A 72,089-nucleotide genomic window follows, 5' to 3' on the forward strand; every position below is an offset into this window, starting at 1 on the left:
TTGAGTCAAATTTCTATGTGCCACATGTAAATTTACTTATATCTTCCATTAGTAAAATACAAAAACCCTGACCACATCTGTTTCTTAAGCTATGGTCCTAGCTCTCTCCTTTCCTTCATAGCCAAGCCTCTAAAATGGTTGTCCTTGTAAACTTTCTTAACTTGCTCATCTTCCATAGCTACTGCTTAACTAAAATTTCTACTGAGGTTATGAGTTGTCCCACATAAATAAATCCCAATGAACAAGTCTTCATTTTACTTGACTTCTCAGTAGCATTTCACACTTGTGGACCCTCACTCCTTATTTGGTTTATGTGATTCCTGCTTTCAAGTTTTATTCTCCTATTTCTAGCCTTCTTTTCAGAGCCCTGCCAGTTTCTCCTCCTCTAAAGAAATTAGGGTTCTACAAAGAATAGTAACCAGACATTAATGACAAATAATTCATATTAAGTGTTATGAGTAACTCACAAAATTAGCGAAAGGCTCAGAACTATGTGGCTATTAAAAATACTCCAAAACATCCTAAAGGACGAGTTGGTCCATATAGGCAAGTAACCTCTGGCAGGAAGCCAAGCACTGGACACTGACTGGTACCACCACATCTGCTGCTCCAAGGACTCAATGTGGCTACAGTCTCATTACTGGTGCACACTAAATGTGGAATCCAGTTTTGTTGCCACCCACTAAAACTGACAAGAAAAATCTCAACTAGTTCCTGAATCTAGACCCAGTGGCAAGTGCAACCCTACCTGCAAGAGAGGCTGCAAAGTCAAAAATGTGATGTTTATGATACCTGTCATGTGAGATATCCTGTCCCCAAACAAGTTCATACAGAGGGGAATTCCACAAACACAGGAAGATAGTTTAGGGACCAGGTAGGAAAAAAAAAAAAGCATAGGCACTACTTCTCCAAATCAAATTTTGTCTTAAACTTTCTCTAACTTGACTTCTTCTTTTGCTTTGGCCAATGTAGCTCAGTTGGTTGGAGCATCATCCCATATATCAAAAGATGGTAGGTTCAATTCCCAGTCAGGGCATAACCCCAGGTTTTGGGTACAATCCCCAGTTGGAGCGCCTGTGGTAGGCGATGATGAGCTATCTATGTTTCTTTCTCTCACTGATGTTTCTCTCTCTCTCTCTCTCTCTCTCTCTCTCTCTCTCTCTCTCTCTCTCTCCCTCCCTCCCTCCCTTCCTCTGGAATCAATTCTTTAAAATTAAAAAGAAAAGAAAAGAAAAATAAATTGACTTCTTCTCTTGGGAAGGTTCAGATTCACGTATCCACACACATGTTTGACATCTCCATTTGGATGTCTCATAGTTGTTTCAACCTTAAGAGGTCTAACTCTGAATTCTTGCTCTTCATCGCCATCTGCCTGTCTTCTTCATCGAAGTAAATAGGAATTCCACCCATCCATTTTCTTACGCCAGAAATCGGACATCTTCCTGACATCTACTTTTTTTTTTAAATTTCCTCATCCAATTTACAACAAACTCCTGTCAATTCTGCTTCAAAAATGTATTTCTAATTTGTTCCCCATCTCCACTGTTACCATCCTACACTAATCTACCATCATCTCATTATCTTCATCTTGAACTATTGCAATAGCTTCATAATTGCCTTCCTGCCTTCATTCTTGACCATATCCAAATCATTCTCCATGTAGCAACCAGAGTAATCTTATAAAGCATAAATTGTATGATGTCATTTCCTGGATCAGAATGCTAGGTTAGGCTTCCATTTGAAAAAAAAATAATTTTCAACATGGGCCTTGTGATCTGACACCTGCTGAGTGCTCCAAGCTCACCTTAGACATTATTCTTCTATCATCATGGTTGTGAACTGTTCTAAGCCATGCTTTTGGGGTACTACCTTCAAATTCTATGTGGTAAATAGCAAAATCCATTTAAAAACTTTGAGGAGGATAAATTTTTTTAACACTACCCACAACTTCACAGATAGATTGAAATGAAAGTAAGTCTAGGCCAAAATCCGTCATGCGTATTTATTTATTAACATTTTTTTTAGCAAGTATATTCATTTACTAGGGCTATCATAACAAAGTACCACAGACTGGGTATTTTAAACAACAGATGCTTACTTTTTCACAGTTCAGGAACTGAGAAGTCCAAGATCCAGGTGTTGCCAAGGTTGGTTTCATTCTGAGGCCTCTCTCCTGGGCTTGCAGATGGCCACCTTTTTGTTGTGTCTTCACACATTCATGCTTTGATCTGTGAGTCTTCTGTGTCCTCATCTCATTTTAAGGATACTAGTCATATTATCTCTAAACTAGAGGCCTGGTGCACGAAATTCATGCACGGGGGGGGGGGGGGGGCTTGTCCCTCAGCCCAGCCTGCACCCTCTCCAATCTGGGACCCCTCAAGGGATGTCCGACTGCCCGTTTAGGCCCGATCCCACGGGCAGTCAGACATCCCTCTCATAATCCAGGACTGCTGGCTCCCAACTGCTCACCTGCCTGCCTTCCTGATTACCCCTAACTGCTTTTGCCTGCCAGCCTGATCACCCCCTAACCACTCCCCTGCCAGCCTGATTGATGCCTAAATGATCCCCTGCCAGCCTTGTTTGCCCCTAACTGCCCTCCCCTGCAGGCCTGGTCACCCCTAACTGCACTCCCCTGCAGGCCTGGTCCCCCCCAACTGCTCTCCCCTGCAGGCCTGGGTCCCCCCCAACTGCCCTCCCCTGCAGGCCTGGTCACCCCTAACTGCCCTCCCCTGCAGCCCTGGTCCCCCCCAACTGCTCTCCCCTGCCGGCCTGGGTCCCTCCCAACTGCCTTTCCCTGCAGGCCTGGTTGCCCCCAACTTCCCTCCTCTGGCAGCCAGGTCACCCCTAACTGCCCTTCCCTGCAGGGCTGGTTGTCCCAACTTCCCTCCTGTGCCAGCTTGGTCACCCCTAACTGCACCCCCCTGCTGGCCTAATCGCCCACAACTGCCCTCCCTTGGAGACCTGGTCCCTCCCAACTGCCCTCCCCTGCTGGCCATCTTGTGGTGGCCATCTTGTGTCCAAATGCGGGCAGGATCTTTGACAACATGGGGGCAGCCATCTTGTTTGTTAGAGTAATGGTCAATCTGCATAATACTCTTTTATTAGATAGGATAGAGGCCTGGTGCATGGGTGGGGGCCAGCTGGTTTGCCCAGAAGGGTTTCCCAGATCAGGGTGGGGGTTCCCTTGGGGCGTGGGGTGGCCTGATGGTGGTTTTCAGGCCGGCCTGTGGTGGTTTTCAGGCCGGCCACGCCCCCTGGCAACCCAAGCGGAGGCCCTGGTATCTGGGATTTATTTATCTTCTACAATTGAAACTTTGTAGCTTGGAGCAGAGCCAAGCCTTCTGCTTGCTCGTGGCAGCAGCCATTTCTGTTGGGATTTATGTATCTTCTATCATTGAAACTTTGTAGCCTTAAGTGGAGGCCTGGGCCAGCCAGGGCTGCAGAAGCTTGGCTTCCTCCATTGCCCTGGGCAACCCTAGCCTCCTGCTCTTTCCAGCTCTGTGGCTGCCACCATTTCTGTTTGGTTATGCATCTTCTATCATTGAAACTTTGTAGCCTTGAGTGGAGGCCTAGGCCAGCAAGGGCAGGCGGAAAGCTTGTCTTCCTCCATTGCTGGGGAAACGCATGCCTCCTTCCTGCTCTCTGTGGCGGTAGCCATCTTGGTTGGGTTTATTTGCATATTCGCTCCTGATTGGCTTGTGGGCATGGCTTCTGGGCGTGGCTTGTGGGTGTAGCGGAGTGATGGTTAATTTAAATATTACTCTTTTATTAGATAGGATACAGTCACATTCCAAGGTACTAGGACTTCAACATATGAATTTGAGGCATGAGATTTAGCCCGTAACAGTAACCAGAAGAACAATGTATGCACTCTGTGGGTAAGCTTGCTAAAGTCCTAGCTCTGCACCCCTTTCAATCCTTTGACTTCTCACTATTTGAAAAACCCATTGATGTGAACAACATTGCAAAGGCAGGATTCCATTAACTATAGGGGCACCAGAAAACCGTAATTCTTTTTAACAAATGGATGAACGCAGAATAATTTAGGGACTTAAGTCAGAGATCCCATTCTGGAACCCCAAATAAATCAGTTTTCCAAGTACCATGTACTTTTTCTCAGATGGCATATGACAATGTTCATCAATTATCTGTCTGTTTAATGTTGGTCACCCATCAGGGTCCATGAGAGCAGGAGCTGTGTCAGTTTTGCTCACCACTGTAATCCCTATGCCTCACATTTACTTATTACTTAGTCATCCAGTTTTTATTTAGCCAGTCAGTCAGTAGATGTGATTTGAGTACCTACTATGTGCCAGAAATGAAAATACATGTCCCTGCCCTCATGGAACTTACTGCCTTGTAGAGAAGGTGACTTTCAAAGGCATAATGAGAACAATCTCTGACCTCGGCCCAGGAAGGAGCTAGTTTCTCTCCCTGGACTCCTGTCTCCAGTCATATTGGTCACACTACGATATTTACTTACTTTCCTCTTCAATGGACTATGAGTTTGAGAGTAGAAACATTTTTTGTTTTGCTTCTTTATCTTCAGTATTTAGCTTGAATGCTAGACACATAGTAGGTCTTCAGTCAATGATTGTTGAGTAAAATCCAAAATCCAAATGCTGGGATATCTGATTAATAAAATGCTGAACTTAAGAATAATATGAGTCATATAATATGTTTTGCCATTTTATTGACTTTTTTTTCAAATTTCTACCATGTTCGCCAATTCACAAATACAGTGTGAACAAAGAGAAGGAAAGAGTTCACTTAAAGTGAACCATGATACTAACATTTGCAAAAGACTTCCAAAAGTGTATGTTTCCATTGGCAAATGGATCCTGTCAGACCCTGAATGAAAAACTTGAACTAAGACATACCTAACTTTCACTAGAAAGAATGTTTCCTTTTAACAAATATATGGATTTCAAACTAATATTCATGGACTTAGAAAAATTGGCACCAGGTCTTAAAGATATAACCTGCTAGTAGCTTCAATCTGCCATAAAGATAAATTTGCAAAAAATTAGGAAAACGTTAATCTTGATACCTGTATTTTCTGAGTGGCTAGTTGGAAAACGTAACAGAGAATTTTTGTTTCTTGAGTGTAGTTTTATTACAAAGCTTTGCAATTTAATTAATTTGATTATATTTTTAAATTGGAATTTCCTGAACTTCGAGATTCTCTCAAAGAAAAAAAAAATGAGATTGAACATTGAAAGTCACATCTGGCCTAGAAAAGAATGGCTCTATAGTCACTGCAACTGTGAACCCCTGTAATTTTTTAGCCAGCTGACCCAACTGCTAAAACATACCTCCTAGTTCATTTGTTAATTCCTGAAATTATACCATTATAATTTCATTTCTTTGGCTTAAGATTTGGATTCCTACTAAAATGCAAAATATGCCTGGGAAGGAACATACTTAAAACAGTGACAGTCATTTACCCCTAACTCTTGTGTCAGGGTTTAAACATTGGTGGAAAGAGAAAAGAGGAAGGATATGATACTTAGGCCCACATACAGGAAATAGTCTAGAAAAGAAAATTTGGAGATTCTAAGTCAACAGAAAAACATTTTTGCCTAAAACTTTGGTCTGAAAATATTTGGAGCACTGAGCTGTGCAAGGCAGTCTTACGAGATCTGCATGTAGAGGAGAAAAAGAAAATCTTCCTTGAGACATTTCTTAAAGTTTCTCTATAACTTACCTGGTTATAATAAACAGCTGATAATCTCAAAGTAAACCGCTTCTGATGTCTGTCACTTAATACTAAGCTGCTATATTTAGCATTCCTAGATAAATAAATTCATTCCTGGCCAACACTGGAATTAAAAAATCTAAAAGGGGAGAGGGAATAATGGCGGCGGAATAGACAGACGTGTTCTGAGCCTTGTCCCGGAGCAGAAAGAAAGAACAGCTGAGGGACGCACAAGGAGTGTTTGTTGGCTGGTTGGGAGACAGCTGAATTCCAGAAGGAGGTGGGGGACTGCTGAACGGGGTTCCCCTGACCTGGCAGCACCAACTGCGGCTGGGTCCCCTCCCGGAGCTGCGGGCTTGGACGCGGAGTCTGCGCCATCTTGATCCGGAAAGTGGAGCTTATCTGAAGCCTGAGAATCCACAACTGCGGCACCCCAGGAACAGCTGCGAGCCCCAGAACAACGCTCCCCAACTGGCGCAAGCACACGGGTTCAGAGGAGCTCTACACTCCACCACGGAAAGGTCAGATTTCGCCTGGGATAAGGTGAGGTCTCTGGTCCCGGCGGGAGAGAGGAACGCGCGTTTTGCGGGAGCTGGAGGACCAGGGAAATCTGTGCCTAGAAAAATCCGTGGCTGTAGGGGCTGGCGTGATCTGTGATTGTGGAAAGGGGTCCTCAGAGCTGCTAAGAGAAGGGCACTCTAAAAAGCAACCCATTTTGATCTGAAGTGCAGGGACACCCTAAGAATTTCAGGCTGTCCAGACTTACGCGCAGCCCGTGCGCTCCCTTTGTGCCTGGGTTTACTCGCAGTCCTGGAGTTCGCACACTTGGGCTTTTTCCTCTTGAAATTCTTGCTTCTGATTACTAAGCCCAATACATAGGATCACCCAGTTGGGGACACCCTGGGAGACTGCAGGGGAAAGTTGTTTTTCTGGAACCTGGGGATCGGAGCGGGGAGTGACCATCAGAGAGTCAGCTCTGAGGCAGACCACGCCCACAGGCCGGTGGCGAGTACCACAGGGAAAGAAGGCTCTAACACTGCCTAGAGAGGCCATAGATAGACCCAGAAGTCAATCCAGAAACACTGCCACCCATGGGCTGAATCACAAATTGACTCTTGCGTAATCAAAAATAAAGGAATACGAGAAATTAAGACACACCGCCTGCTTAAAATCAGGACTGGCTTACAACACCGAAGAGCAGTGGATCGCAGGGAACTGCAATACTGTCTGGACTGAGAAACAGGCGTGCCAAACAGAAAAACAGAGGAAGTGAATGACCTTCACTACTTCACATTTTATTTTTACCTTTTATTTTTTTATTTTTTTATTTTTTTTTATTTTCATTTTTTGCATCTTTTAATCAAGAAACTTTTTTTTCTTTTTTCATCACTTGATTTTACCTTTTTAATGATTACATTTTTATTTTCAATCCGTATTATTACTACTGCTATTTTATCTTTTTTTTTTTTTTTTTAAAGTGTCATTTTATTTTCTCTTCATTTTATTTTGGGATTAGGGTTCTACATTCTATTTTTTATCTTTCCTTTAGCATCGTTTTACTCTATCTCAACTCTACCTTTAGGCCATCACTCTCTTCCTAACCTCCCCCTTTTCAGTGTCCTGTTTGTCTTACCCTTTTACTGCTTTAGATTTTCCCTATTCTTTCTGTTTACCCCTTGTTAAAATTTCACCCTACTTACATATCTAATCTCTAATCCCCTGCTCAAGTCCACATACACCTCTCCCTTCGCTGTCTGAGCTATCCATAAACTTGTCCTTCTCTCTGTCCTTTTGTTGTTGTTTGCTTGAATGTAGATTATATCCAATTTTTATGCTGTTTTTGTGAGATTGTTTTGCTTATTCTTCTTTTGTTTATTTCTTTGTTTGTTTTGTGCTTCAGCTTTCCCTTGCCTCAATCCATATTAGTTGGTGTTGTAGTTTGTATTAATCCCCAGGCACTTGTTGCTGGCATTTGCTGGGATTAGTGATTGTTCTATTGGAGTTTTATCCCCAATATATATAGTCTGTTCCCCTTTCTCTCTTAGTCACTTTCTTGTCTCTCTTACTTTTTTTTTTCTCTTTACTTTCCCTTTTCCCAATTTCATTTTCACACTCCTTTTTTCTTTTTTTCTTTCTTTCTTTCTTTTTTCCTCTTCTTCTTTCTCTCCTATCACCTAATTTGCCTTTCTCTGGTGGTCACCTTTATTGGAGGTTATTAATATCGTGAATACATTCCTGTTCAGTGCCTTGTGAGTTGTACCTGGTAGTGCTGTATTTTGTGCCTTTAAATCAACCCAGGAGAGAGAGAACTACATAACCAGACACCCAGAGAAGAGAGACCATGGGGAGACAAAGAAGCAGCCCGCATATGAAAGAAAAGCAGGCATCACCAGAAAAGGAAGTAAACGAAATGGAGGCAAGCAACCTTCCAGAAAAAGAATTCAGAGAAATGGTCATAAGGTGGCTGAAAAGAATGGAAGACAAATTCGACAATATGAGCAAGAACCAAGAGGAAATGAAGAAGAACCAAGAAGAAATGAAAAATGACATCGCTGCTGTAAAGAACTCAATAGAAAGCATCAAGAGTAGACTAGAAGAAGCAGAGGACCGCATCAGTGAGCTAGAAGACAAGATGGAAAAAAATACCCAAGAAAAGCAACTTCTAGAAAAAAAAATTAAAAGGCAGGAGGAGAGTCTAAGGGAACTTTGGGACAACACGAAACAAAACAACATCCGCATAATAGGGGTTCCAGAAGGAAAGGAAGCTGAGCAAGGAATAGAAAACCTCTTTGAAGAAATAATGACAGAAAATTTCCCAGATATAGGGAAGAAAAAACCCACACAAATCCAAGAAGCTCACAGAGTCCCAAGCAAAATGAACCCCAAAAGACCGACGCCAAGGCACATTATAATTAAATTGGCAAACACCAACGACAAAGTAAGAATCTTAAAAGCAGCAAGAGAGAGACAGAAAGTTACATACAAAGGAACCCCCATCAGACTAGCAACTGATTTCTCAACAGAAACTCATCAGGCCAGAAGGGAATGGAATGAAATATACAAAGTCATGCAAAGGAAGGGGCTGAATCCAAGAATACTGTACCCAGCAAGGCTGTCAATCAAAATTGAAGGTGAAATCAGGAGCTTCACAGACAAAAAAGGACTAAGGGAATTTATTACCACCAAACCAGCAATGCAAGAAATGCTAAAGGGTCTACTGTAAAAAAAAAAAAAAAAAAAAAGAAAGAAAGAAACAGGAAGCGAAGAAGTAACACAGGGGTAAAGAATAGGAATGGCGACAAATAAGTACCTAACAATAATAACTTTAAATGTAAATGGATTAAATGCCCCAATCAAAAGACATAGGGTAACAGATTGGATAAGAAAACACGACCCATATATCTGCTGTCTACAAGAAACCCACCTCAGAAAAAAAGACGCACACAGACTGAGGGTGAAGGGATGGAAAAAGGTTTTCCAGGCAAATGGAACTGAAAAAAAAGCTGGGGTAGCAATACTTATTTCTGACAAATTAGATCTCAAACTGAAGGACATAACAAGAGATAAGGAAGGCCATTTCATAATACTAAAGGGAGCAATCCAACAAGAAGAAATAACTCTGGTAAACATATATGCACCCAATACAGGAGCACCCAAATACATAAAAAAACTCCTGGAGGATATTAAGGGAGACATTGACAGCAATACAATCATAGTAGGAGACTTTAATACCCCACTATCACCATTGGACAAATCCTCTAAACAAAACATCAGCAAAGAAACATCAATCCTAAATGACTCACTAGACCAGATGGAATTAATTGACATCTTCAGAACATTTCACCCCAAAGCCACAGAATATACATTCTTCTCAAGCGCACATGGGTCATTTTCAAAGATAGACCATATGTTGGGACATAGGCAAAGTCTCTTCAAATTCAAGAAGATAGAAATCATATCAAGCATCTTCTCAGACCACAGTGGCATAAAACTGGAAATCAACTACAATAAAAACAACCCAAAGAAATCAAACACATGGAGACTAAACAGCATGCTATTAAACCATGACTGGGTTACCAGAGAGATCAAAGAAGAAATAAAAAACATCATGACAACAAATGACAATGAAAACACTACAATCCAAAATCTATGGGACACAGCGAAAGCAGTCTTGAGAGGGAAGTTCATAGCTCTACAAGCCTACTGCAAAAAACAAGAAACAGGGGTAATAAATTACCTAACCCAACAACTCAAAGAGTTAGAAAAAGAGCAACAAGAAAAGCCCAGTGTAAGCAGAAGGAAGGAAATAATAAAGATCAGAGCACAGATAAACGACATAGAGACCAAAGAAACAATACAAAAGATCAACAAAACCAAGAGCTGGTTCTTTGAAAGGATAAACAAGATTGATGAACCTCTAGCCAGGCTCACCAAGAAGCAAAGGGAGAGGACCCAAATAAACAAGATCAGAAATGAAAGAGGTGAAATAACAACAGATCCCGCCGAAATACAAAGGATTGTTAAAAAATACTACGAACAACTCTATTCCAACAAACTGGACAACCTGGAGGAAATGGACATATTCCTAGAAAAATATAACCTTCCAAAACTCAATCAGGAAGAATCTAAACAGCTCAACATGCCAGTAACTATGGAAGAAATTGAAGCAGTCATCAAAGAGCTTCCGGCAAACAAAAGCCCGGGGCCAGACGGCTTCACAGGAGAGTTCTACCAAACATTCAAGGAAGAACTAAAACCTATCCTCCTCAGACTATTCCAAAAAATTCAAGAGGAAGGAACACTTCCCAGCTCCTTCTATGAAGCCAGCATCACCCTAATACAAAAACCAGATAAAGACAACACAATGAAGGAGAATTACAGGCCAATATCCCTCATGAATGTAGATGCCAAAATCCTCAATAAAATTCTAGCAAATAGGATCCAGCAGTACATCAGAAAGATCATACACCATGACCAAGTAGGATTTATCCCAGGAATGCAAGGATGGTTCAATATCCGCAAATCAATAAATGTGATACATCACATAAACAAATTGAGAGATAAAAATCACATAGTCATATCAATTGATGCAGAAAAAGCATTTGACAAAATCCAACACCCTTTCTTGATAAAAACTCTCAACAAGGTGGGAATAGAAGGATCATACCTCAACATCATAAAAGCTATATATGATAAACCCACAGCTAACATCATACTCAATGGGCAAAAACTAAAACCATTTCCCCTAAGAACAGGAACAAGACAGGGATGCCCACTCTCACCACTCCTGTTTGACATAGTACTGGAAGTATTAGCCACTGCAATTAGACAAGAAGAAGAAATAAAAGGCATCCAAATTGGAAAAGAAGAAGTAAAGCTGTCCTTATTTGCAGATGACATGATATTGTACATAAAAAACCCGAAAGACTCCATCAAAAAACTAACAGACTTAATAAATGAATTCGGCAATGTAGCAGGATACAAAATTAACACCAAGAAATCTATGGCATTTCTATACACCAACAATGAACTTACAGAAAGAGAGACTAAAAAAGCAATCCCATTTACCATCGCACCAAAAAAATTAAGATACTTAGGAATAAACCTAACCAAGGAGGTAAAAGACCTATATGCGGAAAACTACAGGACACTGAAAAAAGAGATAGAGGAAGATGTAAACAGATGGAAGAACATACCATGTTCATGGATTGGTAGAATCAACATCATTAAAATGTCCATACTACCCAAAGCAATCTATAGATTCAATGCACTCCCCATTAAAATACCAACGGCGTATTTCACAGACCTAGAAAGAACTCTCCAAAAATTCATCTGGAATAAAAAAAGACCCCGAATAGCCACAGCAATCCTGAGAAAGAAGAATAAAGTAGGAGGGATCTCAATACCAGATTTCAAGCTGTATTACAAAGCCACTGTCATCAAAACAGCCTGGTACTGGCACAAGAACAGACATATAGATCAATGGAACAGAATAGAGAATCCAGATATCGACCCAAACCAATATGCGCATTTAATATTTGACAAAGGAGGCATGAGCATACAATGGAGTCAAGACAGTCTCTTTAATAAATGGTGTTGGGAAAATTGGACAGATACATGCAAAAAAATGAAACTAGATCACCAACTTACACCATACACAAAAATAAACTCAAAATGGGTACAGGACTTAAATATAAGACGGGAAACCATAAAAATACTAGAGGAATCCACAGGCAGCAAAATCTCAGACATATGCCAAAAGAACTTTTTCAGTGATACTGCCCCTAGGGTAATGGAAGCCAAACAGAAAATAAACAAATGGGACTACATCAAAATAAAAAGCTTTTGCACAGCAAAAGAAACCATCAACAAAACAACAAGAAACCCCACTGTATGGGAGAACATATTTGCAAATGGTATCACTGATAAAGGTTTAATTTCCAACATCTACAGGCAGCTTATACAACTTAATAAAAGGAAGATAAATGATCCAATAAAAAAATGGGCAACGGACCTAAATAGAAGCTTTTCGAAAGAAGACAGAAGGAAGGCCAAGAGACACATGAAAACATGCTCAAAGTCACTAATTATCCGAGAGATGCAAATCAAAACAACAATGCGATACCATCTCACACCTGTCAGAATGGCTATCATCAACAAATCAACAAACGACAAGTGTTGGCGAGGATGCGGAGAAAAAGGAACCCTCGTGCACTGCTGGTGGGAATGCAGACTGGTGCAGCCACTGTGGAGAACAGTATGGAGTTTCCTCAAAAAACTGAAAATGGAACTCCCATTTGACCCAGTAATCCCACTCCTAGGAATATATCCTAAGAAACCAGAAACACCAATCAGAAAGGATATATGCACCCCTATGTTCATAGCAGCACAATTTACAATAGCTAAGATTTGGAAACAGCCTAAATGCCCATCAGCAGATGACTGGATCAGAAAACTATGGTACATCTACACAATGGAATACTATGCTGCCGTAAAAAAGAAGGAATTACTACCATTTGTAGGCACTTGGATGGAATTAGAGAACATTATGCTAAGTGAAATAAGCCAGTCAATGAAAGAAAAATACCACATGATCCCACTCATTTGGGGATAATGAAAAACATTATAAACTGATGAACAAAAAGATAGTTACAGAGGCAGTAAAGCATCAAACAGACTGTCAAATTACAGTGGTAAGATTAGGGAGAGGTGGGGGAAATAAGAGATCAACTGAAGGACTTATATGCATGTATATAAGAGTAACCAACGGATGCAAAACATTGGGGGGTGAGGGCATATATGGGAGTGGGGTGGGGGTGGGGGGCAATGATAAGATATGTACACATATAATACCTTAATAAAAATTTGAAAAAAAAAATAAATAAAAAAAAAATAAAAAATAAAAATAAAAAATCTAAAAGGGCTTTAGGAAATTCCCCCAGGTAATTGACACTTTTAACTGAGCCAGTCCTGGTTAAATAACTGAAATGAAATCTGATGATGGGATGTAACACCTAGAAGCCAATCACCCATGGCCAACAGAGAATGATGTGGAGGTCTTATTGCTTCAGAAAAGCAATGTATCAAATATCCTATTCAAATTGCATCTTGAGGCATGAAAAAGAAAGCTGAGTACAAATTCACTAAGATGATTTGGAAAGGAGTTGCCGTGATGTCAGTAGAGAATTTGACCTTGATTCCATTTCCTCCTCTGGCTATAAAGTGGGAACGTCATTTTCCCGCTCTTTCCAAGAATGTGTTTTGGTTTTTTCCCTGTAGAACAGAGGGCCACAATGAGCACTGTACACTCTGCTGAGCAGGCTTAGCACCCAGTCAGCTCCCACTGAAGTCAAGTCTAAGCTTCCCGTCCCACAACCCATTGCCTCATATTGTCAAACAGGGTTGATGATCAAACTGAAAGTAGACATTCTACAAGGATCAGAAATGTAGGACATGATCAATCATTAGGCACCTCTACACCAATAGTCTCTGTTGATTATTAAATGCTTACAGTAGTGATGCCCCACAGTAAATTAGTAAAGTTTTACATTTTTTGTTGTCTAGACAAAATGATTATTTATGTAAAAGTTCCAGAGTTTGAAGAGGCCACAGTCACACAAATCTGTTCTGTTTAAATATAAGGAATCAGGCCCTAGCCGGCTTAGCTCAGTGGATAGAGCAGTGGTTGGCAAACTGCGGCTCGTGAGCCACATGCGGCTCTTTGGCCCCTTGAGTGTGGCTCTTCACAAAATACCACAGCCTGGGCGAATCTATTTTGAAGAAATGGCGTTAGAAGAAGTTTAAGTTTAAAAAATTTGACTCTCAAAAGAAATTTCAATTGTTATACTGTTGATATTTGGCTCTGTTGACTAATGAGTTTGCCGACCACTGGGATAGAGCATCAGCCTGCGGACTGATGTGTCCCAGGTACGATTCTGGCCAAGGGCACATGCCTGGATTGCGGGCTTGATCCCCAGTCAGGGGTGTGCATGAGGCAGCCGATCAATGATACTCTCTCATCATTGATGTTTCTATCTCTCCTTCTCCCTTCCTCTCTGAAATCAATAAAGAAATATATTTTAAAATAAATAAATAAATATAAGGAATCAGGCTCAAAAATTATATTTCTGCATCATAAAAGCCTTGAATAAGGCTTACTTTTTTGTTACCTAAACAAATAGGATGGCTTTGAGAATAGAAAAGCTAGTATGTACATTAACATTATTGCTATAGAGTAATCTGAGACTAAGCTTCCATAACTGTGTATGAATTAGATAAGATCAAGGTGATTCACTTTGCCAATTTACTACCTGTTTTGCAAAGAATGCTTGTATTACCCCAAACTTCGTATGTTGAAATCCTAACTCATAATGTGACTATTAGGAGATGCTTAGTGCCCTTAAAAAAGAGACCCCAGAGAACTCCCTCCCAACCTTCTGTCATGTATGGATATGACAAGAAGATAGCTGTCTATGAACCAGGAATGGGTCTGTAGCAGACACAGAATTTGATAGCACCTTGATCTTGGACTCCATTTATTTCTCACAGTTCTGGAGATGAGAAATAAAAGCTTGTTGTTTAAGCCACTCAGTATATGAGATTTTTGTTATAGAAATCCAAACAGACTGCCACACAATCTTCATACAGGTCTTCTGCTTCTAGGTGTCTACATTTGTTTAAACCAGTCACAGATTAGATCACTTTATTTTTCAGTCAAGTTTGATCTTAATTTTTTATTCACCAAAACTATCAGGTTTAATCAAGTTCATAATTTCACTTTTCTCTATACTTTATTTCAAAAAATCAAGTCAACAAATTACTTAGAAATGACATATAGGATTTTAAATAATAACACCCTTCTGTCCCCCTCCCCCAAAAAAATAGTACATATAAAAGTAGCTCTCCCAAGGGATCTCCCAAGATCCTTTCCTAATGTCTTTTAACCCAGATGAGTTCTACTTTCTAATACCCAAGGCATCCCCCTCCCACCTTCCCACTCCTACCCCAACTTCACCTTCTGGTGTTTTCATATTGCTCCAGCCCTTTCCACTCAGAAGGAAAACTATTTAACAATTCAGGATTATCTGAAACCAAGATTAATGTACTTATGTCTTTATATATCACTCTCTCTAGAATGTTTGTAGTTTAAAACATTCTGGAATCTACTGACCACCTCTTGGTGGGGAGTGGAGAAGATATATAGATACACAAATATCCCACTGTGTGCTAGACACTACTCAAGGTGTTTTCACAGAGATTGTTTCATCTGATCCTCACAACATCCTTTTTCTGTAAGCCAAAATGTTCCTTTTTAGAGGCTAAGTAAATTCCCTAAGATCACATAGCTAATAAATGCCAGTTCAAGATTTCAACCCAAGGCTGTCTGACTCTTTACTGTTCATGGGCTTTTCACTATGCCAAACTTAATCCAAAAGAATCTTTAATGGGGCATTTTAACACTAGGGAATTCTAATGTGGTCCATGAAGGTGAGTGATATTGTTGATCAATGAAGCCCTCAGGTTGCACTAAGTAACCACATACTCCATCTCTGCATGAGACTTTCTTTCCCAACCTGTGTTTTTTATTGGCCACATTCTAGCTTCAATGCCTTTTCCATTCCAGACTAGCTTTACATTTTTTAAAATCAATTATTATTCATTCAGTCTTTAGACAAGGAATCCTCTAAAGACCTCAAGGCACCGTATAGAAAAATATTGCATAATGAACAATAAATATTTGGATTACCAGGAGAGTACAACTGAGAATGCTACATTCTTACTTTCTTCTAGTCCTGGGAGGAAGGGGGAGGTTTTATCGAATTGAAGTGGGCTCTTTTCCTTATAGTTCTTATTGAACATGAAGCCTAGACTAGGCAGATTTTCTAACTTGATACCCACCACCACCTTCCCAAAATATGAATATATTGCTTTATCAATACACAGCAGATGCCCCCCAAAGCATCAGTCTTCACTGCTTCTCCAAAATTATTTAAATCATCAAGGAAACAATACCTAAGACCTCCAATGGCAATCAATGTGTCATTTTAGGGTAAGCAGCCTGAGTTGTCTATCTGATCATGAGTGATGACTTGATGTCCATCTCTAGCTCACCGAGGGCCAAGCAAAAAGGGAGATTAAACCTAATGGGCACTGCATCACATAGAGGCAAGGCAAAGATGAGTAAGGAGATCAGTAGGGACTATTCTTCTAAGTCTTCTCTAGTCTACAGGTGTTATAATTGAACTGTGTCCCTCCATTCTAAAAAACAACAATGACAACAAAAACAACAACAAAAAGCAAGTTTTCTTGAAATCCTAATCTCCAGTACTTCAGAATGTGACCTTATTTGGAGATGGGGTCTTTATAAATGTAATAAAGTTAAAGTGAGGACATTAATGTAAGTCCTAATGCAATATGACTGGTGTCCTTATAAAAGGGGGAAATTTGGGCACAGAGGCAGACATGCATGGAGGCAAGACAATGTGAAGGGACATGGAGAAGACAGCCATCTAAAAGACATTCACAGGCCTCTGTAGGAACCAACCCTGCTGATACCTTGATTTTGGACTACCAACCTTTAGAATTGGGAGAGAATGAATATACTACTGTTATTTAAGCCACCCAGGGTGTGGTACTGTTAAAGCAGCTAGAAAACTGATAAACCAGAAGACTGATTACCATGCCCACACAGTTGATAATGGACCTGCAAAAGCCAGAATACATTATCTTCTAAACACCAAGAGAATGACAGAGAATAATCCTCCTGCCCAGGAAGTAGTGCTCCTATCCCATTTTCCTGGGAAATGTTTTCTTGAATGGTTATTCTCTTTAGTCTCATAACCTAGGCCCACAGTTGCTTAGTCTAATTCTGCCTCAGCTTTACTATCCACCCAATAGGGATGATATTATAAAACCATTTGGTGGTCTTATGTTAGTGGAAAGTAATTGGTAAACAAATACCAGAAATTTATTATCTCACAGCTCTGGAGAACAGAAGCAGGAAATCAAGCTGTAGTAGGGCCACAGCCCCTCCAGAGGCTCTAAGAGGAAATGGATGCCTTGCCTCTCCCAGCTTCTGGTGTCTATAGGTGTTCATTGGCTTGTGGCCACATCACTCCAATCTCTGTTTCCATCTCCACAGTGCTTTCTTCTTTGTGTATGTCTCTGTCTCATCTTCCCTGCCTCTCGCAAAAAAAAACACACAGAATTGCACATAGGGCCCACCTGGATAATTCAGTATAAGCTCTTTCTCTCAAGATCCTTAACCTAATCAATATCTTTTGCAATATAATGTGATGTCCATAGGACCCAGGAATTAAAAAGTGAATATATGTTTTGGGGGATGAGGTATAATTTTTTTCTGCCTACTCAGGCTCAAACCATCAAGCCTCTTAGATTAAATTTTGGAAGTTTCTCTCTTAAAAGTGACCACTGCTCTCTAACAAGGAATGTTCATTTGAATTCTAGTCCCAGACCCTATATAAAACTTTATCTAAGACTGGCAAGGTTAAGATGTTGACTTAGGTCATGACCCTCCTTTTCTCCCCTCTATATGTAACATCTAGCCAGCAAGTCATCAAAGGGTGAAAATATTGGCTCTCAATCATACTAAGTTCTGATAAGAATAATAATAGAAACCAAGTTTTCAATATTCATTTGTAGTCTTTCTTTTTGATTACCAAGGGTCCTAGTTGGTATAAGAAAGAGAATATAAAAGCGCATTTATAAAATACCTCTGTCTTGGCCCCCACTGTTTCTAGCACTTAGGAAATGTGTACAAAGAAAGCTTTATGTTTTCCTCCTCAGTTGCCAGGACCACAATAAAGCCTTACATTTAAGTGTGCTCTTTTTACATCTCCACACACTGGAAAGCTTTAATGTCCAAATATTATTTTTCCCTAAGAACATATAAGAGTACAAATTTATTTCTCTTTTACTATTTTTAAATTGGCCTTATCACCCAAATCCTTTTTTTTTTTCTCTAGAATCACAGAGGAATAAACAGAAGGAAAGCAATAACATCTAAAAGCACAGGAAAAAATGAATTAGCTATAAAATTTATCCTATAACTTTGCAAAAAGTGATATTTGTTGAATTGTGGTTACTTGATCAAATAATTTTATAAAGGGAATATCTGGGATTGAGCATTATTTAGAATTTTGCTCAAAAAATGAATGTATAGTGGTATTGGTAATTCAGACAATGTTTTAAATATTATGTAAATATACAGTATAAATGTATTCAGAAGTATGGTTTGTGATGGAGCATCATCTGCTACACTTAGAGTAGCAAGGCTTTAGAAATTTAGTGGCCCTTGACCCCTAGCTGTATATTAAAATCTTGTAAGAGCTAAAAAGAAAAAAAGAAAAACAAGTGTTTGGACCCCACCCCAAAATAATCAAATCAGAATTTCCTCAGAAAATTCTAAATGTTGAGCCAATATTAAGATTCATAGATTCAATGCTCATTTTTACTGATGAAGATATTAAAGTAAAATTGTGAGGTGGCCTGCCTACCCTCTGTCTATGTTTGTGACCAAGAATGCAAGAAGAAAGGACTGTAAATAAGTAACAAGAAATTGTAAATAATTTAAAATCCAATGATTGTTAACAGAAGCCAGGGGGCTGCCAACAACAGAAGAAATGAGGTGTGGCTGCCAAGGGTGAAGATTGTGAAATGATGTGCAGTTTGCTACTTGATGAAAATGTAAATTCCACTTAAATCCATTATCAACTCTGTGTATACCAGAGAGCTGGCTTTGGAAAGATATATCTATGAACTTTTTACTAAAAGTTTGAAGTTTGGAGGAAATCTGGAGAACAAACTCCAGAGGTAAAAGTAAGGGAATCTCCATAAAAAGTAGTTTCACCAATGTAACCACATTTGTGTAAAATTTTGTCATTTGTACATATTCTTATGAGAGTCAGTGAGTTGAAATTATAATTATAATTTGTTGGCAATTACTACCAATTTTCTGTTGTCATTTTCTATAGATTTCCTGCCATCAAGTCTGCAAATAAAAAGAAAAAGCTGAAAATTATTTTAAACTGATTAATGGCAATTTTGTTATAGAAAGTCTTTGCCTTGGATTTAGCAAGTCACTTGGCTATTATCTGATGAATACCAAAATAAACTGTCAATGCCAGTGTCTGTTTCTTTTCCCAGATTCCTCCCCTGGCCCTGGATTCTCCTAAACTCTCATCCAAGGTTTTGATGTGCTAATTTGCTCATCAATACACACTAGCCTTCCTGTGTTTAATTAATAAATATTTAGTTTTGACAAAGGCAAGCGAAACAGAAGCCTAATTCATGAATTCAGTCATTGTTTATCCCCCCACTGTGACCCTCACTTGAAATTGGTCTTGAGTCTTATCAGTCTGCTCCGTTTTATGCCTTTCATTTGCATATCAAATATATCATTGTAAGCAGGCTGCTCACAGCCCTTGCTTGCAGGCAGTTACAGAACTAGTCACCCACTGGAGCTGCAGGGAAACATCTGTAAACCCACTGTGATACCAGGAGAAGAAAGGGGGACAGGGGATTAACCTCATCTCCCATTCAGATTCTCTCCTCCAGAAATCAGGATCTTTCATGTGTCCTGTTTTCAAGTTTTAACTGATTGACAATTTTTAATGTATCAACCCACCACCCCCTGAAATTAAAATGACAACACAGGATTCTCCAACATTTAAACTTTGAGTTGCTTGTCACCAAAACCTCATCTAACCACTAAGGATGCTTCAGCAGATTTAAGGGTGACTCAGCTAAAATGCATTCTCTTTATCGGAGAATTGGGGTACACTGGAACATTAGTTGGCTTCCATATACAGTATCTTCCTTTGAAACAATTTTCTTCCTAAATGAAGAACAGGCCACTGATTCAAATCAAGTCCCATTGTTTCTTAGTACTCAGAAATTTGGATTTAAGAGAATTATGAGCACTACCATAATTCCATCCATATCACTCAGATTGGACCTGCCCATGTTTATCAATCCAGCTCTAACTCAGAATTTGCCTTTTATTGTTATGTGACACCCTGTGTTTGTAGACAACTCAAATGTAATACTCAAATCTCTGGTAAGGATAAAAATATTCCAAAAATCTTAGATTGTGTCTCAAAGCTGTTATATTTGTGTGAGCCACTTCTCTAAAGAGCACTTGAAAGCAGGATAGCAAAGTAAAAGCCAGCCCTAAGGCTGATGTCTGGCTTTTAAGAACTCTACACAGAACCCCAGAAATAAGAAAAACAGGAAAATAATACCATTATGGACTGCATTAATTATGCGACATTATCTCCTTTTAACAAACTGAAATATTACAACGTAATGCCACAGTAAGTTCTATTCAGTGTGCTAAATGAATTAGGCTGGATCATTGGAAAACAATTCTGTGGCTCTTTCCCTAGGGCATTATTACCTGGTGTAGCACAGGCGAGAGCACTAGATTTGAAGACAGAGACCTAAGTCTTATCTCAACTCTACCACCAACTTTCTGCCATTTGAACAAGTTCCATCCTGTCTCTGAACATCTATTTCCCACTTCAGAACAGGAGATAGTTGGATTACACTCCCATATACTCAACTGTGCAGCTAGAAAATGTTACTAAGTTTTCCGTTGAAAAGATTTATGTGGTCACCCTGGCTGGTGTGGCTCAATTGGTTGGAGTGTCCTCCTGTACACCTAAGAGCTGTGGGTTTGAGTCCCTGCCGGGGCACATCTATGTGTGTTCAAAACAGTATGGTTGGTCCCCTAGCTGGTTTGGCTCAGAGGATAGAGCGTCGGCCTGTGGACTCAGGGATCCCAGGTTCAATTCCAGTCAAGGGCACATGCCCGGGTTGTGGGCTTGGTCCCCAGTAGGGGGTGTGCGGGAGGCAGCCAATCAATAATTCCCTCTCATCATTGATGTTTCTCTCTCTCTCTTCCCTCTGAAATCAATAAAAATATATTTTTAAAAAAACAGTTTGGGTGGCACTGGATAAGATTTTTCAGAGGGCTTTCCAACTGTAATCGACTGGCCCACGTTTAGACAGACCCAGCTTGTTAATGGCATCACAGAGCATAGTGACTGAAAGTGGAACCTCAGAAACCAGACAGCCTGGGTTCAAGCCCATAACTTCTCTACTCCCTAGTTTTGTCACCTCATTTAACTTCTCTCTACTTTGTTCTTTCATCTGAAAAACTGAGATAATAATATCATCTGTTTCACAGGGTCATTAGGAGGATTGAATGAGCTAATAAGATAAGTCAAATGCTGAGCAGATGACCTAACACCTAGTAAGTGCCATAGAAGTGTTAACATTGTCATTGCAATATCATAAACCCTTGCCGGATGCAAGGATCCAAGAGCAACAAGAGTAGATAAAGGAAATTGATATTTGCTGCGCATATACTAGTACAGTATACCAGATGTAATCTCACCAAATTCCCTAATAAAAACTAAGATCAAAATATGATTATTTCATTTTTCAGGTGAGTAAAATAAAACTCTCAGGTTTTAAGCAGATATGAAGGTGAAAAAATGAATCCCCAATTCAGGTATTCCTGACTTCATAAGTCAAGTTCTTCCTGATACATTACACTGCCTTAAAGGGTGAAAAGTAATAACCTTTGTATCATTTTATAGATGAAGGAATAGACAGACAGACTAAAATATGTCCCAAGATCACACAGTAAGATCTGGATTAGAAAATAATCTGATTCTGTCATTCAACTCTGTAAAATATTCCTTACCAGAACAGAAGGACATTTGAAAAGGGAAAAGGGAACTATCTCTAATTTTGATCTGGTTACAATTTTTTTTTAATTAAGATGTCTCTTAATTAAGTACCTGTGTATGTATTATGTCTCATTTTAGCAGAGATTTTGCTCTCCCCTACCTAACTCAGATTGTGATTTTAGAGAAGCAGAGGTCTAAAGGAGACATTTAAAGGTCAAATTAATTCTACTGCCTCCAGAAAGAATTGGATCAAAATAATTCTCAAACAATAATCCCTTACCCTATTCTACTTTTAAATGTTAAAAGAAGAAAATTCTGTGACTTTGGTTTTTAAAAAATCCAAATATAAATAATATATTTAAAATGTCATATATGCAAGGATCTTTGAGACAGTTGTGAAAATAAAAACACATTAGTCAAAAAAGAGAGAGAGAATAAATGGAATAAAAGATGAATTGATTTTCCATGATGGAGCATAGTATTGTGCATTAAGAACTAAAATTCAGGACTATGGACTTGGGAAGTAATTTATTGGATATTAATCTTCGCTTTTAGCAGTCAAGGCCCAACTTTACTTAGATATGTCTGCTGCATGCAGAGTTTTAAAATATAGGGTCAAAAATATATCCCTGCCACATATCCCATACTGCACTTCTGCTTGGTTCATCTTATCACTAAAACTAGTTTTTTACAGCAACATCATAGATGATAGAGCTTAGAGAGATTTCCATTTTGCAAGTAAAAAAGGGCAGACAGGTGGTGCTCAGCCTGCAGTGTACTTAGATGGAGCAGCCAGATGCTCAATTCCCATCATCAGAGCCTGTCCTGGGACCACAGGGCATCTGATTGAGAAGGCAACTTGCAGGGAGCGGGAGGGGCGCATGGAAGATTTCTCAGCATCTGAAATTCTCCATGTAGACTCAGTGAAATGAGAGAAGGAATGGTGATAGGTACTCTGATTTGAATGAGAGAAAACAATCACTTTCCTTGGGGGTTTATGATGATGAGAAATCTAAACAGGGGTTGACATAGGACTTATTTTAACCTCTGTAGCAGATAACCAGGTATCTGTCTGTATAACATCACTAGTACCTCCAACAGTTGAAATTTGGAGGAAGGGTGCAGATTTAGGAGGGTGTCCTGGCAGGTCCTATTTCATCTTTTTTTTTTTTTTTTTTTTGCTTTCAGATGCATATTCATTGGAACGAGTTGTTGTTCCCTTGAAATTGCTGAATGCAGTGCCTGCCTCAAAAATGAAAATGTTTTTGGCCAAGTTTGTGCTTTGGATGATATTTCCCATTCTCAGAAAACCAGTACATGTTGAGGCTTTTTCCTTCAGGATTCAAAGAGATAAATGTTGAATTTGATCCCTGGGGGTATGGCAGAAGCTACCTTACCAGAATGTAAAAAAATAAAAATAAATGGAAAATTCCTAAAATCCTAAGATTTTTGTGATGCAAATGCAAAAGAATTCTTAGGTCACAATTCCTGCCCTTCAACTACAGGTATAATTAAAGGTAAATGTAAAGCAAAGTGGTAATTGCTGGGAGAACAATTTACTGACTTTCTATAATCTTGTTTATGTTAAGTCCAGGATATCCCCAAAAGCTGACCTTCTGCTTGAATTTCTCCTAGTGCTTATTCATACCAGTCTTATCTATGGTGTAAAATGGCTAAATCTGTCACTGGGGAGAAATATTCCCTATTTGTCTGAACAAGGAGTAACTCATATTTATAAATGGCCAAACAGAAATGACCATTATGAATCTTTCAAGACCACTGAACAGGAAGATGAGTCAAGAGTATTTATTTCCTAGGCTCTATTCTTTAAGAAAATCTAGTGTTTCTTGTTTTGTTGTTGTCACAGCCATTACGCCTGTAACACTGCCCACTTCATCTTTTTTTTAACTCTGAAGATTCCTAAGCATATATTCTCAACTCTAAGGATACAGTGAATACATTTATGGGGAACATTTCTTGACTCCTTTTATTAAAATAAAATTTAGCAATGCAGAAACCATTCAAAGAGTGGCTGTGGTAAAGAAGCCTTATGTGTTAATATACTCTAATTGTGTATGTAAGGACCAAACTTTTGAGAGACTTAGTTAAATTGTGCCATTTCAGAGACAAAAAAAGAAATTCACTGCCTCCAAAAGTCTTTCTCTCCAGCTTCCCACACATTTAATTTATGCAATGGAGAAGTCTCCAGAAAGCCCTTTAACATGCAAATATGTTTTTACCCTAGAGAGGTTGCACATTATCGCATTAGCACAGATTAGTTTATCAGATTAGCAGAGGATGGCCCTGAGGGAAAGAAACACTGAACAGGTACAGTTAACAGGGCATACTCCTCAGGGAATAGGGACCGGGAACCAAAGGCCTTCTATCAGGAAGCTATTGGGCCAGAACTCCACATCATCAGCGAGTCACCTGGTTGTCAGGCTCCCATTTCCAGACATTAGCCCTAGGCACATTCCCTACATCTATCCAAAGTGAATATGGGACTCTGAGTCTGTTGTCCAAAGTCCACCATCTGTGGTTGAATCCTGGCTCTATGATTAACTAAATTAGCCTTTCTGTGCAGTTTTCTCATCTGTAAAGCAGGAAAAATCATAGTACCTACTTCATAGGACTATTGAATTAAATATTGAATTAAGAAATAAATTCACCTATATGAATGGTCTCAATTTTGTAAACACACACACATATCTATAGAAAAAAGGTTGGAAGAATATTCATAACTATCTCTCAGTGGCAGAAATTATGACTGATTCTTTTAATGTTTTCCCCTTATGCATTTTCTAAATTTCTTACAATAAATATGATTAGTTTGATCATAATAATGATCAAACTAATAGATGCTTCATGTAAAAAAATGATCATTTGCATTTTCTTTATAATAACAAAAAAAATTGGAAACAGCAAACAGAGCCCATTAATACGGGTTAGGTCAATAAAATACGTTTCATCCATATAGTAGAATTATGCACCTACAATTTCAAAATGTAAGGTTGAAGAATGTTTATTGGCATAAAAAATACTCATGATACAGTATATGAAAAATTAGTGACAATGTTGAATAAAAATTCTTAGTTTATGAAAACTAAATAGTTTTATTTGACCATAAATAACAAAACATATATATTCCCAAAATGCTAATGCTGATTATCCCTGCATCACAGGATCAGAAGACATTTTAATTTCTTGTGTATATTTTTTTTAATATATTTTATTGATATTTCACAGAGAGGAAGGGAGAGGGATAGAGAGCTAGAAACATCGATGAGAGAGAAACATCGATCAGCTGCCTCCTGCACACCTCCCACTGAGGATGTGCCCACAACCAAGGTACATGCCCTTGACCGGAATCGAACCAGGGACCCTTCAGTCCGCAGGCCGACGCTCTATCCACTGAGCCAAACAGGTTTCGGCATCTTGTGTATATTTTTATAAATCTTCCAAAAATTTCAGGGTTCTAGTAAAAAAAAAAAATGGAGAAGTTGAAATTCAGGCAAGAAATTATGTTAGTAGACAAAAAAACTGGCTGATGTCCTTTCTCTTTTTCTGTTCATAGTTGGCATTGTTCAGTTCCAAATTGGATGTGTAAGGACTGAGGCAATGTGAGAACTAAGAAAGAAAACTTCTTGAAGAGATTTCATAATGCTGGACCAGAGATTAGAGCTGAACCATGAGTTCCAGGTAAGAACTTCCCTACATCTATCCAAAGTGAATATGGAAGACCAAAGATAAACTCTGTCTACTCCCAGATTTACCAAGTCAACCAAAAGATCACATTCAAGATCAAAGTATCTAGTGGGCTCTTCTTCCCACTCTTAGAATTCCTGTAGCCATTAAAGAGAGAAAACAGAAAAAAAGTAAATATGAGTAAGCTCATTTCATAAAAAAGGGAAGTAAGACTGGTCAAAATAAAGACAGTAAGTACCTCCAGAGTGTGACTGTACCCAGCAGAGCCGGCCCTCGCTTGGATTTTGGTGGCCATGGCAGGGTGGAGGCAGGATCAAGCTATCTTCCCTTTGGCACTCTATCCAGCCTCCCCCCACAACATAATGAATGTGAACATATTAAAGTATTCAGAATAGAATGTTAATTTACCAAGAGAGATTATGATTTTTTTAAATAATACTGAGTTGACAGAAAAATCTTAACACTATGAAGCAGCAAATTGTTAAGAATGGCATCCTAAGAATCAAAGAGAGAATGGACTGAAGTTCAGACCACATCTCTGTCACTTCAGGTATTCCCTGGGATCAATATCAGTCAATCTTATATCTTAAGATTATCTTTTGATGTGTGTGTGTGTGTGTGTGTGTGTGTGTGTGTGTGTGTGTGTTACCTATTCTCCAAAATGCAAGAGGTGGCTAGACTCCAGTATGATGAAAGGAAAGACTAGACCTGGATTGAAGTCTAGACCTCTCCCTGTGCTTCCAGGGTCACTTTAAGCAAGTTGCTAACCTCCCTACATCACAGCTACATCATCTAGACAGGAGTTATAAACCTATCTCACAATGCTGTTAGGTGATTCTGGACATTGGATGCAAAGCTCGCCCAACAAAGTTTGCACGGAGTAAGCACCCAATACTTGTGGCAGATGGGGGTAAAAATAAGTAAAGTAAAAGTAAAGTCAGTTTTTCTCAGAGTCCTACAACTTATCTCAGTTTGCCACTCGTTCTGGGAGTTCCCTTGTTCAATTAGGCATTTGGAATGAAAGGGGAACAGCTGCATTTAGTGTCTGTCCTCCAGCCTCTGGAGCAGTCACCTCAGCTAAACTCTTGCTGAAGCTCAGAATCAACACGGGGGGTGGGAGTGGGCTGTGGGGGGGGGGGTAGGCAGGGGCGGACTCCTTACCAACATCACCTATCAGAAAACTGTGACCCAAATAGTTGATGGTCACATGTTTGAAAATAAAAGTTGCCTTAGGAAGCAAGTACGGGAAATACTAATTTCATTTCTAGTATTTCCTTTGCTTTGAGAAAAGATTTAATTGAGTACTTTCCCCCCTCCCCCTAGCTCTTTCAAGTATAGTATATTTAATCCAGGAGCCCAGATAAACATCAATGTACCCACTAAACAGATGTCCCAAATTCAAATACTCTTGGCACAGCATTACAACTTAAAACAGACACTTACTGCCGACTTGATAGGCCCCGGGTTTGTAACAGCCGCCCTTTGGAAAACTGATTTCTGTGAGTAGCATTGTTTTCATTCATATTTTCCTATTATGTTTCCTAAAGGTCAAGATCCCCTTCACCCTGTAAATCCAAACACTTCATCCTGCCACTTTTGTCACCCAGAGAAAATGCAAAGCATTTCTCAAGGTAACAGAACGCCCCAGCTTTGCAAACTTTCTGTTTCATAGCACTGAGAGAGAGGAAAGAAAAAAAAAAGTAGAGTTCCTCTGAAGCCCCCTCCTGACATTTCCAGACTTATTAGCCAGTTTTCACACTGACTTCAATCAACCTTTTTAATCCTCCAAGGAAAGAGCATTTTTAATTCACCGATTGGCTGATAAGCTTGAAGCCAAAAAATGATTTACACGTAGATGAATTGTGCTTACAAGATGGAACTCCGAGCATTAGAAGCGGATCTGAATTTCCTATCTGTCATTTTATTTGCCACATTCATTTTTTCTCTGCCATTACCCTTGCTGATTGCGATCTTTCAGCGCTATTGGGCCCCTGCTTCCACAGTTTTTAATCTGCCTTTAATCCCATAGATTTTAAATATTCCCGGCACCGAGAGACTGGAGGCAATTAACTGCCCTTCTGATGCTCTCCTTATCAGTTTCCTCCTTGTATCTCCCAGAAGCAGCCTCAAGACACTTCCAGGCTGACAAATACTCCCAGCATTTCAGAAGAAGCATCCCCTGCAAATGGGGATGTGAAGTCCAGCTGTGCACGCTGGCGCTAAGCAATCAAGTCGGGTTTTGGAGGAGCGAATGGGAAGGGGGGAAGGGGCAGGCACTGTATACCCAAGCCCCCAGTACCCCTGCTCTAAAACAATGTCCTCATAATGTGTTTTGGGGGCTCCAAAAATATGTGAATCATCTAATTGGTTTAATCTGATTGCTGCGTGTAACTAGGAAACCATTTGCAGCTCTCTGACTTTAATGAGGGATTCAGAAGGAATGTGAAAAGGAGCCAGCAGGTAGAATAGCTACCTGACTCTGGCTCCCATCTCCTCACTGGGTCTTGGATAATTTTGTTCTCATCTTTAATGTTGCCTTTCAAATCTGTTCACCGGATTTCCCGACCACTAGTTGGTAAATTTCCAACACATTTAACTGATGTCTATTCAGACCTGAACTAATGCAGATTTTCTAACTTTGGACATCACCCTGGTACATCAAAGGTTCATGAGCTCTGAGTACACCTGAGGGACCTAATCATGGTGACGTGACTCAGCCTCCAGGAAAGAAAAGATAATCTTATTCATTCATTAAAACCCATGTGCTCATCCACTGCATTGAATACACTCTAAAAATCACTAAGTCTCTAGTCACAGCCCACCCAGTGCCCTCATAGGAGTCCAGAAGTTCTAGCCTTTGGCCTCTTGAGGATAAATCAACTTGACCCTATCATATCCTCTAGCATTGATTCCTGACAAAAAGTTTTAGCCTTTTGGTTTGTTATAGTGTAGTGTTCAAATGAAACACCTCTGAATTCAAAGCCATAAGCCCACAGACAGAGAGAAAGATACTCCTCCATCCTATGTGACACCTCCATGTCCCAGAACACTGAGCAGTTCTCTTCCTCAGACACCCAGTCTCCTACGCAGACAGAACATTTGATGGCAATGTGGCTGACCAAGCTATTTGGGCTTTGGAAAGAAAGATGTGTGTATTGTTCTGCATATGGACATAAACAGATACAAAATTCTTGTAAATCCTTACAGTTCTGTCAGATTGCCATTAGGTCACAGAAAGTCGACGGCCTTTACTGGTCAATCCTCCCACCAAGCATTCAATTGCATTGCAATTTACGCTGACATTTCCCAGTGGGGATGCCATGAGAGAGGGTCACCCTCTCTGTGGGGACAAATGAGATAAGTTTCTGACTTTACTCAATCTAAGGTTTGGGCCCCCAATCAAACAATATTTTCTTGAGGTGAAAAATAGGCATTCTGTAAACAGACCATTTGTGCATCCCACAAGGGTTCTCTATCTTTTGGAAGCTGCTCTGTTTTTTTCAAGTACGCTACAAAAATTGCAGAGGGTGATGTCAAACAGGAGAAAGGATATAGTAGGGGAGACAAACAATGCATTAAGTGCATGTGGTTAATTGATTGGCTCCACTTTCTGTACTAAAAGAAAAACACAAGCTCTTTCCATCAACCTCCACGGGAACCCAGCACATGGTAAATGGATGGATTTTACAGCGCAAAAATGCTATGTTGAGAGGTTGTTTATAAACAACACCCAGCAACATAAACAAGGGAGGCATCCAGAAAAGTCAGTGATGAGGAAAAGGCCCAAACTTCGTTATATAACAGGAGAAACACCGGGTAGCAGATCTTACTGTGTTGTTTTGCTGTGACTTGCAGCTTTGCTTAAGCATTTTAAAGATTCTTGCAGGTCTTTTTCAAGCTGCCAGCTCTAGCCTACGAATTATGGTAATGTGCCACTTCTGAGCCCTCGGCAGGATTTGCAACAGAGAAATCACATCAGCCTATGCTGATTAACAATTCCATTCCATCCAGAGATTTATATAAAAAAACTATCTTACATTTTGCTTTTTAATAAGAATGATCGCTATCTCAAATTGAGTCCCAGCAAATTTTAATAAAGGCCCAAGGTTGAGTGGCATTTTGCATGCTGATTTAGCTGTGATTGCTGGCTTTTGATGAGCACTAGCCTGGCATGTATAGCTCTCCTCAGAGCAGGTTTAAAGACCAGGAGTAAGGAAAGGGATAAAAATAAAAACTTCCAACTAAAATTCAAGGTCTCTTCTTTCTATGATTGATTACTGAATAAATACCAACACGTATCTTTGGATTCAGCCTCAGAGTGAAATTCCCTACAGCTAAACAGCTGTTTTTTAATGGCTTTTAATATACTAACCTGTCAAAATATGTTAACTCTGATGATGGCAATTATTATTTTAAAAGATGTTATCAATCTATTTATCTATCTTCTGCCCTGATATTTCATCTCAATCAAATGGAAAGTCACAAACAAGCAGCATTTTTGTTTCTCGATAAGTAAATTGGCAATAAATAAATATCTCTTGGGAGAAAGTGTTCTTCTTTGTTGAAATAGAAGGTACATTAATTATTCTGAGCAATAAACTAGAAATAAGCTAAGATTTTCAGCCTATGCCAATGGTTGACAAAAGACATCTCCAAAAGTGCAAAGATTATATGGGCACAGCACAGAAGAATGTTTGGGGAGGGGTTAATCTATTTTTAAAAACTAACAAATCAGTGGTTGTAGTTTTATGGGATGGCCTTATTGGTTTTGTTAGATGTCATTTATCCTCATTGTCATTGATTTCATTGTTACTTAGATCTTCGTATATAGATTCATGTTACCATGAAAGCCATCCCAATAGTTAAGTGGACATGCAGCTTGCTTGCCTTCCAAAAAAAGTTTGCTTAAACACAGTAAGCAGAATTAAAACAAAACAAAAACAAAAACTAAAGAATGTAAATGTGATTCAGTTCATTGTCTAAAAATCACCAAATTTCACTAATTAGGTAGGCCATGAGTTGCCAAGATGAAGATACTGACCTAGAAAAATGCTCCCATGAAATTACAGAAATAACTAAATCTCAAAATGCCTAAGACAGTTTTTAATATCATTTTAGCAGCAAGGAAATATCTTTCCAATAGCTAAGCACTTCTTGGGTAAGGCATTTTTCCCTACAGGAATTCTTGTTTGGTTTCCATATAATTTAGGGGACAATGGAGAAATGAGCCAATATAACGTTCACTACAAAAGTAATCACATGAATTATTATGTGACAACTTAGCTAGCCAATATTATCAAGGTATTTTTCTGATAAGTGAAGTTTATCCTTTTATATTATTTTAACCAGTTGCATTAGAAATATTATTTGTAACTATTTTTGTCTTTACATTTTCTTTTTAAATTCTGCACAATTTAACTAGCTTTGTTTTGGTTATTCATAATGAACATTTTTGTGATGTACTAAATATAAACTTAAATATTATAGACAATGATAATATAATAAACGTTATATATTACAATTTACTTTTAAAATAAGTATGTACTGAGAATCTATGATAAGCCAAACACATTGCCAAGTTCTGGGGATACAATGATAAATAAGACATAAATCCTCTCCTCACGTAGCTTGCTGTCTACCACAGGAACCAAGAAGAAATAGACATAAAATAGGATGGTCAATGCTATGACAACTGATTGCTATGGAAACCCACTGACTGACGAGAAGAGAATCAGGAAAGATTCCCAGTGATACCACCTCAAAGCTGATTCTAACAGATTGATAATAGTTCAGTTAAAAGAGTAGGCATTCTGGAATTATAAAAGGCAGAAATATAAACAAACAATAATAGCTATAAGTAGCCTGCACTGTTCAGTGTTTTCAAAGCATTTAACAAATATTCATGTGTATCTACCTCCTATGTGCCAGCACCTTTACACATGCTGGATGGAGTATTCTGTAGCTATGAACAGGAAAGCTGATCCCAGCTCTCATAAACTTTACGTTTTAGTAAAGAGAGCCAAAAATCATATTTTTTAAAAAGGAAACAGCTCTGGCTGGGTGGCTCAGTTAGTTGGAGTGTCATCCCTAACACCAAAAGGTTGTGGGTCTGATCCCTAGTTAGGGTGCATATGGGAAGCAACTGATAGATATTTCTCTCTCACATCAATGTTTCTCTCTCTCTCTCTTTCTCTCTAAAAATCAATGAAAACATATATAGGGTGAAGATTAAAAAAAGAAAGAAAATCAACAATATCACATAAAATGGAGTAAATACTATGAGGAAATTAACTAAGAAGATGGGATTTACAGTAGACTGATTGGAGTGCTATCTTAGATTGGATGACCATAAAATTCATCAGGAATATTTATTTCCTAAGAAAAATTGGTAGCAACTAGAGAATTTTAAAACATGATAAGGTTTCCAGTTTAGAAATTTACCACAGCTACTCTGAGAAATATGACTTGGAAAAGAACAAGGCCACAGACAAGGAGACCCAGTAGGAAACTGTTGCCTTAATCTGGTTGAAAGAGGAAAGTAATTTGCATTTACGTTAAGGCAATAGTCCTCAACTAAGGTGGTGGTATCATAGAGAGAACTGGACATATAAAAAAGTATTGAGGAAGTGGCGTTGAAAGGATCTTATCATGTGGGTTGGGCAGGTAGCAGTCAAGGACAGCATTGGGACTTTGGCTAGGCAATAGTTGAGGAGCACTGTTCTGGTATAGGAAGTACAGGCTTGGGGAGATGATTACAGGTTTTCAATTTTGATCATGTTGAAGATGACTATGATTATAAGTCTGGTTACAAGTATGAATGTTAATATAAACAAGATGTGCGACATCCAAGTGTATATAACAGATACATAGGTGGTTATATAGATCAGAAGCTCACTAGAAAGACCTAGAAATATCTTCCCTTGTGCCAAATGGCTGTGGATCTCTTTCTTTTCTACTTACCTTTCCTTCCTCAATATCAGCTGTTACCTAAATATACAATTTAGCCCATTTTTATTTCCCCAAAATATTGGACATCTTCGCACATGTTGCCTTTTATTTCTGCTCTTTCTTTGGCAGGCAAATTCTATCATTTCACCCTGTTTACTTATCAGAATTCTACCCCCTCACCCTAGCTAGTTTTTCTCAGTGGTTAGAGCATCAGCCTGCAAACTGAAGGGTCACGGGTTTGATTCCTGGTCAAGAGCACAAACCTCAGTTGCAGGTCCTACCTAGCCTTGGTCAGGGCATGTTTGGGAGGCAACCAATCTGTGTCTCTCCCACATCGATGTTTTTTTTCTCTCTTTCCTCCCCTCCATTGCCCCCCCCCAAAAAAAAAATCAATGGAAAAAATATCCTCAGATGAGGATAAAAAACAAATTACCCCCTCAATTAAAGAATTAAATTCAAAATGTAAAAATATAAAAGAATTAAGAGAAAATAGAGGATAATAGGTTTTTAGAGGGGTCTGGAGAAAAAACTTACAAACAATAAAAGCAAAGGGAAAAGTCAAGAATATGAGTAGATAATTATGAAAAAATTATTTTAACTATGAAAGAATGATTAACCTCACTAAAAATGAAAGGACAGCTAAAGAAAACAATAGTGAGAAACTATTTTCATTTATTAGATGTCCATAAAATTAAAGAAATAATTTTTTTAAAAAACTCCTATGTTGGCAAAGATGAAGAGAAGCAGGTATCTTTATACACTGCTGGTAGGAATTAAAATTTACAGTATTTTGTATTTAATCAGCCTTAAAAGATTTATACTTATTTTCCCTAGTAAAATCATTCTAAGAACTTGTCCTAAGGAAAGAGTCAGTAATGTGTATAAATCTTTATGTATATGAATGTTCATTGCAACTTTATTTATACTAGAAAAAAACTACATATCTCATAATAGACAATTAATCAAATAAATTAGATAAATATACAAGATGGAATCACTTAAATAATATTTAATAATCCAAGAATTGTTAGTGATTTATTTTCATTTTAGCATATTTAATTATTATGAAAAAAAGAAAATGAAAATAGAAAAATTATCTAAAAAACTTATTCACAGATAACAATTTCATATACTATTTTATGTCCTGCTTTTTTTTCCACATAATTTTCTACTATAATAGATTCCAAAATCATATTTGGCTGAAATTACTATCTATTTCTGATTTTATATGTGAATATGCCCCGGCCCGCGGGGCAACAACGAGGGCACACAGGAACCACCTAAGAGAATGAAACAAACAAGGAACGCGAAGAACGAAGAACGGAGGCAAGACAAGGTTCTGATCAAGCCTCGTTTTTTATTCGAGCGTTGTGGTATATAAGCACTCAGGAGGGGAGGGGTAGGATAAGGAGTTGCCATGGGATGATTGGTTGGGGACTGGGTATCTGTCCTAGCTGATTGGTTATTCTGATGTGGGAGGTTCTTCTGGCCCTTGGCGTGCGCGGGCTTCTTTGGCGCACGTGGGCTTCCTTTGGCGCGCGGGCTTTCTTTGTTCTTGCTCAATCAGGAAGTAGGGCTGACCAAGAAGTGAGACCGAACTCTGCTTTTATGGCTCCCGGCATCTCCTCCCTTTCTGTTTTTAAGCGGGAGTGGGCTTTAACCGAGCGAGGGAGTAGTGACCCGGCTCCTCCCATGGGTTTCCCAAGCCCACAGGTAACGGCTCTCGGTATCTTTTGGGGAGGAGAGGTAGAGCCTGGAATTAAGGCCAGAGAGCCTTCCCTGCGGTGGCTGTGCCTGTCTTAGGTCGGGAAACTCGGGATACCTGGTTTAACGCCTGCATTACCCGTCATCGGCCTAACTGAATCGCTCTGATCCAGTGCCTGTCTTAGGTTGCAGGTAGGGCCTATAGATGAGCCCCTCAGCGTATGCCGTCTCCTCTTACCCGTCATTGGCCGCCAGCCAAGCTCACCAGGGCTTGCTTCATTAGACAGCATCCAAGTAGGATGCGGTATGGGCGTCTCTGTTGGCCATCTAAAACAAAATTTTATAGATACTAACCTCTATGTGAGCCAGGTATACTCTCAGGGAAACCCAGAGGGGGTCGAAAGATTATGGGACCTTCCCTTGCAGTGCTTTGCTCTGCACTCAGCTAGGTGCCCATACCTTTCTCCTGGAGGGGAGTAGGTAAGCATTCCTCTGGTAATCATGCTGTCCCCATAGGGAGGGAGCGCTGGTAGAGGTCATAGTCCTGTTCACGGTCAGCCTCAGCTAAGCGGTGATAATGTACTTGTATGGGTTTGGCTATGAGGGAATCTATTTGTTGTTTGATAAAATGTGTGAGCCTTCTAAAGGCCCACGGTCCAAAAGCAAGGAGTAGGAGTAGACCGACTAGAGGGCCTACGATGGAGGGTAATAGGATTGAAAGCCAGGGGGGGGTGTTAAACCATCGTTCTATCCAATCTTGATTTTGTTCTCTTAGCTTTCGCCTTTTCTCTAATCTATCTCTAACTTTTGTCAGTGAGTCTTTAATAACCCCAGAATGGTTAACATAAAAGCAGCATTGTTCCTCTAAGGCGGCGCAGAGGCCTCCCTGTTGTAGAAGAAGTAGATCCAGGCCTCGTCGGTTTTGGAGTACCACCTCGGCTAGAGACGTCATGGATTCTTGTAGATGAGAAATGGCACCTTCTAGACTTTTGATGTCCTCATCGATAGCTTCTTGTAATTGGTTGTAATATTGATTGGAAAGAACAAGAGAGGTTATTCCGACCCCTGTACCCGTGGCGCCGAGGCCTAAGAGGGTGGCCACCGTGAGGGTTGTAATAAGTTCCCTTTTCTGTCTGAGGGAAGGATCAGGGGAGGCATTGTCGGGGAATAACGAATGGGAAAATTGGTCATCACTAAGATAGGATACTTTAGGAACTAAGGAAACTTGTACACAAAAGGAGTTACTGAGGAGGGGGGCATAGATGCACGGTGTCAGGCCACCACTGCAGGCCCACCATGTGTTATTGTTAGGAATTAAATATTCTTGATTATTCTGAGGGGTAATTGTTTGATTACAGAGGTGCCGATGTGAAGTAGGCACAGGCCCTAGGCAGAGTCCTGATCCAGAGACAGCCTGGAGTGTTAATTTTCCCTGTTTTGGTGGTAAAGGCTTGCCCTCTATATCCGTTTTAGAGTAGCATTCCTTAGCCCAGTGAAGACCGCGCCAGCAGCGTGGGCAGGGGGTTCTAGGGGGTTTTCGATCTGATGAGTTGTTAGAGGGGGGTTTCTGGAGGGTTGGCGTCTGAGGCTCCTTTGTAGGACAATCACGAGCAAAATGCCCAGGTTGTTTACAGTTATAACAGGCTCTTTGTTTTTCCTGGCCGAAGTTCTTTAAAGCTGCCCCTATAGCTAGGCCAAGAGAGTGGGAAGTACCAATCCCTGAACATAACTTGATATAATCAGAAAGGCTCCCACACCGGTACGGTCTTAAGGTTTCCTGACATATCGGGTTGGCGTTCTCATAGGCAAGATGTTTAATAAATGTGCTCTCATTCTCCCCCTCGCCAATCAGCCGTTCCACGGCATCAGTGAGGCGACTGATGAAATCGCTATAAGGCTCATCAGGGCCCTGTCGGACCTTGGCCAAGGAGGTTGTGGCTGAGCCCTTTGGGGGGAGTCGGCGCCAGACCTTAAGGCCTGCGTTTTGAATTTGAGCTAATAACCCAGGGTGGGAAGGCTGCCTGTGCCTCATTGGAGTCATAGGGACTCCAGCCGAGTAACTTATCTCTCGTCCAAGAGCGCGAGGTTTTGCTTTCACTATTGCTGGGCGGTTTCTCGGCAGTTTTCAACAAAATCTGTTCTCCAGAGGACATATTCACCCCCCGAGAGTGTCGCTCGGGCTAGAGAGATCCAATCATTAGGAGTTAGCCAGCGATCACTCAGGCTTTCAAGTATAGCTACTGTATAAGGAGCCGTGGGCCCGTAATTAGTAACCGCTGCCTTTAAATCTTTTATGTGTTTAAGGTTTAGGCGACGGTATTTCTGATTCTTGTGTTGGGGCTCAGTGTCTGGGTCCTCTGTTTCAGAGTCATTATCTGTAGGGTCTTGATCAGGATTTTGGGAGTCTGGGGGAGTATCATCTTCATCAGGGGAGTTTTCTTCCTCTTCCCCTATATCTTTTGAGGGGGGTTTAGGGCCGCGACTGCGGGTGACCGGGAAGGCAAGGAGAGGGGGTTTGTTTTTAGCCGATAGGGCCTGGGGCGGGGCTTTAGTTTTAGTTTTTCATCTGTTGGGGGGTGATTTTGTTGAGGGAGGAGTATTCTGTTGGGTAGGACTTAGGGTGGAAAGCTCAGCCTCGAGGGCTTGAATTTCTTTAATAAGTTGGACATGCTCTCGTTTCTGCTGTAAAATTTCCTTTAAAGAAGAAACTTCTCGAGCAAGGGTTATTTTAGCTTGTCTGATGGGGTCAGATGGACGGGAGTTAAAATCTGGAAGAGGAGAAGGATGAACTAGGGAATTGGGATTATAGGGGGGGGGGGTCTATGAAGCGCCGGGGCAGTTAGGCGCCAAGGGTCATCATGATAGCGAGCCGCCTCCTCATCTAAGGTTTCTTGTTCTTCGGGGGTTAGGTGACCCGAGTGATCTTTTTTAAAGGTAAGCGAGGGGTAGATATTGGGGATTTTTTCTTGTGGCTTTTCTGGTTCTTTTTTAATATTTAAAGGTTCTTGGTCTTTAGGGGTCTCTGGGGGTTCTCCTGGGAGATCTATAACGACTGAAGGGCATGTTGAGGGGGGACGGGAGTTTTCCTTAAGAATCTCCTCTCCTGTTTTGATGACCTCTTTAACATCAGGGTCCTGAGAATGGATTTTTAGAATGTCATGAATTAGGTTCCAATAAGAAAAGGCAGTAACGGGAATCTTCTTAGGGCCAAAGGCCCGATAAAAATCCTGTAGGGCATCTCCTACCCGTTCCCAGCGTTTTTGATTAATAGTTCCTTCTAGGGGGAACCAAGGGCAGGTATCATGAACAAACTCAAAGAACTGCCTAAGGTCTTTTCTTTTAACCCTTATTCCTCGCGCTCTGAGGGACATCTTGAGACCGTCAAGGAACATTTCATGGGTACTCAAAGAATTCCCCATTATTGGTCGACTGGATGGCTCTCTGAGTGACTTCCTCCCCCACGTAAGCCTCCGGGACGTATAATCCCCGTCCAGGTCGGCCTGAATTTTCCCATCAACCCAGGGATTCAGGCAGAATTACTCTCTTTTCGACTCTACCCTTTACTCCCTTGCTTGCGTGAAACAGTCGGTAGGTATAATCTGCCTACACGGATCCACACAGACTGGAAGACCCCTTTTGCCCTCGTCAGGTGAGTAGGAATTCCCTTTGTTGAATCTGTGAGGTGAACGACCTTTTGTTCAAAGCAAGCTCAAGGTTTTAAGAGTAGGTCTAATTGGAGAGAATTCGCGACAAGAATGGCCGGGCGACGATACTAATTCAAGTGAATCAGAGTTCTCACAGCCGGAGATGGGTACCCTTCACTCTTCCCCAAATCGACAAGTGAGGGCTTATTAGTGGGCAGGAAGGAATCGACCAAGAGAGCCAATAATAGCAGTCGAGCAAAAAGGGGTGAAATGTTCTGAAATCTTGTTTGAAAAATCGTCTACCTACCTTACTCCGATCTGTCTCACGGCGGGTGGGACCATGGCGATCTAGTGCTGAGTCTTCATTCGCGGGTCCTAGCGGCAACTCTGGGGGGGGTGCCTGGCCAGGGCTTCTCCGGTAGACGTTCTCGTCGGGGGTCCCCAGGGTGCCCCACGTTGGGCGCCAATTTGCCCCGGCCCGCGGGGAAACAACGAGGGCACGCAGGAACCACCTAAGAGAATGAAACAAACAAGGAACACGAAGAACGGAGGCAAGACAGGGTTCTGATCAAGCCTCATTTTTTATTCGGGCGTTGCGGTATATAAGCACTCAGGAGGGGAGGGGTAGGATAAGGAGTTACCATGGGATGATTGGTTGGGGACTGGGTATCTATCCTAGCTGATTGGTTATTCTGATGTGGGAGGTTCTTCTGGCCCTTGGCACTCGCGGGCTTCTTTGGCGCGCGTGGGCTTTCTTTGTTCTTGCTCAATCAGGAAGTAAGGCTGACCAAGAAGTGAGACCGAACTCTGCTTTTATGGCTCCCGGCATGAATAGAAGAAAATTTCTTTAACATAGTGAAATATTGGATGAATTCTCATTAAATTGACTGTTACTTCATATTTTCTGAAAGGTTGAGAAGATAAAGTAAAAAATACACAAACAATGTGATATATATATATATATATATATATATATATATGAAAAGAAAAAATTTTATTAAAAGATGTATATTTCTCTACCCAGAATCAAGTTGAAAGCTATTAGACAAAATAAAAACACTCAGTAAGGTGAGTGGTTAAAAAGGTGTGCCACAAGGCAAAACTGTGGAGATAAGACCTGTGGTTGCTGGGTTTAGTTTCAGCAGGCATCCTCAAACTACAGCCCGCGGGCCACATGCGGCCCCCCGAGGACATTTATCCGGCCCGCCAGGTGCCACTGCCTATCTTACTTAGCAGCCGACTCGTCCCGGGCCCGCAGTGCGCATAGGAATTTGTTCATAGTTGTTTTTTTTTAAACTATAGTCCGGCCCTCCAACGGTCTGAGGGACAGTGAACTGGCCCCCTGTTTAAAAAGTTTGAGGACCCCTGAGTTAGGGGGAGAATAAGCAGGGCACAGAGGAATTTTAGGGCTGTGAAAATACTCTGTATGATACTATGATAAATATATGTCATTATACATTTATCCAAACCCATAGAATGTACACCACCAAGAGTGAGCCCAAGGTAAACTATGGATTTTAGGTGATGGTGATGTGACAATGCAAGTTCATTCTTCGTAAAAGAAATGAACCATTATGGCGACTGATATTGATAGTGGGGGAGGCTATACATGTGTGAGGGCTATAAATGTGTACATGTTCTATAATAAATGATTACTTTTTAAAATCAAAAATTAACAAATACCACATAATTCATTGATCTTTAGTGATACTACCAAAAGAATGGGTTTTCTCCAAACCTTAAACCCTCAGGTCTTTATTTATTTATTTACTTATTTGGGGGAATTTACATTTAGTCCAGTTTTATAGTCATTAGTACCTTGTCTTTCTGCTAGAACAGTGTTGTATTTAACTTGCCATGTTCAGCACCAAGAAAGTACTTCGTGAATTTTACTTTATTAAATATTCCTGTAATTAAATTTCAAATTATAAAAAATTTATATTTAAGAACAATCTGATATTTACAACCAAGAAACCAAAGAGCATTATAATTGTCCCAATATTTTGATAAAGATCACATGACTTAAACTATAAACTCAATATTAATTATACTTTCTAACATTTGTTATGTTTAATAGATTTTAGCAACTTTAAAAAGTAAGTAATGTGAACCAAAACTGGTTGAATCAGCTGTACCTTTTTGTGGCTCAACCCCAGGCCAATTTATCATTCATCAGACAGAATATGTACAGAATCCACTGCCTATAATACTTTTAGGAGAATGTTTTTATTTAAGATTAGGGGAGGGGGGGGGACAAACTTTTAGGGCAGAAGATGATTTACTTTATACTGAAATAGTCATAAAATATGTTTTAACATTTTTTAATGAATGAAAGAACCTACCCTGGCAAAACTGCCTCGGGACATGGAAGTTATGAAGATGGGCAACAAATGACAAAGTCAGCCCTGAGGTCATCAGGCGATAAACACAGTTTGCAGAAGAAAAGAAGACAGAGGAGTCTAGAATTTTAGTGAGAGTGTTGCATAAGTGGATAATGGTGTGGATTTTGAGACAGCAAAGCCTAGTCAAGAGAAAAGAATTGAAAAAAGACAAGATTGAGAAGAAGCAAAAAAAAAAAAAAAAAGTGAGTGGGTACAGGGAAGTGAAAGAAATGGCAAGTAAAGAGAGTGCAGTTGGAGATGAGGAACATCAAAAGTGAGATCTTAGAGATGTACCATGACAAGGCAAAGACAATTGTGCTGGTGGGAGCCAGTGATTCAGGGTGATGAAGGTAAAGAACTGTGAGGTATGGAAGTAAATCTTAGATAAACAAGGAAACCAGGGGGTCAGAAAATTCAGGGAGCACCAAATAATCTATTTCCCAATGAACCTCTTTCACTAACTAATACAGAAAAATTAGGTTCTTGCACAGTTACAGGAAGAGTACAGAACTTGATGAATGAGATGACTGGGTTCCAGGTTCGCTTTATCACTAACCTGGTATCAATTAGATAGATAAACTCTTAGATATGTGTCACATATAGAAATGATTCTATTATTACTACCTTTGCTGAAAGCAAAAGGCTTGACATTTTTGATCCCTTGATGTATCTCCAAGCTCTCATTCCTGTTTTTTTCTTGATTCTATCCAGGGTGTGATATTGATGACATTATAGGACCTGTTTGCACCATAGTTATGAGTCCAAAGGGTTAAGAGGAAGATAAAACTTATAAATGAATATAAACACACAGGTACAAGAAGAATGGATATTCCTTGTTTTATTCAAAAGGAGAATGCTTTTTGCTATCATCACATCACTTCTCCCTTTTCAGTAATAAGCCATGAAAGAATATACTTCCACTTTTCCATTTCTTGCTTTTTGAAGTTAATTTCCAATCCTAACTGTAAATCAAAAATGGTGCAATCTTTTGATATGTTACCGAGTAATGAAAATTTAATGTACATAATATCTTCCCTTTTTTAAGTGCTTTGTTCAATTGCAGCAGAAGTAGCTGTGAATGATGGCTGAGTTAAGAATAAAAAGTAACATCAAAGTAATGTCTGTCATTACGATTTCAAACAGCATGTACCACTTGGAAAGGTTTTGGTGAAATATAAAAAAGTATTCGACTAACTGAAATAGAACATAGGCATATAGAAAGTGATGTATCCTATACATTGCTGAATTTTATATAAAGTCTAAAGGATAATTTTGAAAATGAACAAGCCCATTGGACATTAAATTCTTGCATGATTGTGTGTGTGTATGTGTGTGTGTGTGTGTGTGTGTGTGTGTGTGTGTGTGTGTGTTAAAATTTGGGTCACCATTGTTCAATTACAAATGCCTCATATAGGTTGTCAGCTTCAAATAGAAATGTGCTTTTTTGGAAGCACCAAGCTCAGGGAGGATTCCTGCCTCCACAACCGCTATGCTGGTATGGAGGTGTAGTGGGGTAGGCTGCCAAAAAAAAAAGGGAAGCCTGAAGTAGCTAGGGAGGGACACATCACCCCTCACAGGTCACGTCTTCATACTCTGCAGAGCATCTCAAACCAATATTCACCACTGACTGCTGGGGTTCTTTTTCTGGCATTAGGAAGGGTTCAGCAATCTGGAGAAATGCTGTGTGTAACTAAAGTAAGAGTCCAGAGACAAGATAATTTTAAAAGGCATTGAGGGTCAGAGGAGCCTTGCTGAAGAAACTAAGTTCTCCTTGTCTCAGGACCCCTTGCTATTTATTAACACAAATTGTCCTAAGGCAAGGTGGAGATATACACATCAAAGGGTAGGGTTTCGTACAGAAGCTTTGTCAGATTGGGGAATAGCCTACGGCTGTTCAGGTGTTTGGCCAACAGGAGGCAATAACATGTAGATTGAGATGCCCTGAGCTGTCTGGCAGTAAACAATCATCCTTTTCAGGTTTGGGGAAATGCCTTTAGCCATTCCTAACAGGCGATAACATATGTGACTCAGCCCTTGTTGAGTCACCAAGTTCCATCAACCTTTTGATGAAGCTCTTGCAATTATGACATGCTGGAATTGCCTTCCAGCAACTGACAGTGGATCTATGAATTCCTAGATTTAATGTTAATTTGGAGAACACTCCAAGTCACTCGATGAAAGTCAGATTTCTATGGCAATGGTGGGCTTTTATTGGAAGTGCAAGCAGGCTATTTGGACAACAGTCCTCAATGCCAATAAGCTCTTAAATGTGCATATTAATAGACTTCTGAGGAGAAGAGAGGTCTATTTTGCTGCCAGAAAAGTAATGTGTTTTATATCAAAGGCTGTCCAAAGCACATACAATGAAACTCCTAACAACACTGGCATAAGTGGTGAGCTGAGCCTACTTTGTTTCAGTGAATCCCGAAAGCCTCAGAAGAAGAAAGGATAGCCACCCACACCTCGAAGAGCAGAGAGGGAAGGCAGACCAATTGGAAACTGCAAGGACCCTTTGTCACATCAAACTTCCAGGAGAACCAGTCCCAGGTCCTGGGAGCTCCCTGACTCAGAGCCCTGATAAGATGCTATCAGCAGGCCCCTCTAAGTACTTTAAGCACTTTAAGCAGATCAGTGGGACAATTACCATAAAGAGTGAAAGATATGGGCTTTTATTGATGGGAGATTAATATTGACCACAAGGCTATTGATTTTTCTCTGCATCTTATTTCTGATGGTAAATTTGCTTCACAGCCACCTGAGGTTGGTTGGTTGGTTGGCTTGTCATTGTATTATAGAGTGAGTGAGAATATATTCAGGAAAAAAAATTATTTCAATGCATCATCCTGCTTTTCAGTATATGTGTGATTCTGTGTGCTTATTTTTCTCATGGAAATGTTAGGAAACAGTGTTAGTATAAATGGTACTAGCCAAAGATTGTTATACTATTATTTATTATGTCTACTATATTCCAGGCACTGCACTAGCCATTACCTGGATAGTGTAATTTAACTCTCACAAAATTATAACCAAGATATGTATGCTAAACTCACACTTCAGATGAGCAAACTGATGTCCAGAAAGATTGGGAAACTTGCACAAGGTCACTCAGTGGTGAAGTGGGGATTGGAGCCCTATGTATATTAGTATTTCTGTATAATTCTGAAAGTCATTTTACATCTACTCCATTAATTATTTAACAATTATTCATTGCAAAGATATTGGAGAAGTAGAATTCAGGGTATTCAACAGATAATCATATCTAAAGACTATTTAAAGAGAAAAAGACAGAATGAAGTCTGAACTATCCATCCTAGATCACTAAGAGGATGATAATGGCTTTAAATGAGATGGGGAAAGAATGAAAACAAACATAAGAATAGCAGTAGGTATGAAATGACAAGTTTAGTTTGGAACAGTTTGTTTTTATTTTGAATTAAAAAAAACATATTTAGATTATTAAAGTGATGTATTAAGAGAAAGAAAATTTGGGGGGAGAAAAGAAGAGGAATAATAAATCATTCATAATGCCACTTCTTCCAACACAATTATCCTCAACATTTTGTCTTCCAATATTTTTACATATATCTTTTTGCTTTTAATTATTGTTCAAGTGCACATAGCAAGATGCCTTTTTCTTTGAATGATGTGACATTTCAAAGACATTGCTATATAATCTTTATACTTATCATTTTTTCATGGATAGCTTCTATCTTATCTATATTTTCTTTTATTGTTGGGCATTGTGCTTACTTTTTGGTATTTTAAATCATCTTGTGTTGAATACATTTATGTACTCTTCTTCTTAGGGTAGATGCTCTGAAATATAACTCTGTTGGGTTCATTTCTGTTTGTTTAGTGCTAGTGAATTCAAGTAAAATATTTATTAAATATGTGAGTTGTGAATCTAGCATTCAGGAGAAAAGTCAAGGCTAGACATACAGATCTCAGGGGAGAGATGCAGATATGAGAGGTAGGTGTAATCATGGGCACTATAGGAGTTTTTCCTATATGACCCCTAATTCTTTGACACTTCTCCCAATGAGAAGTGAGATCTATGCTCCTGACCCATGAGTCTGGAAGGACTATAACTGCTTTCAAGAAAAGATTTTAATGGCTGGGGGGGGGGGGGGGGGCACGTCGGTGGAGGGGAGATGGCTGAAATGGCAAAAAGCAGATGTCGCTATGTAATAATCCAAATCTAAGTCCTAAGAGGTTATGCAGCCTCTGCCTGCTTCTCTCTTGGCATGCTCACTTGCTGGACTTTTCCAGTTTCCATGAGAAGCCCTGGCCACAGAGAAGCCACATCTAGGGGCTCTGATTACAGCTCAGATAAAACTATCTTTCAAGTTATCCCAACAAATGACCCAGATATGTAATATAAGCCTTCAAATGACCTCAGTTTCCCATTGTTTGAATCATATCCCAGCTATCAGAATGTTTCTGATATGATAATGTGGAACAGGGGCAAGCCATGCTCACCATGCCTGTTTGAATTCCTCACCCACAGGTTACATGAGCATCATAAAATGGTCGGTGCTTCATAACTTCCAGTTTAGGGCAGTTTGATATACAGCAATCACTGGGACAGAATTTGGTTCCATAAAGTGGGTTCTGCTGTAACCAAATCTAAAACTGTGGCATTGGATTTGGAATAAAGTGATGGACAGAAGCCTCCTGAGCCTCATGGAGGCTGTCACTGGGGGCTGGAAGAAAAGTGAAGATATAGTAAAATTAATGAACAAGGAAAGAGGAATTATAGAGTGTTGAAGGTGTCATATAGTTTTTAACACCCTAAAATAAAATGAAAGTAAAAGAGATAAATTAAAGAATGAATTACTGTTTTTTAGTATAATTTAGAAGACATGTATGCACTAAAACCTTATTTAATATCATGGAAAGGTTCTTGGAACTGCAGTGAAACCATGTATAACCAAACCAGTTTTACCATAGGCTCATTGATAAAAGCAAGAGTTAAGTTCCTGTGGTATCTCATTCATGACATGATGTTACTCAAGGACCTCCTGTGCTTAGGAAGAAATGTAACAGCTAATGAACTTGAGGGTGTGTAACCACTAGCAAAGTGTCCTCAAAATTAGAAATGACCTCAGGGAAAAATTCAAATCCTAGATGCTATTGAGAAAATGTGGTGAAGAAAATTCCGAACCTATAAAATCATGAGAATAATAAAGTGATAGTTGTGTTATGCCACTAAGATGAGATTTTTCAGAATAAGAGCACCATGGATAGGAAAGGAGAAACAATTTGCGCCCTGAGAGAAAGAGGAAAAACATTTTTCGTAAGCAGAATCAGAAGAGATATTCTTTAAAAGAAGAGATTGCTCATTAGCACTAAATAAAATATAACTTCTTCGACTCAACATAATTATATTGAGATTCAGCCATGCCATTTATTGTATTCCATAGTATGGACATACCACAATATGGTTATTCATTCACCCTTTGGAAAACACGTGAGTTATTTCCAGATTTCGGTGATTAATGTCACTATAAACATCCATGTACAGATTTTTGTGTGAATCTAAGTTTTCATTTCTCTAAGATAAATTCCTAGAAGTGGGGTGCTGAGTCATATGGGTTATACATATTGACCTTTGTAAGAAACTCTCAGACTGTTTTCCATAGTATTAGAACTATTTTGCATTCTTACCAGCAATGTAAGAGGGTTCCATTTGCTCCACATGGATCATCACTTGGTATGGTCAGTATTTTTTTTAGTGGTTCTTATAGGTGTGTAATGGTATCTTATTGAGATTTTAATTTGTATGTACTTAATGACTAATGATCTTTTCATTTGCTTATTTGCTTATCTTTTATCTTCTTGGTGAAGTCACTGTATAAATCTTTTGCCCATTTTTTAATTGGGTGCACTAAATCCTTATATAATATCATGGAAAGGTTCATTTCCTGTTGAGTTTTTAGAGTTCTTATTTCTGTATATAAATTATTGGTCAATATGTGATTTGCAAATGTTTTCTCTCAATCTGTAGTTTGTCTTTTCAAGTCTCTTAACTGTGTTCTTCGAAAAGCAAAATTTTAAAATTTTTATAAAATCCAATTTACCAATTTTTCCTTTATTGATAGTTTTTGCCAAACCTAGCAGTCAGGGCTTATTTACAAAGAGTCAGAATGAGAGATTTTTTTTTTAGAATATTGGCTCTATACTGTATCCTGTTTGTAGTTGGGGTTACAAAGAATCTGTGTACATATATAGACACACAGAAATACCCTCCAAAAATGTTAATGTAAATTTTTAAAAAATATTTCACATTTAACTAATATATCTGGAAAGAAAATGAATGTAAATGATAATCTTATTTTTATTAAAGAAGATATAAAACAGTATAAAAAAGCAGCCTTTAATCCTGACATATCTGTAAACATGAAAGTGGTAGAAGTTTATATTCTGACACTCCTCTATTGTTTAACATCATGTATATGCTAATTATGAGAAGGCTAAAAGGGGCTAATTCCAATGTAACCCTGATATTCGGGGCTAGTGATCTGAATCCAAGCCAGCAAGCTCAGTGTACATTCCTGATAACCTATAATTAAGTCCCTCTCTCCTTCCCAGATACTGGTCTTGCAGAACCTGTTACTGTGAACAGTGCACTGCCCCAGAGGGAGGGTTATTAATGCTAGCGCCAGGCCAGACCATCGATATGGCCTGGAGATCCCCAACACCTGGGGGCCTTCTTGTAAGGCCCGCGAAAAGGAACAGAAGCATAGTCCATGTTTGTGGGACAAAGATCACAGGGAGGGAGATATAAAGGAAAGCCCCATGCGTGTTCCTTCACTCAGATTTGGAAGGCTGTTCCCTGAGTCCACTGGCGTATTAAACAGTGTCCCTCCTTTTTTTCTCAGAAGCGTCTTTGGTTTTCTTTGGTCTTCTGCAACAGCTGGTTCCCTGACCGGGAAACCAACCGCGCTTACCTTTTTTTGGCCTCCAGTGAGGTGACAGGGCTTGGGGCCCGGGGGCACAGGATAGGCCTCCAGAAGGCGCTCCCTGCTGATTTTAGCAGAATTGAACGAGGGGACTCCTGGCGCTCCCGGACCTCAGCCTAGGACCCAGCCAGTGGAGAAAGTGGATGGACACTTCTGGACCTGTCGACAGAATTGGTAATGTAGGGGCCCCAGTCAGTCAGGCCCACTCCAGTGAGTGGAAGGGGGAGCTTGATCACCTTCCCGGAAGTCATAGGACTTCATCAGTTAAATTGGTCAGGAATCAGGAATTGGGTGGACTGTGTTTTTAAACTCTGAGTGAATGTCTAGTGAAAGTGTGTGAGTGTGGAGGGAAAGGGCCTGCCCTCTCTTATCCTTTGTGTGGCTCCACGACCTTGGTTACGGAGTCTGAGTGGGCCCCAACTTTTGGTTCCGCGATTTGTCATATGGCATAACGGTGACTCACCCCCACGTGGAGGTGACCAGGCCCCAGGGTTTATATGGGTGCACCTTAGCTAAGACAAATCTAAGCTCCCAAGGGAAGCAGCCAGGCGGGCACCTGAGTGAGGATCTGTGAAAACAGGTCACCCCCTCCCTTGTCTGTCTCTCACCACCGATCATCATGGGGTCGGGACAAAGTAAACCCACTGTTCTCAATTGCATGTTGAAAATTTTTGAAAAGGGTTTCAATGGAGACTATGGCATTAAAATGAACCCCAAAACACTAAGGAAATTCTGTGAATTAGAATGGCCAGCCATCGGGGTCGGCTGGCCCTCAGAAGGCTCCTTAGATAAGGGACTGGTCGGGGCAGTCTGGAATGTAGTCACAAAAGACCCTGGACACTCAGATCAGTTTCCCTACATAGACAGCTGGTTAGAAATTGCTCAAACCTTGCCACCTTAGGTCTGGTTCTGCGTGTGTAACAAGGGACACAGTAAAGTTTTAATAGCAGAAGTGAATAGGCAGGCAGGGCAGGAGCAGGCTAAGGAAAAGCAGGCAGGAGAAGAGAAAGCAGAAGAGAAGCAGGCAGGAGAAAAGAAACAGGTCCCTCAGAAGGGAACCCAACCCCCTGTTCTGCCAGGACCCCCTGAGGAAGTCCCGCCAGTTTTACCACCTCCATATGTGCCACAGGCAGCACCAAGTGCTCCCCCTGCTGGTCTGGAACCTCCGCAAAGTCTAGAAACACCGCCTCCTCTCCGTCTCTCCTCAACCGGGTTCTCCAGAGCCAGTTGGGCGGCACTTGCGTTCAGCCGATCAAGGGCCTAAGCCACAACCAGCACATCAGATGCCTCTCAGGGAGATTCGGGGTGCCCAAGTGCTTGGTGAAGATGGGACCTTGCAGGAGGGAAGGCCAGTCTATTATTATCAGCCTTTTACCACAAGTGACATCCTGAATTGGAACATCACACCCCAGCTTATTCTGAAAAACCTCAGGCCATGGTAGACCTCCTAGAAATGATTTTCCAGATCCAGAAGCCCACCTGGGTGGACTACAAGCAGCTCCTTTTCACATTCTTTAACACTGAGGAGTGCATGAGAGTAGTATCAGAGGGTCGGAAGTGGCTCCAGACCCAGGCCCCTGCAGGAATATTAGATACAGACAGATGGGCCAGGGAGGCCTTCCCAGATGAGGAACCTGATTGGAACTCGAACTCAGAAGATGGAAGGGCCAGGCTAGAAAGATATCGGCTGGCCTTCCTCCAGGGGGTCAGGGCTGGAGCCAGAAGCCCACCAATATGGCTAAAATCTCTGAAGTTTTCCAGAAGCCTGATGAAAGTCCAGCAGCTTTCTATGAGAGACTATGTGAGGCATACCGAATCTACACTCCCTTTAACCCTGAGGCCCCGGACACTCAAACCATGGTAAATGCCGCTTTTGTAGGCCAAGCCCAGCCTGATATCAGGAGAAAATTACAGAAGCTGGAAGGGTTTCCAGGAAAAAATGCCACCGAACTGCTGGAAATAGCCAACAAGGTTTTCATCAACTGAGACAGTGTGGCAAGGAGGGAGGAAGAAAAGAAAATACAAAGAAGGGCCAATATAATAGCAGCAGCTTTTAGAGGCTCAGGCTTCCAGACAGATCAGAAAGGGAAGCAAGAATACAGATCAGGGGGAAAAGGAAGAGTGAGCCTGAGACGAGACCAGTGTGCCTATTGTAAGGAGACAGGACACTGGAAGAATGAATGTCCCAAACGACAAAGTAAGAAAACTGGACCACCTTTTCTGCCCAGTCACTATCAACCAGAGCCACCTGGAGCAGATCTCACTGGGCTAGCCATGGCTGATTCCGACTAGGGCAGACTGGGCTCTTTTCAGCTAGGCCCCTACGAGCCCATGGTCTGAATGAAAATTGGGGGCCAGACTGTGGACTTTATGGTTGACACAGGAGCTGAGAACTCAGTAGTCACACAGAAAATAGTGCCTCTCTAGGGAAAGGAGGTCACCATTATTGGAGCCACTGGGGACCAGACCCATAGACAATTCTGCTGGTCTCGCCAATGCCAACTTGGCGGCCATCAAATAATTCATGAATTCCTGTACTTGCCAGACTGCCCAGTGCCTCTAATGGGTAGAGACCTTTTAGCCAAAATGGGTGCAGAAATCACTTTTGCTCCAAATGGCTCAGCACAGCTTCGCCTAAGTGAGGAGACCTCCCCAATGATCCTGTCCCTAGCAGTGAGAAGGGAGGAAGAATGGAAACTTTATAACCCCCAGTCAAAGACCTCACCATTAGAACCTGAATTAGAAAAAGAATTCCCACTGGTCTGGGCTGAAGGAAATCCTCCAGGCCTGGCTAAGGACCATGCCCCAGTGCTGATTGACTTAAAGCCTGGGGCACAGCCTGTTAAAGTCTGCCAATATCCAATTCCAAGAGAAGCACGCCTAGGAATCCAGGTTCACTTAGACTGGCTGCTTCAGTGGGGACTTGTTAAATGATGCAGGTCTCCATGGAACACGCCACTCTTGCCTGTCAAAAAGCCTGGGACTAATGACTACCGCCCTGTCCAGGATCTACGGGCTGTTAATGAGGCTGTTATAACCCTGCATTCAGCACTGCTGAACCCCTACACTCTTCTGGGACTCATCCCATCAGAGGTGGAATGGTTTACATGCCTAGATCTGAAAGATGCCTTTTTCTGCCTTAGACTAGCTCCTTCCAGCCAGCCTCTTTTTGCTTTTGAATGGGAAAACCCAACTACAGGGGCCAAGGAGCAGTTCACCTGGACCAGACTGCCACAAGGGTTCAAGAACTCCCCTACACTTTTTAGTGGAGCACTAGCATCTGATCTAAGTTCCCAGGATAGGACTTGGGGTGTGTTCATTTTTTTTTAATTAATTTATTTATTTTAATTGTTTGAAGTATTACAAATAGTAGTACATATTGTCTCCTTTTTTTTTTTTTTCCCCATTGACCTCCCCCCGGCCTCCCCTTCCCCCCAGTACATGCCTTTACCTGCCCCCTCCCCCAGTGTCTTTTATCCATTGGTTATGCTTATATGCATGCGTACAAGTCCTTCGGTTGATCTCTTACAGCCCCCGCCCCCCAAGTTCCTCTGCCTTCCTGCTGTAGTTTGACAGTCTGTTCAATGACCTGCATTGCCACCATGTGCCCACCATCCAGATATCATTGCTGACATGTACACATAAGGAACTGTTTGACATTGAAACGGGGACTCAGAACTGTTGGACATTGAAATTGGGACTCAAACATTTTTTGTTATTATATGTTTATTTCTAGTCTGCAGAGGCAAGATTTTTTAAAGGAAAGAAATAGGGAAAAAATAGATACAGAGGCAAAGAAGCATTGGGGTGTCTTCTACTCCAATATGTAGACGACCTCCTACTGGCTAGCTCCACATGAGCTCAGTGCTGGGAGGGAACACGAGTCCTTCTGAGACTATTAACTGAAACAGGTTATCGGGTGTCTAAGAAAAAAGCACAGATTTGTCAGAAAGAAGTCAAGTATCTAGGCTTTCGGATCACCCAAGGGAAACGAAGGCTAGGGACTGAAAGAAAGCAGGCAGTATGTGCCATCCCAGTCCCTAGCACCCGGCGGCAGATTCGGGAATTCCTGGGAGTGGCAGGATTCTGTCGAATTTGGATCCCAGGGTTTTCAGACCTGGCAAAGCCTCTCTATGAAGCTTTAAAAGGAGAAGGCACCCATCAACTGGGGTCCTGAACAGGAGAAAGCCTTCATCACCATAAAGGCAAAGCTCACTGAGGCCCCAGCACTAGGGCTATCAGATGTGACACGAGACTTTAATCTTTTTGTTCATGAGAACAGCAGGGTAGCCCTAGGAGTTCTAACCCAGGAGTTTGGACCCTGGCAAAGACCAGTAGCCTATCTCTCCAAGCAGGTTGACCCAGTAGCCTCCGGGTGGCCCCCATGTCTCAGGGCCTTTGCAGCCACTGCATTGTTAGTCAAGGAAGCGGATAAGCTTTACCTTAGGACAAAATTAAATGTAAAAGTACCTCATGCTGTTGTCACCCTGATGGAAGCAAGGGGGCAGCACTGGCTGACTCATGCTCGAATGACTCAATATCAAGGCCTATTAAGTGAGAACCTGCGGGTACGATTAAAAGCAGTGAGAACTCTTAATCCTGCCACCTTTCTACCCGTTGCTGAGGAGGCCCCTGAGCATGACTGCCTGGAAGTCCTAGAGGAGGTTTATACCAGCCGGCCAGATCTAACGGATAGGCGCCTGCCAAACCCGGGCTTGGTATTGTTCACAGATGGCAGCAGCTTCTTAGATGAAGGAAAAAGACGAGCCAGATATGCAGTGGTATCAAACTTTGAGACAATCGAGGCACAGGCTCTGCCTGAAGGATGGTCAGCACAGAGGGCAGAACTTTGGGCCCTTGCCAGAGCCTTAGAACTCAGTAAAGATAAACGTGCCAACATCTACACTGACTCGCGCTATGCCTTTGCTACCCTGCATATCCATGGGGCCATATATAAGGAAAGGGGGCTTTTGACGGCTGGAGGAAAAGGAATCAAAAATCAGAATGAGATTTTAAAGTTACTAGAAGCAGTCTGGGAGCCCAAGGAAATAGCCATCATCCATTGCAAAGGTCACCAGAAAGGGAAAGACTCAGTGTCAGAAGGAAACCAACGTGCTGATGCCACAGCCAAGCTGGCTGCTAAAGAACAAGTGGCACCATCATGGATCATGTTGGCCCCCGAATTACCTGAACCTCCAAAGCACACTCCTCAGAAAGAGGAATGGGCCCAGCAAGAAGGGGCAAGAGAACAAAGGAAGGCTGGTGAATACTCCTAGATCATAGGGTCTATGTCCCAGAACAGTTAACCCATAAGGTAGTCCTCCAGCAGCATGAACTTACGCATTTAGGAAAGACTACCCTAGAAGCTTTGTTAGGCACATACTACCTAACTGCCCGTCTTCCCTCCTTGTGTGCCTCAGTCTCTCAACGTTGCCTCCTCTGTGCTCAGAACAATGCCAAACAGGGTCCTGTGGGACCAATAGGAGTTCAGCACGGTGGGCAAGCTCCTTTTGAGGACTTAGAAGTAGATTTTACAGAAATAGGGCATAGCAGAGGAAATAAATACCTGCTAGTTTTTGTTTGCACCTTTTCAGGCTGGGTCGAGGCATATCCCACTCGCATGCAAAAGGCGAGAGAAGTCACTAAGGCATTGCTGAAGGATATAATTCCACGGTATGGAATGCCTTGGCCATAGGGTCCGATAATGGCCCAGCCTTTGTAGCAGAAATAGTACAACAGGTAGCTAAAGCTTTAGGAATTAAATGGAACCTACATATAGCCTACAGGCCTCAGAGTTCAGGGAAAGTAGAACGCATGAACCAGACTCTAAAGCAGACTGTGGCTAAGCTATGCCAAGAGATAACCTTACCCTGGACAGATATCTTGCCTCTTGTACTTCTGTGGGTATGCTGTGTCCCAAGGGCCATGGTAGGTTTCTCTCCCTTTGAAATTCTATATGGCAGATCCCCTCCCTTAATTCAGCCAAAGGGAGATTTGGGGAAAATAGGGAACTTAGAAATCCAGAAACAACTACAAGGACTTGGAAAAACTGTCTTTGAGGTACACAGATGGGTTACTGACTGACTATCCATCTCTCTAGGAACAGCCATACATCCTTATAAACCTGGAGACCACGTTTGGGTAAAGGACTGGAAAAGGGAGCCCCTCACGCCTATCTGGAAGGGACCCTATCCAGTCATATTAACCACCCCCACAGCTCTCAAGGTTGCAGGACTGAATACCTTGATCCACCACTCCCCGGTGAAGGCAGCCCACCAGCCGAGTGATGCCCAGCCTGAGTGGAAGGTGACCTCTGACCAGAAACACCCCCTGCGGATCACTCTCAAGAAGACAGCGGATCTGGCCGATCAACCTGCTCCAAGGAATTCAGAAATGCCCTGATGAATTCTCCCTAACACTAATCTCTCTTTCTTATCTCCTCCTAAAGAGTGCCATTGGAACCCGAGACTAGCACCATGAGGAGAACTCATCTGTTCTTGCTGGAACACAGAAGCACCATAAAATTACTGCTTCCCACACAGCAAGGAAACAAAGGCCTCATCATGGATTGCTGGACTGCACTTTGTCATGTATCCTTGGCTACATCTGCCTGGCAGGAATAGCCATAATACTGCTCTTTGTCCTAGCGGTTCACTGTTGTGGACCACCACTAAATAGAAATAGAGGGAATAACATGCTTCCACTAATAATATTAGCTAGCACATACTTACCTCCCATAGGGACCACTGCCACGTGTCCTTGCTTAGAAATTCACTACCCAAATATGCTAGACCGGGAAGCCTATGGGAAAGACCCATCAAGCCAGATGTTTGTTAGCTATACTTATCAGCCTGCAGCATGTTATCACTCCACTACCAAATGCACATGGGGGGGTGGGGGGAATTGTATTGGATGGAAAAAATGATAGGATCTGTCACGGCCAATGTGCAGCTAATTAATGTTGCTCCTATTTGTTTCAGCAGTACCCAGGGCCAACATCCAACAGGTCGCCATCCAGATGAACTATGTAACTCTATCCTCAAGGCTGAAAACACCACCTACCCCTGTGCTCCCCTGCAGGAACATTTTATGTGTGTGGGACCGCTGCTTACCTCTGTCTGCCTGCAAACTGGACAGGAATGCCTTTAAACTTCAGAATTCCCTATAAACCCCTCACGGGATGCTAACCCCTTTGTCATCGCCCCTTTCCAGCTGGAAGCAGTTAAGAGCGGTCGTCATCCATGTTCACCATAACATCCTGTAGTCATTGTACCACAAGGCTAAGAGAAGCTTGTGGGACAAGGCGGGGTGGGGGGAGAATGAGAAGGCTAAATCTGAATCCAAGCCAGCAAGGTCAGTGTACATTCCTGATAACCTATAATTAAGTCCCTCTCTCCTTCCCAGATACTGGTCTTGCAGAACCTGTTACTATGAACAATGTTCCTTCACTCAGATTTGGAAGGCTGTTCCCTGAGTCCGCTGGTGTACTAAACAGTGTCCCTCCTTTTTTTCTCAGAAGCGTCCTTGGTTTTCTTTGGTCTTCTGCAACAATTATATACTACTCTCAACAGCTAACCAATAACAAACGAATCAGTTCTTTCAGGAATTTTGCTCAGTAGAAAAGACATTTAAGTTCCTATCGTGTAATGTCAGCACTCTGGACTCTGAAAAGATACTTAAAGTATTATGGATGCTGATGTTTCTCATACGTCTGCTTGATGGTACACAGGAAAAATGGCTTGTGGAGACTGGTCCAATTGCAAGGTTTCCTTACAACAAATGATCCCCTAGCAGGAGCCTAAGTAACCCAAAACATTTAAGACCTTTCAAAACCATTCAGATTATTGATTCAGGAGAAGATAAACAAAATCTAACAATTTGGTCTTTTTCTCTGCCTTTATACAAGTCAAGGCCTAAAAATCGCAAAAGTCCCTTCTAATTGGTTTCATTGTTTTGTTTATTGTGGTTATCACAGTGCAGTTAGCATTTGCATTTCTAATGGACTATCTTGACATTTCATTTGGTTTTAAATTACCCTTAATGGTTTTCTATGTTTCACCATAAGCGGTGATTCCATTCTAAGGGAGTCACCTCTACTTGCAGAAGAATTGCTTTTTCCTCCTATGGCCTGAGAAGGTGGAAATATTAAAGTGTGGGTTTATACATATATTAAAAGGTATATATATATTCACTCTCATCCTGCCATTAGCAACACAGAAGTCATACTGGGAGCTAACCAGAGTGGACTGCCTGCATAGTCCTGTGTATGTCCAGCATTTTCTCACTTCTATGGCTTTTCTTATGTGATTTCCTCCTCTGGAACACCCTTTCCCACCATTCCCCACAGAGCCATCCTGAATTCCAAAAGCTGGAACACAGCTCCCTCCCCATCTTAAATGTCACTGTCTTGTTGAGATACCACTGTTATTTTAGTATTAATTGAATCATTCTTCACATATGGTTTGTTACATATTGATCTCTATGTCCATTCAACTCCAGTTTCTTGTAGAAAAAGATCCTGCCTTATTCAATTTTCTGTCTCTCAAAGTGCTTTGAATGCTGCGTCCTTTGTCTGATCAGTGACTTGCAAGTGTTTTCTCCCCGTTTGTGGCTTATATTCTCACTCTTCGTTGTTTTCTTCAAAAGCAGCAAACTTTGTAACTTTAATGAGGTCCAATTTATTAATGTTTTTCTTTTATGGATAGTGTTTCTGGTGTCATCTATATCTAAAAACTCTTTGCCAAAATGAGTTATTACAGGTTGGAAGGTACATCTATCTAAAAGGGTCAGTGTGATGGAATATTTGGGGAATGTTGTAATTGTTCTGCATCCTATTTGTGGTGGTAGTTACAAGAATCTGTGTGTATATTAAAACTCATAGAACTGTACACAAAATATTTATTTAGCACTTTCTAAAGTGCATCAAATATATTTGCTTGGCTTAAGTGTATCACTAAAGAAATCACTTTTTTTAAACTTATCTTGATAACTTCCTAACCATAAGTCACACTCTCAGGCGCCCAGCAAGCTAAGGGAGCTGAATAATTAGTGTTCCTCAATCAGCAGTCTAGGTTAGGCATCTACTCTATGCAAAAGTACTTTCCCCCTTTTTTTTTCAAATTGCCTCAAACGACAGCCAGAATGTCCCAGTAACCCATGAACTGTAACAAAGTATAATCATAGCCCAGCTTTGGAGACTTTCTTATTCTCCCCCTCCCCCGCCCCACCTACCCCATAAATTTGGAGTGATGGGAAAAGATGCCCCATCCACACTGCTACTCCACATTATTAGCCTCTTCCTAGAAGGAAAAGAGTGATGTGCACACAGGAAGAAGAGACAGAAAGCAGAGGACTAACTTCTCAATGTCTTTTTGCTCCCTTCTTCAAAGTCTGTTTTGGGGAGAATCTGGAACACTTCCCCTTTAAGGCATCCGGGGTGCAGCTTCTTGGTATATTCAGCTCTGAACAGTCTGCCAGGGGCCCCGCCACCTTGCACATTGGTCTGGCCCACATTGCAGAGGGCTGGTTATCTCCTGGCTACCTGAGTAACTTTGCAGGATTACTTCTACACTGGAGATGAAGGTTGGCAAACACAGAGCAGGAAATGCTGATGGGCTCCCAGATCTCGCACGTGAAAAGGAACATCACTGCTCCTGACCTCAAAGCCTGACAGTTTCTCACAGTGAAGCCTTGTCTCCATTTCCTTGGCTATGTGCCAAAGAGGAAATAGGACAAAATTTATGAACATTGCCCCAAATTTGCCACACCAAGGTTAAAACAATTTTAAAAACAGATGGAAAACAGGAGAAATTCTCTTGGGTGAGCACAGATTCACTCTGTAATTCAATCACCCTTTATTTTCAGTCAGGGGATCTTTCTCGGGAGAGAATGAATGAACCCTTCCTCTAATAACTCAGTCACCTTATTTTGATGTGATGGCCCAGGTATATTGCCATCATAAGAAGACAGGCTGCTCAAAAATGTCACGTTGACTTATGTGCATGATTGATTATGGCACCTATGGTACCTTAAGGTCCTTGGGCTCCTGCACAAAATCTAAATTTATAGCAATTAAGCTAAATCCATTAATTAGTAAGATGAATTAGAGGTTCAATCTTCTACTGATCTAGAAGAAAACTGGAAGGCCTGTGTAGTTGGTTCTTAGACCTTGCTCCTAATAAATTACACACAGTTCTTTGCAGCATTGTGTGTATACTCCACCCTTTCCTAAGTGACGTTCAGTTGAGCCCACATGGCTCTGTGATAACATAGAGCCAATTAGCCCGAGACAGCAGTGAAATGGAATTCTGATTGCAAACTCCTTACAGCATAGCAAAACTCTCCATGAAAGCCTATAGAAACGAAGCATAGATTTAGGTCTCTGCTGAGCAATCAGTTAACGTTGCCGCCTGTCAGACCAATTTCCTCCTCTTCCTCTATCGTGATTTTATGTGTCGGAGAACTGGCAGGAAAAAAATGCCATTAACTGCCAATTTCTGTCTAAGGACAAATAGCTTCCATGGAAAATAAAATTAAAAATAAATAATATCAGGCCCTCTTATGATAACACTCCATTTTAAGGAGTTTAGAAAGACAAAACAAACAATAAAAAAACCAGATAAATAAATTTCCTTTTACAAAAGAATCAACTTGTTTGCTGCTTTTGTTTTCTTAAGAACATCTGAAATAGTAAAGTAAGTTACTTAATATCATTTACTTTACTAATTTATATAAAAATAATAGTCAATCACTATTTAAGTTAAATATATAAACTTTTCAGAACATCTATCACTGAAAAGAAAAAGAGAGATAAATCTAGAATAAACAATTGAACTCAGTTACTCAAAAGAGGCACAGACAGTAAAATGAGTCATTTGTTCCATCTTTTACCAGATCACTGTCTGAAGAAAGATGAGGTGAGGTATAAGGGAGAGAGTATTTACAAGGTCAAATAACATGAAAGGCAGAAAATTTACATGGCATTTAAGTATTCATTTATTCGATACCTATTTATGAAGTGGTCTTTCTGTGCAGGACCTTTCAGAGCATTGAGATACAGCAGTGAACAGACACTCCAGTCCCCACTATTATGGAACTCCCATTCTTATGAGGGAGACAGACAATAAACAGTTAAGTATACAAAATATCAAGAATAACATCAGGTAACAAAAAGTGTGATGTAGAAAACAACAACAACAACAACAACAAAAATAGAGCAAAAGAATAGAGAGTGGTTGGGGCAATTACAACAGGATGACAGGAGTACTCCTCTAAAAGGAGATTTCTGAGCAGAATGAAGCTAGGAGGGAGTTACACTAACAAAAATAATTCACACAGATCTTATTGGACAAATTGTCCTGGAAGGAATGCCTTAATTATTCTGAGGGAAAACATTAGATCTTTATATTACATTTTAAAGCAATATTAATTCCAAAATGGCTTTAATTAGTTAAATATAAAATGGACAGACATTGTTAAACATGAAAGAAATATAGGTAAATAATTATGTAACCCTAGATTATGAAAGGATGAGCTAAACATCTAAGCAAAACAGGAACTCTAAAGAAAAGGCTAAATTATGCAAAACTGTAAAAGTCCTGCATGTTTGAAAGTGCTAAAAAAAAAGTAGATAAATGACAGAATGATAAAATACTTGAATATATGGATTCAAGATGTCAATATATAAAGAATTTTCAAATTAAAAATACTTTCAGATAATAATATTATCTGAAGCTTCAGATAATATTAAGAAGTAAATCACAAAAGAATAAAAACTTTCAGGGAACATAAAAAATAGTACAGTCTAACTTTTCCAAAAAAATGAAAATTAAAACAGTTTTGCAATGCTATCATTTACATTTCAAGTTGATAAAAAATTTTAAAAAATAATACAGGGCAGAAAATAGGCACTTCATACATTGTTGCTGGGAATGGTACAACCTGGTGGGCAAATTGACAACATATGTGTGTGCATCCTAAGGAAATAACTGTGTATGCAAACTAAAATTCACAAATAAGAATATTGAAGCATAAGTTATCTCTCCAAAGCCACCTACTTCAAGGTGCGACATGAGAGAGAGAAGTGAGGAAAGAGAGTAGGATATTTGATATTGCATTTTAATGCCAAACAGACCACATAAACTTATACTTGTTAAACATGTTAACATTCTAAGTAAGCTTTGAATTGCAAAGAGGTTCATTAGCAATGTATGTATCTATGTCCATATTTGAACTATCCTATATAATAAAAGACAAATATGCAAATTGACCAAACGGTGGAACGAACGGTTGCTATGCTGTGCACTGACCACCAAGGGGCAGATGCTCAATGCAGGAGCTTCCCCCTGGTGGTCAGTGCGCTTCCACAGGGGGAGCACTGCTCAGCCAGAAGCCCTAAGCTAGGATCATGGCTGGTGAGCGCAGCGGCAGTGGCGGGAGCCTCTCCTGCCTCCACAGCAGCACTAAGGATGTCTGACTGCCCCATAGGGAGTGGGCCTAAGCTGTCAGTCAGACATCCCCTGCAGGCTCCCAGACTGTGAGAGGGCTCAGGCTGGGCTGAGGAACCCCTCCCCCCACGAGTGCACGAATTTCGTGCACTGGGCCTCTAGTATGTTATATATGAATAAACACATAGTGCAAATTTACATAAAAATCATAAATAATCCAAAATTTCAATATTTCATTTTGGAAAGTTGATTCAATTATTACTTAACTATACTTCAAAGCTACTAGCTATCATACTGTTCATCCTATATAATAAAAGCCTAATATGCAAATTGATCAAACGGCAGAATGACCGGTGGAATGACCGGTCACTATGATGTGCACTGACCACCAGTGGGCAGATGCTCAATGCAGGAGCTGCCCCCAGCCCCCAGGCCAGCCAAGGCGTGTGTCAGTGGGCCACCCTACCTCCAATTGCCCCACCAGTTACCCCACAGATCAGCCCTGATTGCCAGCCAGGCCAAGGGTCACCCTACCCATGCATGAATTTTGTGCACCGGGCCTCTAATACTTAATAATTTGGAAAATGTCTATAATTAATTGCAGGAGGTATTTTTAAATTACAAAATAGTATACAGAATATAATCTCAGTTATGTTTGAAGAAAAACACTTATTATTTATGTATAGAAAAATAATATGTTTAGAAAAATACTAAGGCTGCACATTTCTATAACAAAATAATAACAATGGTTATCACTGGGTAGAAGAATTACTAGTATGGTAATAAAATTAACATTGTAAAAATAGTAAGTTATAAGTCATGGAGACATATATATGGTGATCCTAAAGGTTTTCTATTATATTTCATTAATATATATAAAATAATATACATCAATATATTATTAAGAATATTGTAATATTAAATCACAATCCATAATTGTATAATTAAATTATTAAAATAAACTTAACTTAGATAATATATCAATGAAATATTAATCTTATATAATATACATATTGTAACATCAGGTAAGAAATAAAACTCTTGGGATGGGGGAGGGGATCAATTGGGAGAAAAGGAGACATATGTAAAACTTTAGACAATAAAAAAATGAAAATGTGAAAAAATAAAATAAAAAACGTAAAAAAAAAAAAGAAAGAAAACTCTTCTTTGAAAAGACTCACAAAGAGTGGTCTTAGTTAGCTCTGATTTTTACTGGATATTTAATTGACACAAACCAGACATATATTTCTCTTATTCCCTAATCTTCTCTATACCCAGTATACTCAGATGGTTCTTTTTCAGTTCAGGAAGTTATTCGTGTACATACTTAAACAGGCCAGAAATGAGAAAAGGAATAAGGAGATAATTGAGGAATGGTAAAAATTGCCAATATTTGTATAGTGCATGGTGTTTTTTAGACAGTTTCTCACATATAATCACATTTAAATTCAAAACCAAGTGTGTAATATAGCTGGGGTGGGCAAATGCCTGTCTCATTTTTTTTTAATGGACAAAGGAACTGGGAGGCAAGGAATTGAAGTGACTGATCCAGGAAGAGATTTTTGATTCCCTGCCTTCTCTTCTACTCCACATTGAGTTAAAGTATAAGATTTTAGATAATTGTCCACCTTATAATTAGCAAGCCAAGCCTAAGACATATGTTATTTTAAATATATGCCATATAGAAATTTACTGTTAAACTCCAATGAAGTAAAACCAACTTCATTTTGATACTTTCGAAACTCTACCACACCCCTAAAGACAGAGGGAAATATCCTCAGATCTTACAAAATGAAGAATAAGATTGCTGCCCTATATAGGAAAGTGCCTATAGAGCCAAAATATGAAATCTGCATAGAATTCTATAGAAGAAAACACAGAGGCCAAAACCAGTAACCAATAAGTTTCAATATGTTCCCTATTTTCAGGACAATAAAATGATGAAATATTAAAATATGCCCAAAGGTATGTACACTGCTGCTACTAATTTCACTTATAGGGATGTGAAACTAATCTATAATAATAAAAGGGTAATATGCTAATTAGACCAGACGTCTTCTGGACGTTATTCCGACATCCTTCCTGACAAAGGCGGAGGGGGTGGGGGTGGGGGAGGGCGGGAAGCCAACCCGGGTCCCAGGTGCCTGTGGGTGGCTGGAGTAGGGAAGCCTGGTCCCGGGTGCTGGAGGGAAGCCGGTGCTGGCAGCCGGGGGAAGGAAGGCCTACTCTTGCATGAATTTTTGTGCATCGGGTCTCTAGTCTTTTCAGAACAGGCTTGACAACAGGACAAGTTTATTCCAAAAATACTCAGGAATTTTCTGCTAAAGCAAGCTCCAGTATTTTCCAATGCTGCATTGGATGCAGAGAGCAGCAATTGTCTACCACCCATAAGAATTCTACTAAGTCATCTGACATGGAAGGAATTTACCCAATTTGACTTTCATACTTTCCACAGGCATCTCAAACTAAAATTGCCCCATTGTGAACTGGTTATTCTTCCCTTCTTTGCATTTATCACTGTTTATCTTAGGGATGGCACCATCTATCCAGCAACCTCAATCAAAACATGGGTGTAATCTTAAACTACTTTTTCTCTCTTAAACCTCCTATCTAAACTCTCACCATTGCCCCATGCCCATCACCAAATCCTGTTGCATTTGACTCTACCTCATCAGCATATATCAAATCCATTTCACCCTATTCTTGCTCACACTGTGGTTCTCGTTGACACTGCCTTAGCCCACCATCTCTCACCTGCAAGGTTCAAGATGAATTTCACATTTTCATTTCCAATAAAGTGCATGGGCTTTATTGGAAAAAGAAAAACTTGTGTGGCTGGATCAGCAAGAGGAGAGAAGACATGAGTCCTTTGACTGCCGTCATTCCAGAGAGAAACACATTGTCCAGAGAGCTTCTACTCTTGTAGTGTGGGTCTGTGTTCCTCTAGAGGGCTTTTGCTTCTTGCTATTTAACCTTTTTGTAAGACAAACAATGAAAAACAGCCTTGTCAGTTGGACAATACGCAGGCTACTTGGAAATCAGTAGTTTGGAGATGGAGATACCAGTTGTTTATTGAATTTGCCTGGTAATGCCAGCTACACAACATCTGAAATCCATAGGGCAAATAGGATTTTTGTAGAACCCTTACTTTGGAGGTGCCTTAAGTCTAGTGGAAAGATGAACTTGGTTGCAGTCCCTCCCACTAGGAGACAGGACATCTCTAGGTCTCAGTCAACTATCTAGCTAATCCAAAACAAATATCCAGATTCCGTTTAAGGCAATTTTGTTCTCTTCATTACAGACAGAAAGGGGGCTTGAAGTTCTTGGCCTAAAGATATACCAGGTCTAGTTAAAAGATTTGCTTCCAAGTAAATCTAAAGGGAATCCCTAATTTAAAAAATAAAAAATATCTAGCTGGTCTTTACTAACACTGCAGTGTTTCGAACAATACATTAATTGCTTTACATGTATTATTTTATTTGATTCTCTTAATAACAGCATGGCAGGGAGGTTACACTTTCCATTTTATAGATGACTAAACTTAAGCTCAGGGAAGCAAAATCATTTTTTCAGATTTCACAGATCTGGTATGTAGCAAAGTGGAAATTCAAATTTAGACTAAAATGAGTTTTCAACCTGTTTTGTTTTGTTTTTTAATCCCCACTCAAGGATATTTTTTCATTGATTTTTGAGAGAGTGGAAGAGAGCGGGAAAGACAGAAAGAAATATCAATGTGAGAGAAACATCGATTGGTTGCCTCCCACATGAGCCCTGACCAGGGAGAAGCCTGCAACAAAGGTACGTGCCCTTGCCCGAAACAAAACCTGGACCCTTCAGTCCGCAGGCCAATGCTCTATCCACTGAACCAAACCCGCTAAGGCTCACCCAGTTTTCTTAACCACTGCTCTGCTCTATCCATTTTACACTGTTGATCACCCCTGTGAAAGTGTTCAGAAGCTAGAGTCACTGAGTGATTTTTTCATATTTAGTGCATATCCTGGTACCAGGGCTTTAAATATGTTTACTGAGTGAGTAAATGAGCAAAGACTAAATGGAAAAAAAGAAGAAGAACTAGGATACTTTAAACTTTTTTTAAATATTTTTTTTATTGTTTCATTGGTTACTAGTGGTTAGCTTTGCACGTAACTACAGTACAATTTAGCTAAGCTTTCTGACACTACCTAACAAGGATTCCCTATCCTCCAGTTTTCATTAACATGCCTCATTTCCATCTGAGCCTTCACCATAGTGCTTTATTTCTTTTTAAATTTTATTTTATTATTTAAAGTATTACACATAGTAGTACATATATCTCCTTTTTCCCCCCATTGACCTTCCCCAGCCTCCCTGACCCCCTGTCGCATGCCCTCATCCCACCCCCACCCCCAGTGTCTTGTGTCCATTGGTTGTGCTTATATGCATGCGTACAAGTCCTTCTGTTGATCTCTTCCCCCCGCTCCCCAGCACTCCCCAGCCTTCCTGCTGTAATTTGACAGTCTGTTCGGTGCTTTACTGCCTCTGTATCTATCTTTTTGTTCATCAGGTTTATAATGTTCTTTATTTTCCATAAATGAGTGAGATCATGTGGTATTTTTCTTTCATTGCCTGGCTTATTTCACTTAACATAATGCTCTCCAGGTCCATCCATGCTGCTGCAAATGGTAAGAATTCCTTCTTTTTTATAGCAGTGTAGCATTCCATTGTGTGGATGTACCACAGTTTTCTAATCCACTCACCTGCTGATGGGAATTTAGGCTGTTTCCAAATCTTAGCTATGGTGAATTGTGCTGCTATGAACATAGGGGTGCAGATATCCTTTCTGATTGGTGTTTCTAGTTTCTTGGGATATATTCCTAGAAGTGGGATCACTGGGTCAAATGGGAATTCCATTTTTAGTTTTTTGAGGAAACTCCATACTGTTCTCCACAGTAGCTGCACCAGTCTGCATTCCCACCAGCGGTGCATGAGGGTTCCTTTTTCTCTGCACCCTCGCCAGCACTTGTCATTTGTTGATTTGTTGATGGCTGCCATTCTGACAGGTGTGAGATGGTACCACATTGTCATTTTGATTTGCATCTCTCGGATAATTAGTGACTTTGAGCATGTTTTCATATGTCTCTTGGCCTTCCTTCTGTCTTCTTTCGAAAAGATTCTATTTAGGTCCATTGCAAATTTTTTAATTGGATCATTTATCTTTTTTTTACTAAGTTGTATAAGTTCCCTGTAGATGTTGAAGATTTAGGATACTTTAAACTTACTGAATATACTGTTGCTAAATATTTCTGCTTTGGTTTTGGTACATGTTGTAGAATTGCCTTAGAGTTTGGACTTAAATTGTTCTGAGAAAGCAGAGTTTGTGTCAGGCCAGTGCTATAAAGTCAGTTTTACCCAGAGATCTCAACAATGCTGTAGGTTAGATTTTTATTTATTTATAACAACATACAAGTGCATAAATGAAGACAAGACGAATGGGGATGCATTCTCTAACTAAACCTATTAGAGGAGAATATACCTGTAACACAAAGAAATCCAGAGGAAACTTCTCTTGTGATCATGAATGTGGAAAAATATCAAGAAATTTGGAAAGTGATCAAATTCCTTTTACCTTCATGAAAGAGAAGCAGGATGTCTGTTACCTTCATAAAACTAGGAGAACGAACATATGAAAAAAACAGTTGAAGACATCCATAATTTCTTGGGCTCTCCATGCAAACAACAAAAAGGAAAGTCTTTCCTTCTGTGGTGCTATTTTTTCTTGGTAATAATTGACTGGAAGGACTAAGTAGGAACTGAGATTAGCAGCTCTGCAGATCTCAAAGTCGATAGAAACAGAGGATGTGAAACCTAGTGAGGTGCTTGAGGACTTCACCACAAACACTGAATTCCGATCTTTATTACCAGATGAAATTTTCCCTGAGTCATCCAAGGAAGTTGAACATTGGATGTTGGGTAGTCATGACTTAAGTCTCAATGGCTTTGAATCCTGTGAGTAATAATAATAATAGGGGTAATGACCCTTTTCTACTTCACAAAGATGTTTCATAGATTAACTAATTAACAATTGTAAAGTGGTACATCTTATTAAGTTTATTATGATCATTAAGTTCTCATGATGAAGAGATAAATTCTGAAACTTGCTGTTCAGTAGGTGGCGTTCTTCCCTCTGGATCTTTCGTGAGTCCCTAGGTTCCAGGGACTATCTCTGAGGGCACTTAATCTTGATTGTTAAAATGAAGCTATCCACTAGCACTTTTCCCAGGCACGCGGAAGCGTTAAGGAGCACATGGCTATATCTGATTATGATTTGAATATCATTTGTACAAGCTTTGACACTGGACCCCTAAATAATATGTTATCAAGTATATATTTTCCAATATACTTTTAAATATACAACACTAATACTATATTACTATGTAAATTAAAATATGTAAAATTTATATGTGTTATATAAAGTAAAATGTATTTGTGTAACTATATAAATACAACAAAATATAATAATAGCCAACATTCATGAAGCATTTAGTTAGGTACTACCTAATTGCCTTATATTATTTCATTAAATCCACTCAACAATTCTTTTTTTAACATTAATAGAAAATTTATGTATTTATTACTTGTTTTTATCCCATACCATTAGGTGGATTGAGTTCACTACCTACTTTGGACCAGTAGGTTCTCAAAGGTGTGCTACTAGGTAATTTGAATAGTTCTGCTAAGATAATATTTTTAAAGCTGCATCTCCCTCCAACTTCTTGTTGTTCTTCATTGAATTTGCCAATCACTTTATCCCAATTTCCTATATAATGAGAGGATGATGGGTATTGATTGCTTGCTGAAATAAACTGTTTTAGCTTAAGCACATCTCTAATTGAAGGACTTTTTTAAAGTTTTATTTTGCAGATGAGAAACTGATGAACACATAATAAGTAATTTGCCCAAGGTCACACAATATGTAAGCTGTAGAGCTGTCAATATGAACCCAGATTTTCTGAATCTAAACCCCCTCCTCTTAACTCTCCAGTATTGCCTACCTGTCCGCTGGCTACAAGGAGAAAATGCTTACAATGATTTTATTTTGAACATAGAACATAGAACATAAATTTTACATTTCTTCTATGAAATAAACAAGAAAAATTATTATTGAATATGTTTTAAAAATTGGTTTAGTGGTGCTATATTATATATTGAAATTATTTTATTTTTAAAAAGCTTGAGCTATATTTTCTAATAAACAATTTTCTTTTTACATACATAAGTGTATATTCTCCTATTGCTAAACTTCTGAATAATGTTCTTGTTTTCTTTCCCTATTAATTCAGGGAGTGTCTGTGTGGGGAACAGCTCAGGGAGGGAGGGGCAGTGAGAGATGGATTATTGGCTTTAGAACTTCTGGATGAAGTTTCCTGGAGATAAAGACAACATCAAGCCTCTGTTCTTTTCCTCCCCAGGTGGAGAGTTTGGCCCTAGGACATCGTTTAAGTGATGGAACTTACTGGCAAGCGAACAGAGAGAAATGAGCACAGCCTATTTCAGAATGCCTGGTGAATACCACTGTACTATCACCTTAAGAATGTTAATCCTTGGTATAAGCAAATGATCCTATTAACATATTTCATACACACACATACACACACACACACACACACACATTTATCTGGCCTCTTCTAATAAGATTAAACAAAAATATTGATTTAGAATTTGGGTTTGTTTTTTTTTTCAGTGTATAATATGATCAATATAACTAAAATAACCCAAAGTTTATGGACTCTGGTCTGTCATTAAAAAATATAGGAAGCGCCATAAATTGTTTTTTAAAGATAATTTTAACTATAACTGCAGCAAAAACAATATCCACAAAATGCTAGACTTCATAAAACATGCATCAGAAAAAAAATGCCTCCACAACTTATATAAAGTTCAATGCACACTCAACTTAAGATGGAAGGGTAGCACCAGTTTTAAAGAAAACCAGGACAGTCTGCTGCCACTGCCCTGGGTACACTGTTGTTTCAATGGAGATGAATGGACCTCTTGCCTCTAGCTGAAGAGTCCAGAGGAAATCTGACTGAAGTCAAGCTTGACTCAGCAGCCCAGAGATGAATCTCAAAGCCAGTTTCTTTCCTTCTTTCTTTGCCTTTGCTGTGCTGGCTAATTTTAACACCGCCTGCACAGCCCCTATAGGCCTGCTGCATACTTATTAATCCCAGCAGGAAAGGGGCTCACTTTTTTTTTTTTTAAATATATTTTATTGATATTTTTACAGAGAGGAAGGGAGAGGGATAGAAAGCTAGAAACATCGATGAGAGAGAAACATCGATCAGCTGCCTCCTGCATACCCCCCACTGGGGATGTGCCCGCAGCCAAGGTACATGCCCTTGACCGGAATCGAACCCGGGACCCTTCAGTCCGCAGGCCGACGCTCTATCCACTGAGCCAAACCGGTTTCGGCGGGGCTCACTTTTAATTTAGAAATAAAAATAAATAGGACTCTATGGCAAAGGAGGAAAAGATGAGGGGAAAAAAAAAAAAAAGATACAAGTGAAATGCACAAAAACCACAAATTACATAGATAAGCAGAAGCTACTTTTCACAAAATAGCCCCAAATACCCTAAGATTCACAATTAAGGATAGTAGGGCTATAATGAGTTGCTAAGGAAAAATCAGAGATATTAGGAGTAGTTATTCAGTCTGTGGGGGGTTGATGTTGCAAACAATCTCTCAGGAAACATCCCATTGGTGGCTGTCATCCAGCCTGGCGATTCTTACCACATCCATCACCGGTGCCATGGTCTCTGGCTGGGCTCTAAAATAATAGGTCTGACATTATTTTGAAAGTGCGTAGTAACTGAACTGTGACAAAGAACTCTCTGCAGGTGACACAGGTAAAATAAATCATAACAATATACACTTTTTAGCCCTGACCGGTTTGGCTCAGTAGATAGAGCATCGGCCTGTGGATTCAAGGGTCCCGGATTCGATTCCAGTCAAGGGCATGTACCTTGGTTGCGAGCACATACCCAGTAGGGAGTGTGCAGGAGGCAGCTGATCAATGTTTCTCTCTCATCAATGTTTCTAACTCTCTATCCCTCTCCCTTCCTCTCTGTAAAAAATCAACAAAATATATTTTATATATATATATACACTTTTTAACATTGTTTTTCTGAGTAACCTATATGCCATACAACTACAGTTTTACATTTTCTCAAACTTATGTAAAATTCACCATAGGCCATCTTCACATGTGGGCTTGATAAAGCATCCAAAGAAATTGCAAAGAGACAATCTTTCAACAGCCAAAATAAATCTTGAAAGGTTTTCTTGCCTTGAAATTATAGAATCTCATGACAAAAGCTTAAATATATATATATGTCATGTATACAAATCACTTTTTTTATAAATCACCTATGCAAAAATATTTATACTTGGATTGAGTTAGAAAAATATCATGAAATTTCTGTCCCAGTAATCTCAACTATAAAGTGGAGATAATAGGTATTCTACCTAACTCATTTGGATTAGAAGAGTTTATTTAAAGCTCAGAAAAATTAGAAAACTGTTCAAACACTCAACTCAAATTCATCTGTTTTGAACTTGATGAGGGCATCATCCTCAAGCTTCGTTTCTAGAGGAATACATCTAGGAGTGAGAGAGAAGGAAGAGACACATGCCTAAAGTAGGGTAAATTAAGCCAAATATGTTCTGGCCACTAATATAAAGGCAGTCACGGAAGTTAGATTGCTCTACCTGCATCTGCCTCCCATCGCTATCACTAAAAAGTACTGATGTATCACAATACACAAAAAGTTGGGGGGAAAGTTCCTATTCTCAAACTTAATGTTTAATTCGTAGACGAGGGGACATTTTATGCACCACTCATTGCAGATGAGTCCTTCCTTTCCACTACAGTGCTCCAAGAGCTGGGAAATATTCAGACATTCTTTCATTAGTCCCTAGTTCATACTTTTAGTGTGTCAAGCCCATTCCTATCTCAGGACTTTTGCTGTCCCCCATCTAAACAGCAAATTCCCAGGTCTTGGTACAATTTACACCTTCACTTCCTTCTGGTTCCTTCTCAGATGAAATTACCATGGAGGCCTACCTTGACCACTCACCTGAAGGTATAGGCTTTACTTTCCCTTCCCTTCCCAGCATGCTTTTGCTCACCTTTCCTGCTCTATGAAGATAACCTGACTCCCTGAGTTGCATTCAGTTTATTTAATAGTTAGTAATCACTCATCAAATGCTCCCTGTGTATCAGCCTTGCTAAACAATTAATGCACATTATATATCTAAATCTTCACCACAGCTCTAGAATATCTGTATCATCACCTCCATGTCACAGGTAAGGAAGCTAAACCTAGAGAGGTTAGGTAACCTGCCCCAAATCATACAGCAAAACTAACACTAGTTAATTGAGCATCTATTTTGTGGAAGGCATTTTGCTGGCTGAGGATATCTAAATTGACCCTACTTCACCTCTGCTTTCAAGGACTTTCCAATCTAGTTGAGAAGAAAAGCCAAAACAAGGTTATTTACAATATGTGATAAGTGAAAGGGACAGACAAGTATAAAGACTCAAAGGAGAGAGGAATCACTTTAAAGTTGAAACAGAAGGATTTCACAGATGTTGGAGACTGAATGTTTGTACCCCTAAATTTATACATTGACAATATAACCCCCATGTGATAGAATTCAGAGGTGGGACATTTGGAAGGTGACTAGATTAGAAAGAGGTCATGAAAATGGGTCCTCAAGATGGAATTAGTTCCCTTATGAGAAGAGACCAGAGAATGTGCTCTCTCTCTGTCCACTGTGTGAGGACACAGTGAGAAGATGGCCATCTACAAACCAGGAAGAGAGCCCTCATTGGGGACTTACTCTGTCAACACCTTGATTTTGGACTTCCAGCCTCCAGAGCTGCAAGAAATAAATGTCTGTTGTTTAAGTCATTCAGTCTATAGTATTTTGTTATAGCAGCCCAAGCTAAGACAACAGACAAGCTGTGATTTGAGCAAACCATAAGGAGAAATAGCATTTATTTAATCCTCACCCAAGGAGTGAGGCTATTTTTTCCATTGATTTTTAGAGAGAGAGTAGAAGGGAGGAGGGAGGGGAAAGGGGAAAGAGAGAGAGAGAGACATGGATGTGAGAGAGATACACCAGTTGGTTGTCTCCTGCATGTACCCTAACCGGGGACAGGAATCGAACCTGTAACCCAGGTATGTGCCCTTGACCAGGAATTGAACTGACTCCCTCCAGTGCACAGGCTGATGGTCCAACCACTGAGCTATGCCAGCCAGGGTGAGAAATAGTATTTTAATAAATGAAGGGACCTTCCAGTCAAGGAGAGTGGATATCAGTTCATAGATTTATATCATATTAAACAAATCAGGGTAAAACTGGATTTACGGAAAAACAACTTAAGACCAACAAATATCTGTGTTGCTCTTTAAAGATATTCATAATAATCTGAAACATATATAGATTTAGAGAGATTGAAATAATATATCCATATCCTATCTAATAAAAGAGTAATATGCAAATTGACCATCACTCCAACACACAAGATGGCTGCCCCCATGTGGTCAAAGATGACTACCCCCAGGTGGACACAAGATGGCCACCACAAGATGGCCAGCAGGGGAGGACAGTTGGGAGGGACCAGGCCTGCAAGGGAGGGCAGTTGGGGGCGATCAAGCCTGCAGGGGAAGGCAGTTAGGGGTGACCAGGCTGGCAGAGGAGGGAAGTTGGGGGTGACCGGGCCTGCAGGGAAGGGAAGTTCGAGGGGACCCAGGCTTGCTGGGGAGAGCAGTTGCAGGGGACCAGGCCTGCAGGGGAGGGCAGTTAGGGGCAAACAGGCTGGCAGGGGAGCAGTAAGGCATCAATCAGGCTGGCAGGGGAGTGGTTAGGGGGTGATCAGGCTGGCAGGCAGAAGTGGTTAGGGGCAATCAGGAAGTCAGGCAGGCGAGCAGTTGGGAGCCAGCAGTCCTAGATTGTGAGAAGGATGTCCGACTGCCCGTTTAGGCCCAATCCTACTGGGATCGGGCCTAAACGGGCAGTTGGACATCCCTCGAGGAGTCCCAAATTGGAGGGGGTGCAGGCTGGGCTGAGGGACACCGCCCCCCCCACCCCCCACCCCCCATGCATGAATTTCATGCACCGGGCCTCTGGTAAACTAGAAAAATGAATGAGATGGTATCAGGTGTAGCCCTCTTTCTATAATATTGGAGGAGAATATTTGTTAAATCCTAAATTTTCCTGTGGTAAACTGGAGTTGCTGACTATGATTTGCAGATGTATACATTTCATCTTGTCAGAATTTTAGGCAGAATTTCCCCCCATAGAAGCACCTGTAAATGATATTTTTGGTCTCCATAATTTTA

This window comes from Plecotus auritus (genome assembly GCF_963455305.1).
Source record: "Plecotus auritus genome assembly, chromosome: 1".
Lineage (NCBI taxonomy): Eukaryota > Metazoa > Chordata > Mammalia > Chiroptera > Vespertilionidae > Plecotus > Plecotus auritus.